This window comes from Schistocerca nitens, chromosome 5, assembly GCF_023898315.1.
Source record: "Schistocerca nitens isolate TAMUIC-IGC-003100 chromosome 5, iqSchNite1.1, whole genome shotgun sequence".
In the NCBI taxonomy this organism is placed as follows: Eukaryota; Metazoa; Arthropoda; class Insecta; order Orthoptera; family Acrididae; genus Schistocerca; species Schistocerca nitens.
The window spans coordinates 147,178,113-147,250,201 of NC_064618.1; the positions used below are offsets into that span (position 1 = coordinate 147,178,113).

The window sequence follows — 72,089 nt, forward strand, 5'->3', positions numbered from 1 at the left end:
ATGTATGAGTGTATCAATACAGACCACTTTTCATTACTTCTGGTACAATCTTTACATTACAAATGTTCCTGATTTTGTACCAATTTCCAGAAACAAATTACACAACTTTTGCATACTTCAGATATTGATTCTTCTGCCACTCGTATTGAAGTCAATGAATTTCGTTTCCCATACTCGATTTAGCGGTATTGTAAGTCCCTACGGGACCAAACTGCTGAGGTCATTGGTCTACTCAATTTAGTCTTGTATACAGCAGTGAAGTAAATGTAGAAAATATTCTATAGTAATGTGTAAATTTTACAAAACAAAGCACCTTACCTTGTAGAAATTCAGAAAATTACACTTCTTTTTTAAGGAGACCACCAATTAACAAAATTAAATTTATTTTCTATCATTGTGTTTTAATTTGCAAATGCAGAACATGATCTTAAAATTTTCTGAAGGGTAACATAAAAACATTAGAAAGTATTATCAGTGGTGCAAATAAACTACAAAGATTTTGACATTTTTATTGGATTCATTTACCATAAAATATGTGAACTGTTTGGACATTTTACATTTTATGCTATTAAATAAATTACATAAAAACAATTGCATTACATAATTCAAGCAGTTCAGTTATGGAGGAATCAAGCTACAGGAAGGAGAAGAGAATGTCACCCTTTTAACAGGTGAAGCACTATATAATGCATTTAAATGTACATATGTATACATTATGGTTGCCGCTGATGAATGAATTTCATGATAAAATAACTATCACAGCCTCATCTGGAGGTTGTCTACCTTACTTTTGACAGACTAACCAAGACAATTCACATTTATAAGAGTAAGAGTAAGAGTGTGTGTGTGTGTGTGTGTGTGTGTGTGTGTGTGTGTGTGTGTGTGTGTTTGTTTGTTTGTTTGTGTGTGTGTGTGTGTGTGTGTGTGTGTGTGTGTGTGTTTGTGAATGTACTTTGGGAAAAGGGGTAACTGGAAATGTCACTAACCTCTGCTGTAGAGTGCAAGGTGACTTTCTTCTCATTCCAGATACTTAATTTTTCAAACAATGAATAATGCATCTGAAATTATGCTATTTAAATACATGAAAGATGTCTTTCCACTAACTCCAACAAATGTTCATAATAAGACTGAAAAATCATCTCAACTCCTTGTGTTTAAACTGCATGTCAAATTCAATGTGTTGAAATGATTTTAAAACCGAAACACAGAAAAAAAACTAACTGCTTTGACCATATTTATAGAGAGGACTATAAATAGAATTTCTGTGAACGAATAAAAGTATACAGTTACTTCTTTTTGTAATAAACATAGTTCACTGAAGTTTAAACTATTTTTACTTCGCTATATATATATATTCACATAAGTTTCTAGCAATGAACCCACACACACGAACTGGATCCTGTCAAATACTTTCAAAAGACTCAGGAATTCAAAGAAGACCTTAGTAAAAAACGCGCGCACACTGATGTTTATTTACACATTGTTCAAGAAAATGATTTCGAGCGTGAACGAGAATATCTCCTGCGACCTTCTTTCCTGTGTGTCCTATGTTTTTTAGACTGTGATGAAGAACTAGAATCTGAAGAATACCTATGTGATCTCTTCCCTTTTCTCTTCTTTTCCCTCCTGTTGCTTGGAGAATGGCTACTACGGTGACTTCTGTAACTATGAGTTTTGCTACTACCACTACTATACCTCCTTTCAATTTCCCTACTCCTACTTGAACTACTGTGTCTCCTGTCATACTTTGACTTTCTGTCATTTTCATCACCCCTACGACTTTCCCGTGACCTGCTCCTACTTTTTCTGTGCTGATCCTGCCTATCTCGACCTTTCTTTTCTTTACTGTGATTGTCCTTTCTCCTGTCTTTACTATGTTTCTTTTCAGTCCTCCTTGGCTCAATATCCCAACTGTGACTACGGCTATGCCTTTTGTGACTACTACCACCAATTCTATCTTTCCTTTGTGAACTGTCTCCTTTGTTACTACAGTTTTTGTATTTCTTTGAACTGTGCCGACTTCTTGATGAACTAGACTGAGATGATGAACTGCCTGTTTCAGAACTTGTCTCAGAACCACTGTCAGAATTAGAATCGTCATCATCTGAACTTGACTCTTTTCTTTCGGACTGTTTTGCCTGATGTCTCTCCTTACTAGTGTTTTCATCTGACACTGAGTCTTGTTTGCTAGGCTTCTTTACCAATGTTGGGTTGGCAGAAGAATCTACAAAATTGCCCGATTTCTCTTGTTCAGCATGCTGTACGGTAGTAGTTTTTAGCATCTGTGCAGTTTCTTTCTCTTCTTCCAATTTACTCTTGGCGTCCTGTGCTTCTGGGGCCTTGTCTTCTGCATCACTGTCTTCACTTCCATCCACCACTGACTGTCGTTCAGATTCTTTCTTCTGCTCTTCTTCCCTTTGCAATGAAGCTTCAATTTCTTGTTCTGTTTTGAGAAATTCTTGTTTTCGTTTTTTAATTCTAGCTTTCAATTCTTCTTCTGAATCTGCTCCATTAACTTGAGTTGCAGTGTCACTTTCACTATCACTCTCAGATTCGTCACTGTCACCATACATTCCCAATCCTAACCTCCCAGTCAGTGATGCAAGAGCTTGCGTCTTCCTCAACTGCTGAACAGGAGCCTTGGCTTTTGCCTTTGTAATAACCTCTTGTGCTACTGCCTCCATCTCCTCTGTCGTAACTTCCAGCAGTATCTCTGTTAACAGTCGACGAACTTTCAACATAACTTCCTGTAACCTTTCCTCCTGACTCTTTGGTGGTTCAGGTTCAGATGGTGGCTGACTATCTGAATGTGCATTAGGTGATTGGCTCGGACTGTCAGCATTCCGAAACCTTGATTTCCTTCTTGCAGTTGGTGAAGGAGCTGCCGTTACTTCATGAACGGATTCCTCGGAATCACTATCAAACTTGCTCTTTTTGGGTAGTGACGGTAAATCACTTTCCGCGTGCATTTCAGCCCTCGCTTGATCTTCCTCTTCCCGTTTCTTCTTCAAATATACCTCCCTCAACTTCTCGCGATCCAGTTTTCTCTGTTTCTCCCTTTCCATTTTTTCCAATCCTTCCCTTATCCAAGCTGGTAATTGTCGCCGTTTTGCAGCATCCAGCACAGGCATTGCACTATCATCCTCCTCAGACTTATCAGGAGAACGGGCACGGTCATGTGAACGACCGGGTCTCTTCCAATCTTGACGATTATTTCGTATAAATGGAGACTGACCAATGGGTCCCCCTGGAGGTAAACCGGCACCTTCAGCTGGGGGGCCACCTGGCCAGTAACCACTTGAAACAGTAGGAGTGTAATGTTCTGTACCAGGTAAATGATTATAGTCATAAACACTACTTTGGTTCCCGTATGTCTGAGCACCTGAAGGAAATTCGAATGGTGGTGCAGGAACTGTGTCTGGGGCAGGAGGGCCTTTCACTGTGGAGACTGTACTTTGGTTGTTCGCATTACTCGCACTGTTAGGAGGCACCATTCCACCAGATGGCCAAGACCATCCCCACTGCTGCCAGTTTGGCCACTCACCCCAGGAATTTTCCTGTGAACTTGGACCACTTGGCTCACTATCATCCTTGTCATCCATATCCATTGGAACTTCTCCATCGTCAAAGTCTCTTTCCTCCTTTTTAGGGGCAGTATTTCTGTTATATGTGGGCGGGGGAGGAGGTGGGGGTGGAGGGGGCGGCGGCGGAGGTGCTGCAGTTGAGACCGGCTGTTCGGGACCCGGGTGGGTCCCTTTCATCTGGATCCACTGCTGTGCCAAAGCTGCCCAGTCCACTTCTTCATGGGCGACATTCTGGTATGTAGAAGGGTTGAGAGCCCAATTGGAGTATTGTGGATCTCCTGACCACATGGCTTCTTCCTTCTTGATATGAACTGACTCCTAAAATAAAAAATATCTGAAATTAATTTGAGGATTACAGAAAAATGGCAACACTTACATCTGCTTTAGTTTCATAAAATACATCATATTTTAAGATAAACAGTTAAGTAAAATAAAAATTTAGAACATTGGTCACACTTGGAACAAAAAAAGTAGTTAGTGCAGATAACACTGGGGTGAGGGGGGGGGGGGGTGAGGTGACATAATCTTAAGAGATGTTAAAACCACAAAAAAATGTTGTAAGCTTTCATTCACAAAAGTTTAGAAAGCAAAGATCGTACTTTCCTGTATATATGGATTAGCATTCTTTTCAATGCAGGGTATCATTAAGTCAACCAAAAAGTCAATTTGCTAGCAAGGAAGACAAAATAGTTCTCTCTATATAGAAGTCTTGACATAGCATTTGGTCATTATTTGATTTAAAATAAAATAGTTCATCAGTTGCAAAATTTCAAAGAGAGAGAGAGAGAGAGAGAGAGAGAGAGAGAGAGAGAGAGAGAGTGCTGTCTTCAACTGACATGTGTAACAAGTGATGTAAAGCTGTGACTAATATCTTAACAGAGGCACAGATACATCAAGAATGTGATCACAATGTCCTGAAACATTCACACGGAGAAGGAAGAGGGGATGCTGGAGTGACTAAAGTATCTAATGAACAGTGAAACCTTGTGCTCAAACAACAGAAGAAAAGGCTGGACAGCATACCATAATGTATGAAAGAATTATATAAAGCATGCACTGTCGTTAATTTTCTTTTCTTTATTTCACAGATATGCGTTGAAAATTCCCAAAGGAATAGCACACGCTCTAGTAGGTTCTTATGATCTTAGGAGCTGATGACTTTGCTCCTCTAGCTTACATATAAATAATGCTGACAAATAGATGAGGCTATACTTTAACACAGCAAATGTGGCTCCTAAAAGATACACTGTCTACCAAGGTTATATCAAAATACATGAACTTAATCAACACACACACACACACACACACACACACACACACACACACACACACACACATTTTTACTATTGTTGCTACAGTATTTGGGAAAAAAATTCTTTTTAAACTGGAAAAGGATTAAAAAAGAGAGTACTTAAGTGTCTCAAGTGCCATAAGATTTGGTACAGCACAATCAACATAACTATTGTAATACTGTATAATGATGAAAAATAATTCAGGAGTCAGACAAGAATAGTGCCCATCTCACATTTCAATGACTTAAGTGAGAAAGACACACTCCTCAAGGTATAAAACTACAGCTATACATACCATTCTTCTGAAAATGCCCTACAAAGGTTACAAAACCTTAAAAGCAAAAACAAAAATACTGGGAATCTGCTGAAATGATACAATAACATCAAAACACTTCAGCACAATGTTATCTAAGAACATTAAAAACATTTAAACTGTCACAGATAAGTTACAATTTTAATGTGAACATGGAAAACAAGTTGCCCTACTTTTAAAGACTGTACTGAACAGCTTTGTCATACACAACTTTAGCAGTTGTGATACAGAAAGTAGCCATGAACAGAATACCACAAACTGAAGTGAAATTTCTTATTAGCATATGGGGTGTTGAGGGTCAGATTGTACAAGCAATGACTACTAGCGGGGGGGGGGGGGGGGGGGGGGGGGAAAGGAGGCAGTGGTACCGATGTCCTTTCCTGGTACAACAGAATTTTTTGCAATTAGTAATTCTTAACAGTTTGTTCATAGTTGGCACTTATACCGTGACTGCCATTTCTATGAGCATTTGACCAAATAAAGAAATCTTCCTTCAGTCACAATATATTATTTATTACACATAACATTTTGGAGACCGTGACATCGTCAAATGCATTTTAGTGGAAGTTACATGTTTGATCCACAAAACAATAAACTGGTTAGCTCACAGTAAGGTTCTTTGTATGCAGTAACAGACAACATACAACACACAAAGAAATTTTACATTTATAGTTTGATGTCCAATGTGTATGTTATTTTCGATTCTGTGTGCTATATTGTCAATTTTGAACACTATTTTCATCTATATCGCAATTTGCTAACAACATGACATACATTTTACCACTGGTACACTTGTAATGAATGTAAGCATATAATAACAACTCAAAGGTCTTATTTCATACAGCTAAGATACATCAGTCACAATTCTCATCGTAACTGTGTTGGTTATAGATGAAGAAAAGTTTTTCCTTTTTGAAGAAAACCAAGGAGCTGATTGCTGGGACTGATTGCTTTGCTTGGGTGTTTAGCTGAAATATTTCACGTTATTGTTGAAAAGTACAACAACCTTACAATGAGAGACTTAAACCATCTCACCATCCTACATACTGAAAACAAAGAGAGAAATTTAGGTTTGTTACAACAACTGAAAATATCCTCCAAAAGATGAAATTCATTTACCACACACTTGAACAAAATAGACTTTCAAAGGCACAACTATTCCAGCTATTTTTATGAAGTGCTTCAGCTGAACACGTAAGCTATTAGTTCCAGCAGTCACCCCGTCTGATTTTTTCAAAAAGTACAAAAATTTCTTCATGTATATCCAAAGCAGTCATTACACAAGTTGTGAATAATGTATGTTAGATGCATGAAGTATGATCTGTGACTTCTTGTTAAACACTTACATGAATTAAAAGTATAACAGTGATAAAATGTGTGACATGTTGTCAGTGAATTGTGATGCACATCAAAATAGTTTATGGAATTTAATGATGCAACACACAGAACTGTAAGTAAGAAACACTACATTTAATTTCCAGCCAAAGGTATAAAATATTTTACTGTGGACTAAGCAACTCACTGTTTCACAGAAAGGATACGTAACTTCCACCGAAATGCAGCTGATAATGAAGTTACAGTATTGGGAAATCATGGAGTAATAAATGATATCTCAAAGTGACTCAAAGGGGATCTAAAATACATAGGCAGTTCTATGAGTGAAAGAATACAAATACGAAAAAATCCAACTACACGCTGCACAAAAAGGCACAGGACCATGTCATTGCTCTGCATTTTCTGTATAAAGCTTTACTTCTACTTTACTTGCTCAAGCTCTATGATGTATTCAATTGTATTTCTAAAACTGTGCACTATGTTGATAAAGTGTCTGTTTGTCAACTTCAGGTGATTATGTGGACTATCAGCTGAGAACCCTTGTAGGGCTTTAATTGTGCTGAAATGAGTGTACATATGCCAAGTAATGGTGTCACAGCTCAAGACCAACACTCCTACATGACCACTCATGTTTCACAAAGAAAATTTATGATCTGACTTTGCTCTTCCACCACCAACAAACATAATAATTTGAACATATCTTGTGTATGTTGTTTTGCAGCTGCAAATTGTATCAAATGCATTTTAATAATATTCCACCAGAGCTGCATATTTGTATATGGTATCTTTTTTTTTTAATTTTTTGTTACCAGTTTGAGTGTGGCTAATTTTCAAGTGGTACACAATAAGATCATAAATGTTATTTTTCAAGCAGCGTTCACAATTTTATTGTGTACTGCTCAAAAATAAAACAGCATTTATGATTTTATAGTGGACTGCTTGAAAATGAGCCCTGTTCAAAATGGGTAGCAAAAAACAGATATACATAAAAAGCAGCTCTGATTGAATATTATTACAATATCTTTTATATAATTATCTGAAAATCACAAGCAGGAGCTTCAGCAAAATATTTCAAGTTTTATCAACTAGCCATATCTGAGACAGTCGACAATAAAAATATGAAGAACTGTAGCTCAGTTTTTAAACTTGCATTCTTCATCAGTATTTGTGCCTGTACAATGGGCACAAATAAAAAAATGTACTGGTAAGAAAAGGGGACTTAGTGTAAATGAAGACTTCTGTATAATTAGAAAAACAGAAATGGTAAACACAAAATAGGAGATGCCATCAATAGCTTGAAAGCTAGTTTCCTTCTCTGGGGAACAAAAGGAAGGTCATAACTGGGTAGCTAAGCTACCTTTGAATGGCTTAAGCTCCAAGTGCAATTCAAGTGTTATTTTGGAAACAAGGAAAACCGTCAACTTTAGCTGGTAATAGCTCGAATTCACTAATAAAACTACTTTTCAATTCCAAAAAGAAACAACAAGCACCACTGCTGATAATCATGCCTCATTTACATCAGACAAAGTGATAAGCAAACACTAACAAATGAGTGTTCATAGAACTATTTGCTAGTGTTCATTACAATTCACTTTCACCTGTCAACACGGATTTATACTGGAGGGAATGGAAGAGAACATGAGGGACTGTATATAGAAGTACACCTGAATACTGTGATGCTATGGTTGGTTCTATCACAACCCTCCCTTCCATTTTTTGCACTAAAGTCATTAGCACACAGTTTTCATTTGAGACAATGCTAGTTACAGTCACAATACAAATTTTCTGATGGAATGCAAGTGCTCTGTTTGTAAAGAAGCAAGCAAATCAGATTCGAAAATGGAAAATATGGATACCCGGATATTTACACAAGTGGTAAACAACTGACAGTAGTGCACTTCACTGTAATTGAGGGAAAATTGTAAAATGTAACACTAAATAGCAAAAAACAATATCAGAAAAAAAGGCTATTGCTTACACCCTGATTTTTAGAACTGTGTATGTTTACACCAGACATAAGTACTTTTTTCATATTTCTACAGCTGCTATAATATCTAAAATTGTTCCTGATATCTGTGATTCCATATGTGAAGACTTAAGGATGTTATTAAAATAGGGCTCTAAAAGTATAATCAATGTAATGCAAAAATGTACAAATTTAATATATGTTACTTGATAAAATTTCCTTTATAGTTTGTTGGAGGAGTGTAATTGACGACAAAATTTTTATTTCTCAGATATTATACTAAAACCTCTTAAAATAAAAGTGATACATATGTTATGTACTTACAGCAGCTACTTTCAATGTCAACCACAAGAATGATCAGGTATTTTGTGTATTTTTTATGTTACAGTAATTAACATAATAAAGACATATTAGTATCTTCATTTTTGGTTCCCGTCATTCCTTAGACACTACAAGGTATTTCAAAGTCTTTGCATCAAACATCTGCACGAAAGTATGTCAAGATGATGCTGAAAAACCTGAACTGGCAGACACTTTTAAGACCGATGCCAACTATCCAATGAAAGCTTACATACAAAAGTTTTAAGAGCTATTTTCAAGTGAGAATCTAGGAATACACTTCAGCCCCATACCTATCACTCCCACAGAGACAAGATTAGACTAATTACAGTGTGCACAAAATTGTTCTTCCTGCACTCCACATGCAAATGGAACCAGGGGAATCTCAAACAAATGGTACAATGAGAAGCACATTCTGCTATACAGTACACCATGGTTTGTAGAACAGACACAGATACAGAAAAAGAGAAGAAACATCTATCTACTGTAACATGTTTCTGTCACCATACAGCAACTGGCTTCAGGTGAATGATTTGCATTTTTTCATTTCAGTTTATTGTCTGCATGTTGAAATTTCAGTATTGTACCAAAAATGAAAGTTTCATAGTGTCAAACTGACAGAATATAATAGGACCTACATAATTCTGGTATTTCTGGAGTTGCTACACAGTACCATGAGACTAAAAATTTGTCAGCCATCGTATATTATTAATGTTGTGTGACAAATTCGCAGAAAAGAGCTATTCAACAGCTCACATGCAATGGAAATATTTTAGACCTTTTAACTGCAAACAGGCCTGCCTTTATCGACAGTGTCAGTATGGAGACAAGGATCAGTGACAATGATATCACAGTAACAACAGTTATCAAAGTTAATAGATGTACAACTACATTTGTACTCTGCAAGCCATTACACGGTTCATGGCAGAGGGAACCGTGGGTCATTACTAGCTATTTCCTTTCATGTTTCATTTGCAAATAAAGCATGGGAAAAATGACACACTATGTGGCTCAGTATGAGCCCTAATTTATGTTTGTGGTCATCATGCAAAATTTACATTGACAACACTAGAGCTATTCTGCACTCAGCTTCAAATGATGGTTTGCTAAATTTTCTCAATCGTGTTCTACAAAAACAATGTTTGTCTTCTCTAGACTGATGCCCATTTTAGTTCACAAAGCACCTTCACAATACTTGACTGAAGCTACTGTTAACAAATCTGGCAACACACCTCTGAATTTTTTTGAGGTCTTCCCTTCATGCTGGGGATCCCGAACACACCAGCAGCATTCAAGAATGAATCGCCCAAGTGCTCTATCTACAGTCTCCTTTACATATGAACCACACTTTCCTAAAATTCTCCCAATAAACCAAAGTTTACCATTTGCCTTCCCTACTACCGTCCTTACGTGCTCACTCCATTTCACATTGCTTTGGAATGTTACATCTACATATTTAACTGACATGACTATGTTAGGCAGTAAACAACAAATTCTGTACTTGATCATTACGGGATTGTTTTTCCTACTCATCTGCATTATCTTAACATTGTTCTACATTCAGAGCAGGATGCCATTCATCACACCAAATAGAAATTTTGCCAATGTCATCTTGTATCCCGTTACAGACACTCAACGACAACAACATCCCAAACACCACAGCATCATCAGCAAACTGCTGGATTGCTGCTCCTCTGTCAGTCAGATCATTTACATATATGTAGAACAAGAGTCATCCTGTCACACTTCCCTGGGGCACTCCTGACTTTACCCCTGTCTCAGATGAATACTCGCTCTCAAGGATAACATACTGGGTTCTCTTATGTAAGATGTCTTCAAGCCTGTCACATATCTGGGAACCTATTCCATATGTTCATACCTCCACTAACAGTGTGCAATGGGTCATCATATCAAAAGCTTTCCAGAAATCTAAGAAACTGGAATCTGGCTGCTGTCATTCCTCCATTGTTCGCAGGATACCATATGATAAAAGGGCAATCTGAGTTTTGCACGAGCGATGTTTTCTAGATCCATGCTGAGTTGTGGACATAACCTTTTCAGTCTCAAGGAAATTTGTTTCATTAAAACTGAGAATACGTTCAAGAATTCTGTGGCAACCCAACGTAAAGGACATTGGTCTGTAATTTTCCAGGTCCGTTCTTTTACCAGTTTTATAAACAGGAGTTACCTGCACTTTTTTCCAGTTGCTTGGGACTTTGCATTGGGAGGAGATTCACGATAAAACCATGATAGGTAATGGTCCAGTGCCAAAGGGTACACGCTGTAAAACCTTGTTTCCATTCGGACCTGGCAACAGCTCTCCCCCTCCCCGGTCACTTTTCTATCTCAGAGATGCTTTTTACTATGTCCTCCATAAGGGAGCCTGTATGATACTCAAACAACAGTATGTTTGTACAGTCCTCCTGCATGAATGGTTTCTTAAACACCAAATTTAAAACTGTGATTTTCCTCTTGGTGTCTTCTACTGCCACACCTGGCTGGTTAATGAATGACCGGGTGGAAGCCACCAACCTGCTTAGTGATTTTATGGAGGACCACAATTTTCTCAGGTTGTTGGTAAGATCTTCTGCTACAGTACAACAGTGGTACTAGTTGTATGCTTCGCATATTGGTCTTTTTACAGATGTGTGAATTCCTACTAACTTTTTCCTGCTGTCACCTCACCAGTACAACCTGTTTAGAGGAAAATAAAAGAGCATGCCTAATCAGATATGTTTTAAATGCTTGAAGAAGATAAGGACATGTCTTTTCTTCTGGAGACAGGAAACAAAATTTGGGCATATTTCTACAATCTGGAAATGAAGAATAAGTCTGTGAAAAGGCGTCATATCTTCGTCCCAAAACCTACGTAGTTTAACAGCCCATTATCAGCAGAGAGAGAGAGATGGTGATTTTTTTTTAAGGATGACAAGGCCACCATCTCACATGATTTTCTAGAATGCAGCTGTACCATCAACAAAGAGCAAAACAGGTGGATATTTCAAAGCCTAGAGAAAAAGGTCCAGAAATCTGAAAGTGATCCACATTCACTATGATTATGCAACAGTTCCTTAAGAACAAACAATTAACTGCCAAACAGCTGGTCTGTGGTCTCTCATCCATCGTACAGCCTAGATCACACACATTTGGACTTCATCCTTACTCCAATGGAGGATAAGGTTTGAAAAGAAAAAAAGGTCAGGCAAACATGGTAATAATATACAGGTGGTATTCATTCTCAGCAAGATACGTACTTCATCAGTAGATCTAAAAGCCACATGAACCGGTTCCAGCTTCTGGTTAATCAACATCAAACAAAATATGTAAAGCCATTACACATGACATCAGCATAAATATCAACTGCTGTACAACATAAAAAGATTAACCTTATTTATTTTTCTGGCATCATATATAATGTATAGGATCTTTCTTTGGGGTTAAAGTGTGCAAGGACTACTAACAACTAACACTATGAAAATCATAATTATCAAACAATAATCAATAATTAATGCACATATATATTATCCTCATCAAAAATAATTTAACTAGTTAATTTACACATATCAAGCAAATGTACTGTGAAAGAGGAACAATGCCATTATATATGAACAGACCCTTAATTTGAATGGCATTCAAATTATGTAGTAGTAACTGTAAGTTTAATTCTCACCTTCATCAAATTCATGCGAATACTTGTCGAATATATCAGTTTTTAGAGTCTAACGGGTTACCGTCTCCATGTAAGAGCTGATGTCTGAAAAATAATGTATTAAGATTTACCAGGATCTTAACATTAGTTCAAATCTGACCATATTTTAGAACACATCATGAATGCATTAAAATACCATTTAGATAGTTACATCAATGTCAAATAGTAAGAGCACAATGCATTCTGGTCCAGCAACTCAACTCACTGTAACCTGCAAGCAGTAACCATAATATCAATAGTTTTTTTTTGAAGCATCAGGAGGAATAACAAAACAGAAGCTGATAAACTTGACAAATATCTTATGAAGCAAGCATTTTCAAAAGAAGTACTTTCATGTGTAAAAGAACTGAACATAAAAACCTGATTTAAGGAAACAATAAGTGTTGTTTAAGATTTTGTGAGCTTATGTAGTGATTCCACAGTTATGAAAAAAATAACAAAGATCTTAATAAAGAAAACAAAAATAAAGAAAGGAAACAGATATTTACAGTCTGAAATGCAGTGTATTCCATAGTGTCAATGTCAAATATTACACAGTTGCAGTTATCTAAAACTAAGTGCTCATCTGAACATGTCCATGTCCACAAAGGCTCAAGAGATATATTAGGTTCAACTACGCATGATGGAACAATAGCCACAATCCTGATAGAGAACCAGAATATATAGTCTGTACAGTATTTTCCTTTAAGTCTAGTCCTGACAGAGCGAAATGAGCTGTTTGTCTACTTGCAACATGTTCACTGTTCTAAACAGTGTACAATACTTGTAAAGATTTATGTTGGGGATCCGCAATATACATGTAGCTTGCACTGTAATTGTGTGTGTGTGTGTGTGTGTGTGTGTGTGTGTGTGTGTGTGTGAGGGAGACTGACTATTATGTGGCAGAACAAATTTTGGACCACTGGAACAAGCCCTACTTTTTAGGTAGATATATTTTACTAAAATATTTGCATGCACAAAAGCTGTAATTGTCATAGTAATGTGTTTTATACACATGCCATGATGTGAATACTGTTGGGAGAATTCTGATTAATTTATCTACCATAAAACATTGTTAACAACCAGAAATTATAGATTTTTTTGTGACAGTTCCAGAAGAAAGTGTGAACGCAGAGGTCACGTGTATCGTTAAAAGACCAGTTTTGTGTGTGCAATAGCAACTGCTGTACACGCAAAGTAACTTAACATAAAAATAGGGCAGCAGACATAATCGTTCATTGAAACTAATACTTATTCTACCTCTCAGCATTCAGGGTAGATTCCAAAATATGTTTCCATTCTAATTTAATCTTCAGTAAGCAAATAATTTGCTAATTGAATTCTACTATTTTTGACTTTTTATCAGAATGCATAATAAATTGAAGACACGAAGATGAAAGTTGTAATAACAATTCACAGAAGAGAAGTTGTTCTTATTAACAGATGGACCTGAAAATTATTTCAAGGCTGCTTATTACATGACTGTGACACTTCTCTTAGTGCCACCCAATCTGGTGGTACCATTATCAGTTGGTGAGCAACCTAAAGAAATAAATAATGCTTTTTATCTTAGTTGCAGTCTGTATTGGTATGAGCATCAGTATGCTCTTAAGAATGAATGTCCACCAATTTCCCAAAACCAATGGTTTACTGTTGACCAGGATTCAGAAAAATCTGGGGAAAAAATAATGGATAAAACTCAACACCCATCCTGTGAGCAGCAGCACATGATGTGATGATGGGAGAAGCAATCTGATTGGTGTGGGGGGGGGGGGGGAAGGGGGGTAAGAGAGGCTGGGGGGGGGGGGGGGACAAATAGCACAGTAGGGGTGGAGGATAGTAAAGTGCTGCTTCTGGGAGCATGCAGGTACAAGGTAGAGAGCGTAGTGCAGCCGCATGCAGTCGGTAGGTTAGATGGAGGGCAGGGGCAGTGTAAATGGAGAGAAGTACAAAGACTGGATGTGTTGGTGGAGTAGATGGCTGTGTAGTGCTGCTCTGCGATCAGGGAGGGAATAGGTGGGTGTAGGACAGTCATTAACCAACGGTGAGGCCAGGAGGGCCGCATGGTACCTCTGCCAACTTATTCATGAGTCATCTAGAGGAATCCTTTCTACAAACCCACAATCCCATACCCCTCATATGGTTCAGATTCACTGATGACATCTTTGTGATCTGAATCGAGGGTGAGGACACCCCCCCCCCCCCCCCCAACGTTTCTCCAGAACCTCAATACCTTCTTCCCCATTCGCTTCACCTGGTCCTCCTCAAACCAACAAGCCACCTTCCTTGATGTTCACCTCCACCTCAAAGATGGCTCCATCAGTATCACATCAAACATATCAACCACCAGCAATACCTCCACTTCAAAAGCTGCCACCCTTTCCATGCACAGAAGTCCCTTCCATATAGTATAACCAACCATGGCCATCACATCTGTAGTGATGAGCAGTCCCTCTCAAAATATACCAAGGGTCTCACTAAAGCCTCTACAGATGGTAATTACCCTCCCAACCTTGAACAGTAATTGATCTCCCATGTCCCACCTCTCCAGTGATCCCCCACCTCCCGAAGTCCCATCATCTGGCTGCAGAGGAGCATTCCCCTCATGACTCAGTGCCACTCACGACTGGAGCAACTCAATCATATTTTCTGTCAGGGTTTAGACTACCTCTCATCATTCCCTGAAATGAGAAATGTCCTTCTGACTGTCTTTCCCTCCCCTTCAACAGGGGTATTCTGGCTCACACCAAATCCACAGAACCCCATCCCTGAACCCCTTGCCTCACAGCTCATCCCTACAACAGAATTAGATACAAGACCTGTCCCATACATCCTCCCACCACCGCCACCTACTCCAGTCCAGTCGCTAGCATCGCCTATCCCATCAAATGCAGGGCTACCTGTGAAACTGGTCACGTGATCTCCAACCTGAGCTGCCACCACTGTGCTGCGTTCTATGTGGGTCTGACAACCAAAAAGCTGTCTGTCCACATGAATGGCCAACAACAAACTTTGGTCAAGAAACAGCTGTCCCACCCAGTTGCTGAGCACACTGTCCAACAGAATGTTCTTCATTTTTATGGCTGCTTCACAGCCTGTGCCAGCAGGATCATTCCTACCGACCCCAGGTTTTCTGAACTGCACAGATGGGAACTGTCCCTCCAATACATCCTACTTTCCCATAAACCTCCTGGCCTCAACCCTCGTTAGTCATTGTCCTACACACACCTATCCCACTCCTTGTTCCCACTACAGCACTACACGACCCTCTACTCCACCAACACATCCACAGTCTTTTTACTTCTCTCCTTTCCAGCTGCCCCCCCCCCCCCCCCCCAGCCTCTGTCTAACCTACCAACTACACCTACCTGCCCTACCTTCTCCCCACCTAGTCCCTGCATGCTCCCACAAGCAGCACTTTATCTTCCCCCACCCCTACCCTTCTATTTCTTCCCCTCACCGATCCAGCCTCCTCCTTACCCCCACCATCCAGATTGCTTCTCCCATTATGTGCTGCTGCTCGCAGTCTGGCCTCGGCAGCCAGAGACTGTGGTCATGAGTGTGAGAGTTGCATTTGTTTTGTGTGTGTGTGTGTGTGTGTGTGTGTGTGTGTGTGTGTGTGTGTGGTTCCCCCTACCCCCCACCCCAATTTAAATGAAGACCTTTTTGGCCAAAAGCTTACTTGTTTGACAGTCTTTCTGTTGGGCCTATCTGTGACGCAACATCCCCGCTATATGGTGAGTGGATAAAATTGGGTTTTAATGGGTTTTATTGTCTTTTATTTTTGACAGTTAGTTAAATTTAAATTCCTATAGTTAATTTATTCAAAACACTACACTATCTATTTTACTACTGCCTGTTTAAAATTACTTGATAGTTTGTGTCTGCCACTTGTCGCTGCAGTGTTGCCACACTGGTCACCGGAAAGCACTTGGTAATAGGTGACATAAAAACACACAAATCGCTTCACAAATGCTGTTAATGTGCAACATGGAGCACTGTTTGAAGTGGACGAAACAGGTATGCTAGAAATGCAAGATACTCTGTTGACAGCTGACTTTAGATGACCAATAACTAAACTGCAACAGACGACGGGTTTTGCAGCTCTGAATTGAAACTCGTGTCCTAAGCTAACCACAAACTTGTGATGTCTAAAGTATCAGAGAGCGGAGGTCAACAATCTGGGGCAGAACTGAAATCATTATCACTTTGTTCACCACTATTAAAGCTAATCACTATGAGCAAACTCGTGAGAGAAAAAGTTCAGTTTTAGCACTAGAAGCCACCTAATTCCTTGCTGTCACTGATTGGCTGAAACTATCCTCTTACTGGCTGCATGAACTGCCACTTTACCATCAGCTGAGAAGTCTTCGTTGGCACTTGATTGCAGATTATAGACAACACAGGCAGATTCCAGATGAAGAAAGAATGGTGTGTAGAAAAATAGCAGAAAATAAAAATGTCAATACGACAATGAAAATGGCATACAAAAGAATTAGAAACAAAAAATTACATTTAGATCAGTTAATCGAATAAAAATGATGAACTCTTTTGATTATATTTAGCCATAAAAAGATTTGTGGTAGCAGACACAATTTGAACCAACAACATGCACCACGGCAAGTTAAAATACTAACCATTGTGCTAAGATATAACACTCAGTCAAATTGTTCTATGTCTACCTGTAATAACCCAGTGGCAATGATTAATTGCAGCCTTCAGAAACTAAAGTTTCATGCAATGTCGTGCAAAGCTTATTTAATGCAAGTTGATCTCTGTGACTATGACAAATGAACATGTGAAGCTGAATCACGTCTTGCACAGAAGTACGCAGTGGTGTTTAGAAGTATACAGTGGTGTTTAGTTAGTGCTGTGTGTGAAATGTGTGTGTTTCATTAGCATCATTGTGTGTGTTTTGTTTGTGGTGTGGTTATGGAAGTGGAAGTGAAGTGGCCAACTGTTCTGGCAGTTACGCAACAGCAAATGGTTCGGGTGTGATGTTGAGTGCTTTGAATAGTAAAAACCACACCTCCAATGCATGTCAACTATCAAGCAAATTTTAATCCAACTATAGTGCTTCTTTTCTCGTCCTGCCAGAACTGCATTCATTGAGAGAATCTCCTCCACCTATGGGCTTGTTTGGTCAAAATTAAGAAATAATTTAGGAGAGAAAAGATTCAAGAAATTACAGAAGATATATAACTTTCTGCACGATTCCAAAAAATAGTACTTTACATCCATTTCAGTTTTACATCAGGTTAAAGTTTTTTAAAGTGTTAATGTTATTCAGCAGTGTTCCATACACTGCAAGAAAAGTTAGAAGACAATATTAACAAAATATATTCTTGTGACAGTAAATAGCTGCCTCAAGTAAATATGACCACTCTTATTGTCTTAAGGTTAACTATATACACTCCTGGAAATGGAAAAAAGAACACATTGACACCGGTGTGTCAGACCCACCATACTTGCTCCGGACACTGCGAGAGGGCTGTACAAGCAATGATCACACGCACGGCACAGCGGACACACCAGGAACCGCGGTGTTGGCCGTCGAATGGCGCTAGCTGCGCAGCATTTGTGCACCGCCGCCGTCAGTGTCAGCCAGTTTGCCGTGGCATACGGAGCTCCATCGCAGTCTTTAACACTGGTAGCATGCCGCGACAGCGTGGACGTGAACCGTATGTGCAGTTGACGGACTTTGAGCGAGGGCGTATAGTGGGCATGCGGGAGGCCGGGTGGACGTACCGCCGAATTGCTCAACACGTGGGGCGTGAGGTCTCCACAGTACATCGATGTTGTCGCCAGTGGTCGGCGGAAGGTGCACGTGCCCGTCGACCTGGGACCGGACCGCAGCGACGCACGGATGCACGCCGAGACCGTAGGATCCTACGCAGTGCCGTAGGGGACCGCACCGCCACTTCCCAGCAAATTAGGGACACTGTTGCTCCTGGGGTATCGGCGAGGACCATTCGCAACCGTCTCCATGAAGCTGGGCTACGGTCCCGCACACCGTTAGGCCGTCTTCCGCTCACGCCCCAACATTGTGCAGCCCGCCTCCAGTGGTGTCGCGACAGGCGTGAATGGAGGGACGAATGGAGATGTGTCGTCTTCAGCGATGAGTCGCTTCTGCCTTGGTGCCAATGATGGTCGTATGCGTGTTTGGCGCCGTGCAGGTGAGCGCCACAATCAGGACTGCATACGACCGAGGCACACAGGGCCAACACCCGGCATCATGGTGTGGGGAGCGATCTCCTACACTGGCCGTACACCACTGGTGATTGTCGAGGGGACACTGAATAGTGCACGGTACATCCAAACCGTCATCGAACCCATCGTTCTACCATTCCTAGACCGGCAAGGGAACTTGCTGTTCCAACAGGACAATGCACGTCCGCATGTATCCCGTGCCACCCAACGTGCTCTAGAAGGTGTAAGTCAACTACCCTGGCCAGCAAGATCTCCGGATCTGTCCCCCATTGAGCATGTTTGGGACTGGATGAAGCGTCGTCTCACGCGGTCTGCACGTCCAGCACGAACGCTGGTCCAACTGAGGCGCCAGGTGGAAATGGCATGGCAAGCCGTTCCACAGGACTACATCCAGCATCTCTACGATCGTCTCCATGGGAGAATAGCAGCCTGCATTGCTGCGAAAGGTGGATATACACTGTACTAGTGCCGACATTGTGCATGCTCTGTTGCCTGTGTCTATGTGCCTGTGGTTCTGTCAGTGTGATCATGTGATGTATCTGACCCCAGGAATGTGTCAATAAAGTTTCCCCTTCCTGGGACAATGAATTCACGGTGTTCTTATTTCAATTTCCAGGAGTGTAACATTTTGTAACCTTGATGCTGACGAAACTCTGGAATATAACTTATGGTTTCCAATGTACACTTTTCACAACTCTTCTTGTTTGAAGCCCTTCTCTTAGCACCAATGCAACCACTTTCCACAATGTGCACCATGTGGTCTAAACTTTCAACAAATTCTGATTTGTTTAATCTCTGCAGCTCTATTTCAGACCATTCTTTCCCTCCCACCATTTTACTGTCTTTCTTACTCTGTTTTTGGTCTCTCTTTTTAATTACCAAACAGTTATTTTCCTCTTTTTAATGTCTCTCTACAACTGTACTGTTTTGATGATTCCATCCACTCACACCTGTGATATCCTTTCATGTTGAACACATGTATGTTTATATGCCTGTATTTTACCTTGTATTAGGCTGGTAAATCCTACTGCATTATAAGTTTATCATTGGGTGGATAAATTAATATACTATACTACAATGAGGTAATAGAAGTCATAGGATACATTCTAATATAGTTTTGGGCCTCCTTTGACCTGGGGTAGTGCAGCAATTTGACATGGCATAGCCTCAAGAAGTCGTTTGAAGTCCTCTGCAAAAATACTGATCCATGCTGCCTCTATAGCCGTTCATAACTGTGAAAGTGTTGCTGGTGCAAGATTTTGTCCACAAATTGACCTCTTGATCATGTCCCATAAATGTTTGGTTGGATTAATGTCGGGCAATCTGACTGGCCAAATTATTTGCTCGAACTGTCCACAATGTTCTCAAACCAGTCATGAACAACTGTGGCCCAGTAACATGACACAGTGTTGTCTGGGAACATGAAGTCCATGAATGGCTGGTTTGGTTTCCAAGCAGCCAAGCATAACCATTTCCAATCAGTTATCAGTTCAGTTGGAACAAAGGACCCAGTCCACTCCATGTAAACACATGCCTACACCATTGAGGAGCCACCACCAGTTTGCACAGTGCCTTGTGGACAACTTGGGACCAAGGCTTCATGGGATCTGAGCCACACTCGAACCCTACCATCTGCTCGTACCAACTGGAATCAGGACACATCTGACCAGGCCATGGTTTTCCAGTTGTCTAGGTCCAACCGATATGGTGTTAGTAAAGGCACTCATGTTGGTGGTCTGCTGCCATAATCCATTAATGACAAATGTTGCCACACCGTCCTAATGGATATGATTGTTGTTGTACATCTGCCCCCCCCCCTTTTTTCTTGATTTTTGCAGTTATTTCACAAAGTGTTGCTTGTATTGTAGGCAAACACTGCTGCTCTCAGGTCATTAGACACTGCACTGCCCTTGGTGAGAGGTAATGGCTGACATTTGGTATTCTCGGCCCTCTCTTGACACTACAGATCTTGAATTCCCTAACAATTTCCGAAATAGAATGTCCTATGCATCTAGCTCCAAGTACTATTCCACATACAAACTCAATTAACTGCCGTCGTTCGGACAAAATCACACTGGAAACCTATTCACGTGAATTGGTTAAGTACAAATGACGGCTGCACCAACGCATGCCCTTTTATACCTTGTTTACTTAATACTATTGCCATCTGTATATGTGAATATCACTATCTTATGACTTTTGTCACCTCAGTGTATTATTTTAGACCTTGGATTTGAACAAAGAGTTAATGGCAATCCATTGTTAGGACCACTCCCCTCCCCATAATTTAAATACCAACTTCTATGTCCTCTATTACTTAATACTCCTAAGCTGAACCCTACATCTATCGTCACAGTATTTTTTTTCCTCCCTTCTTTTAATTACAGATATCTCTCTTATATTTTTCTGTTTGCCTCTTCTTCCTTACAAAGAAGATGCTTTAAAACTCCTGAAGCTTAAGATTTAATGTATCTTTTTTCCCCTATCAGTTTTACTGCAACTGTTAAGTTCCAGAAATTGATCGGAAATGTTCAAGAGGCTCAGGAAAATATTTCTATTGCAGTGTCTAATTAGACACAGAAAATGCAACTCTGTGAGAAAGATACATCTGAACAACCTTTAAAAACCAGGTAAACTGTAACACAGATGTTGAAGTTCATTATTGAATAAATCATTCCTTAAATCCACTGTCAATAACAGGCTCTGGTAAAACTGGTTTTGGTGATGATGGAAAGAAAACTGTTTTCTATGTCAGGCAGATCGAATCTCCAGAAGAGTGCATTATCGTTGTAATAACTCAATTGACAGGAATAAATGATGATGTAGAGGATGAGTGCAAGAGGGAGAGGGAGGGGAAAAGGGCTGCATTACACAGCCCTTAGGCTTGAATCAGTAATTCCATACAGGCCGCAGTGAAATTATGTTTTCATCATGTCAGTTTTCAAGTCATACAGAGCTTTTTTAGCAACCAATGACACACAAATACAATTTTTATTGTTGTGTCGCAGGAACTGCTAATGGACAGAATGTCTCATCCCTGTTAAGTAGTGTGTCAGGTGTCTGAGCAGCAAAAAGAAAAAGATAAGAGATACACAGGGGCTGAGACATGTTATTTGCTACCCTCTGTAGTGTCATACTACACTACCTATTAGCCACCATATTTCATGTAGTCTTTCTACTTTTTGTTTTAGATGTGAGAAAGTTCGTATCACATTTTTGTAAGCTACACGTTTGCTAAATTTGGTTCTGTAATCATAGCTGTCGTCTGCTCAACATATGCAAGCAAGCCTGGATAGGCATTGAAGATACGTGTCTATATTTTAACATATGCTCTGTACATAAATTTTGACAACATAGTCTGTAACTGTGCTGTATTTTGCACACACTGTATTTATTTACTTTTTAGTTAATAAAGCATGTTGCATCAAGTTCTAAAGCCAGCAGACCTGCAGGGTTGCCACATCTTGCAAAGAAAATCAGTCTCATTACTTTATTGTCGTACCTCGTAAGTTACCATTTTCTGTAACATTTCTGTCTGCTCTCAAAAGTTGTGGATAGCACAAATCTTTTACAAATTATGTATTTTCTGTATTGGACACATCTATTGAGCAGAAAAGTCGTACTAAAAGACAAAGATCGATCCTAAATGGAATTTTCCAGGCTACATCCTCTCATTATGAGTGTCACACAATTAACTGAAACACAAATATTACTGACATTGTTGAGATACGATCAATGTCAAGTATTTGTTTCTCCACTAAAATTGGGAGGAATTTAGTTTCTGGTTGTAACTTCTCAACATTAAGAGATGACTGTTATTTAGTAGTTATTTTACACATTATCTACCTGCATCATGTCGCCTTAGTTTGACAATATAAAACATGGTAGAGGGATATTCAATGTACTTTACTGACATCCCAGTACTGCCTATCAATGGTGTGTGTGTGTGTGTGTGTGTGTGTGTGTGTGTGTGTGTGTGTGTGTGAGAGAGAGAGAGAGAGAGAGAGAGAGAGAGAGAGAGAGAGAGAGAGAGAGGCGTGTCAGGGGTCATTGGAAGCATCTGATTCCACTTCTCTGTTTTCACCTATGACATAATGGTGTTGTGGAGTATGATGTCACTGTCAGACAGGTGTTTTTGTGTTGTTTCTGTGGTGTCACCGCCAGACACCACACTTGCTAGGTGGTAGCCTTTAAATCGGCCGCAGTCCATTAGTATACGTCGGACCCGCGTGTCGCCACTGTCAGTGATTGCAGACCGAGCGCCACCACACCTAGCAAGGCGCCATGACCAGTTAATATGGAAATTATAAAACCTGTACCGTCAAGAGCGATGTACACCAATTATGGATTAAAGTTAAGTATTCCAAGAATTACGTTCTTTTCTTGTTAGACTCAATTCCTTTAATTGTTCCAGACCTCACGCCAGTCTGCGTGAGCTTTGAACGCGTGTATTTCGGCCTCCTCTAGCAAAACGGTGTTGGCTCTTCTGCCAACACTACAGTTTCATGTTTGCAGATTTCATGTTGTTGTATCTGATGGTGTGTTCTGGTGGTGTAGAAGTATGGTACTGGGTTCATTTGAGTCTTGGTTGTCCGTGTAATAACATGGGTTTACTTGGGTCTAGGTAGTGAGCCCTATAATGCGAATTTGGAAATATGTGTTTTGTTTTCAGTGATTTGTGTATATATTAAAGGATGGATACGACTGACTATCTTTTCACCACATGTTGCTTTAGAGATGATATGTTGTCGACTATAAAGGTTCTGCAGGTTTTTAGGTTATCAGCAGATAATATTAGGTGCCATGCTTATGGGCAGTACCTGAAGTTGGAGGAAGGTAGTATTGCTAGGCAGATGCATTTTTGTCGTAGTCCGGTTTGTGGAAGAGATGTTATGAAAACTTAGTGGTTAACAATGGTATTCAGTTTAAAGATTATGACTCTCAGGCTTGCACTAATACCGTAGAGGGGTTTGTGGGGGAAGGGGGGCAGGGAGCAATGAAACAGGAAGGGGGAAGCGGTGCTCTTCCAATCTTCAATCCCATTTAGACGAGTATTGCTGATGGAAAAGCATCCCTGATATTTTTTATTTATTTATTTATTTTTTATTTTTTTTTTCTTCTTTTAAGGGCTGTGGGGAGGATGTATATACCAAGGGTGTGAGAGTGTTGGGTTTGAGTGGGTGTGGAAGATAAGGTTGTAGGTACTGTTTGTGAGGTTGATGGAACCAGTTACAAGTGGGGGAAGGATGTGTTTAGATGTTACTTTGTTTCGTGCGGAGAGGACCGGTTATGTTGTTGAATTTTTTAAGGAGTGGTTGGTTTTGGTTTTTGATCGTTACTCTTTTTTGTGGGTTTTGTGTTTTTTAGTGGTATCATGTGGGTTGGGGTTGGTGTATTGGTGGGAAGTTGTGGGGGCTGGGTTGCTTTTGTATATATATGTGTGAGTATGGGGGGGGATCTAGGTGATTTTACTGGAGGCTTTTGGGGTCGTGTTTTTAGGCTGAGTTAAGTGTACGATTCCTGTCAGTTTAGTGGCTGTAGCATTATCTCGTAAACTGAGTTTTTCCTTAAATTTTGTGGATAACATATGTGCGATGGTGCAGAGTTTTGTACTGATGTACATTTAGCTTGACACCATCCTATGCGCCCTACTTCCCACAGTTGCCCCCATTACCTTAATTCTAATGCTGGAGTGAAACCTTCAGATGACTTTATTTTGTTGATGTTTGTTGCAATGAGTTTGTAGTGACGTTGTTGTCGTTGTTGTTGTTGTCTTCAGTCCAGAGACTGGTTTGATGCAGCTCTCCATGCTACTCTATCCTGTGCAAGCTGCTTCATCTCCCAATACCCACTGCAACATACATCCTTCTGAATCTGTTTAGTGTATTCATCTCTTGGTCTCCCTCTATGACTTTTACCCTCCTTGCTGCCCTCCAATACTAAATTTGTGATCCCTTGATGCCTCAGAATATGCCCTACCAACCGGCCCCTTCTTCTAGTCAAGTTGTGCCACAAATTTCTCTTCTCTCCTATTCTATTCAATACTTCCTCATTAGTTATGTGATCTACCCATTTAATCTTCAGTATTCTTCTGTAGCACCACATTTCGAAAGCTTCTATTCTCTTCTTGTCTAAACTATTTATCGTCCACGTCCACTTTCATACATGGCTACACTCCATACAAATACTTTCAGAAACAACTTCCAGACACTTAAATCTATACTTGATGGTAACAAATTTCTCTTCTTCAAAAATGCTTTACACGCCACTGCCAGTCTACATTTTATATCCTCTCTACTTTGACCATCATCAGTTATTTTGCTCCCCAAATAGCAAAACTCATTTACTACTTTAAGCGTCTCATTTCCTAATCTAATACCCGCAGCATCACCCGATTTAATTCGACTACATTCCATTATCCTCATTTTGCTTTTGTTGATGTTCATCTTATATCCTCCTTTCAAGACATTTTCCATTCCGTTCAGCTGCTCTTCCAGATCCGTTGCTGTCTCGGACAGAATTACAATGTCATCGGTGAACCTCAAAGTTTTTATTTCTTCTCCATGGATTTTAATACTTACTCCGAATTTTTCTTCTGTTCTCTGTACTGCTTGCTCAATATACAGACTGAATAACATCGGGGATAGGCTACAACACTGTCTCACTCCCTTCCCAACCACTGCTTCCATTTCATGTCCCTCGACTCTTATAACTGCCATCTGGTTTCTGTACAAATTGTAAATAGCCTTTCGCTCCCTGTATTTTACCCCTGCCACCTTCAGAATTTGAAAGAGAGTATTCCAGTCAACAAATGCTAGAAACGTAGGTTTGCCTTTCCTTAATCTATTTTCTAAGATAAGTCGTAGGGTCAGTATTGCCTCACGTGTTCCAACATTTCTACAGAATCCAAACTGATCTTCCCCAAGGTTGGCTTCTACCACTATTTCCATTCGTCTGTATAGAATTCGTGTTATTATTTTGCAGCCGTGGCTTATTAAACTGATAGTTCGGTAATTTTCACATATGTCAACACCTGCTCTTTGGGATTGGAATTATTATATTCTTCTTGAAGTGTGAAGGTATTTCGCCTGTCTCATATCTTGCTCACTAGGTGGTACAGTTTTGTTAGGCCTGGCTCTCCCAAGGCTGTCAGTAGTTCTAATGGAATGTTGTCTACTCCCAGGGCCTTGTTTCGACATACGTCTATCAGTGCTCTGTCAAACTCTTCACGCAGTATCATATTTCCTATTTCATCTTCATCTACATTCTCTTCCATTACCATAATATTGCCCTGAAGTACATCGCCCTTGTATAGACCCTCTGTATACTCCTTCCACCTTTCTGCTTTCCCTTCAGTGCTTAGAGCTGGGTTTATATCTGAGCTCTTGATATTCATACAAGTGGTTCTCTTTTCTCCAAAGGTCTCTTTAATTTTCCTGTAGTCAGTATCTATCTTACCCCTAGTGATATACACCTCTACATCCTTACATTTATCCTCTAGCCATCCCTGCTTAGCCATTTTGCACTTCCTGTCGATCTCATTTTTGAGGAGTTTGTATTCCTTTTTGCCTGCTTCATTTACCGCATTTTTATATTTTTTCCTTTCATCAATTAAATTCAATATCTCTTCTGTCACCCAACGATTTCTACTAGACCTCATCTTTTTACCTACTTGATCCTCTGCTACCTTCACTATTTCATCTCTCAAAGCTACCCATTCTTCTTCTACTGCTTTCCCCCATTCCTGTCAATCGTTCCCTAATGCTCTCCCTGAAGCTCTCTACAACCTCTGGTTCTTTCAGTTTACCCTCATCCCATCTCCTCAAATTCCCACCTTTTTGCAGTTTCTTCAGTTTTAATCTACAGTTCATAACCAATAGATTGTGGTCAGAGTCCACATCTGCCCCTGGACATGTCTTACAATTTACAACCTGGTTCTTGAATCTCTGTCTTACCATTATATAATCTATCTGGGACCTTCCATTATCTCAGGGCTTCTTCCACGTATACAACCTTCTTTCATGATTCTTAAATCACTGTTAACTATGATTATGTTATGCTCTTGGCAAAATTATACCAGGCGGCTACCTCTTTCATTCCTTACCCCCATTCCATATTCATCTACTACATTTCCTTCTCTTCCTTTTCCTACTAACGAATTCCAGTCCCCCATGACTATTACATTTTTATCTCCCTTCATCATCTGAATAATTTCTTTTATCTCATCATACATTTCATCAATTTCTTCAACATGTGCAGAGCTAGTTGGCATATAAACTTGTACCACTGTGGTTGGCGTGGGCTTCGTATCTATCTTGGCCACAATAATGCGTTCACTATGCAGTTTGTAGTAGCTTACCCGTATTCCTGTTTTCCCTTTCATTATTAAACCTACTCCTGCATTACCCCTATTTGATTTTGTATTTATAATCCTGTATTCACCTGACCACAAGTCTTGTTCCTCCTGCCACCGAACTCCACTAATTCCCACTATATCTAACTTTAACCTATCCATTTCCCTTTTTAAATTTTCTAATCTACCTGCCCAATTAAGGGATTGGGCATGCCATGCTCTGATCTGTAGAATACCAGTTTTCTTTCTCCTGATAACAATGTCCTCCTGAGTAGTCTCCGCCTGGAGATCTGAATGGGAGACTATTTTACCTCCGGAATATTTTACCCAAGAGGACACCATCATCATTTAACCATACAGTAAAGCTGCATGCCTTCAGGAAAAATTATGGCTGTAGTTTCCCCTTGCTTTCAGCCTTTCGCAGTACCAGCACAGCAAAGCCGTTTTGGCTAGTGTTACAAGGTGAGATCAGTCAATCACCCAGACTGTTGCCCCTGCAACTACTGAAAAGCCTGCCCCTCTTCAGAAACCACACGTTTGTCTGGCCGCTCAACAGATACCCCTCCGTTGTGGTTGCACCTACAGTACGGCTATGTGAATCGCTGAGGCACGCAAGCTTCCCCACCAACGGCAAGCAAGGTCCATGGTTCATTGCCATACTGTATACACCGGAAGTAGACATTTCCGCCATACTGACGATGTCCTGTGTCGAAACAGATGGGTGGAAGCGGACAGTTCCCTAATGGGGGGGGGGGGGGGGGGGGGGAGAAGGTAAGAGAAGGAGGCCATGTTTAACACATTCTCTCCCACCCCCTCTTATCTTGAGAAAACATGTATACAAAATGTTGTATGTATTAAAAGTGCGAGGATCCTTTAATGTGATAACTCCTAGACCATTTAGACTCGGAATCAAGTGCAGAAAAATATAATCTGCATTACAACACTTCATAAAAGAAATGACATTGATCTGCAAATAAAATATTTTCAGTGGATAGTTTATGCAAGAAAGTAGTTAAAATTACCATATGACAACATCAGTAAATAATAAAATTAGCCCTAATCGTAAAGAAGTAAAATGTGTCTGAAATGTATTGGGCCTAATTAAAACCGCTGAATTTGCTACTTCAAAATTTATTCTTGATTAAAATGAAAAATCACCAAAAATTTTATGTCTAGGTAGTGCTAATTATCGCTTACACATTTGAAACCTTGGTGAGCTTCAGCAATGGCAACTGATTTTTAAAAAAACAACCTGGGAAATTGTTGTGGCTTGGTAGCAAAGATGGAATTTCTTATACAGAATCTTCGCACTTTAATGGAAGCTATAGGGTACTGCAACATAGACTAGTTTATCTACATTTACTTATAGATTAATATATCAGTCTTGCTGAAGAAATCATTGATGATTTGCCTAGACAGGGAAATTACTAAAGACTTTATGACATGTCTAATACTATTGTACTAAGAGGTCTATGGATGAACAGATAAATAAATCAAATCAAATAAATAAATCCAGTGACATTTTCAAATCTCAAACACCTATGATGTACACATGCAGACTGAAGCAACAAATGAAAATTTGAGTGATTTAGGGGGAATACCAAGTGGGTTGAGGCGTGAGTGGGAATTTGGATAAAGGAGGGAGTTGTTCTAGGGGTCAATTTCATCTCAAATCATACAGGACACATCAATTGATGACAATATATTTCACTGCAAAAATTTATGTTAGACCTGTATATCATACGTGTTAAGAAATGAAATATTTTCATTTTACCTTTGTTTTTGTAAATGGTAAAGTCCTACTTGGCATATGTTTTGCTTTAAAGCTCCCTCTTTATGTATTCAAATTTAGTGCCCCCCCCCCCCTCTCTCTCTCTCTCTCTCTCTCTCTCTCTCTCTCTCTCTCTCTCTCTCTCTCTCTCTCTCTCACACACACACACACACACACACACACACACACACACACACACGGGCTTCCTTTTAACTAACCAATTTAAGAAGAAAATACAAAATTTTTAATTTTTTTACTTAATTTTTTTCTAATTTGGAAAGTAAAAGAATGATAACTTCTGAGACACAACTGATATAATTATAAACAATATCGTCTCTGCTCCAGGTATCTATATTACGTAAATACTTATTACCAAAAATTAAAAAAAAAAAAAATCACATTTTTACAAGTTGGTTGCTTGGTTGGTTGGTTGGAGACGGGACCAAACTACGTGGTCATCATTCCCTCCAACCTGAGATTAACTAAAACCGATAAAATCCCACATTAAAAGAGGGAATTACAACGTCCATAAAATGATAAACTATTGACAGGGAAGGAAGGAAAATGGCAGACGACGAGTGAGGGAAAGAAAGTGACTAATGACAGGGGCATGAAGAAAGAAGCACAGGAGACAAGAGATGCTCAGGACATTACAGACCTCATGAGGAAAGGTGTGGGAAGGTAGAGGGCCGGGGTGAACCACCAAGCCCAGATGAAGCCAATCCAGTCTGGGTGAAGGGGGGAGCATGAAAGCCTGCTGTCCCCTCCACTCACCAATAATGTGGAAGGCCCCTCCCTTAAATAAAGCAATAAAAACCCCCATCACGAATAAAACTTAAAACGAGATCCGCCACTGAGGCATCGTCAGCCAACACCAGGGGTAGCAATTCTGGAAAGCTAAAAGTCCGTCGCAGGGTGGCTAAGTTGGGGCGGTCCAATAAGATGTGAGCCACAGTCAACATCAATCCACAACGACAGAGAGGGGGGTCCTCATGGCGGAGGAGATAACCACGAGTCAAAAAAGTATGGCCGATGCAGAGCCGGCAGAGGCCTTACGAGAGGCCCGTAAGAAGGACCGCCATGGAGTTGTAGAATCCTTTATTGCCCTGAGCTTGTTCGGAGAAGAAAGAGTGCTCCATTCTGCATCCTAAAGGCCCAAAACCTAACAACGTAATGCAGGGCGGAAGTCTATTTCTGGAATGCCAGTAGCGAGAGATGGCCTGGTAGTAGTTAATTTAGCCAGTTGATCGGCAAGTTCATTGCCAGGAATCCCAACATGGCCTGGGGTCCAAATGAAAACCACCAAGCATCTACTTTGAACGAAGAGAGAAAGGGAGTCCCGAATAGCAATGACCAACGGGTGGCGAGGGAAGCACTGGCCGATAGTGTGCAAACCGCTCAGTGAGTCAGTACAGATAGTGAAGGATAGTCCTGAGCAGGAGCATATATGGTCCAGTGCGCGCAATATGGCTACCAATTCTGCAGTAAAAACACTACAGCCATCTGGCAAAGAGTGAAGTTCCGTGCGTCACACATAGGTGCGGACGGCGACCATGGAGCCATCAGTATAGATCACTTCTGAACCCTGAAAGGATCTAAGGAGACAGGAGAACTGGTGGCAAAGAGCCATCGGAAGGACAGAATCCTTTGAATCGATTGAGAGATCAAAACAGAGTTGCAGCCGAGAGAGACACCATGGAGGGGTACATGCATGAGCGGAGAAGAGAGGTGGTAAAGGTAAGTGCTGGAGCTCAGAAAAGAGCGACTGAATGCTGACAGCCATCGTAAGCCCATGTCATGGCCGTCGTTGTGGCAGGGTGATCTCCATGTCTGGATAAAGGAGATCATAATTAGGGTGCTTTGGGGTGCAGCGAATGTGGAGTGCGTAAGATATCAGCTGTTGCTGGCGCAAAACTCGCAGTGGCGGAATCCCCGCCTCTGCGAGAAGGCTAAGTATGGGGTTAGGCCGGATGGCACAAGTCGCAAGTCGGACCCACAGTGGTGGATGGGGTCTAGGATCTACAGTGTCGAAGGCAACGCAGAACCATAGACAGAACTTCCATAGTCTAAACTAGACTGGACCAACACTTGATACAATCGCAGGAGAACAGAGTGATCTGCACCCCAGGTGGTACTGCACAGACACCTAAGAACTGCACAGACACCTAAGAACACTGAGATGGGACCAGCACGTCCTCTTCAGTTGGTGATGGGTGTCCACAACCGTGAGGGGCTGACCATCGAGGAACAGTTCCGGATGGGGATGGACTGTACAGCGACGGCAGAAATGCATGACAAGTCTTGGCTGCCGAAAACTGAAAGCCACGGGAGAGAGCCCATGAGTGGGCCCGACAGATTGCTCCCTATGAGACGGCGTTCTGCAGTGCCCATTACGGAGGAGGAGAGGTAGATATAAAAATTGTCAGCATACAAAGAGGGGGACACTGTCAGCCCAATAGCTGCCACTAGACCATTAATGGCTATGAGAAAGAGAGGGATGCTCAGCACGAAACCCTGTGGAACCCCATTTTCTTGTCGATGGGAACAGCTGTAAGAGGAGCCAACCTGGACCCAAAAAGAGTGATTAGAAAGAAAATTAAAGATAAAAACGGGCAGACCGCCATGAGGGCCCCATTCCTGAAGAGTGGTGAGGATGCGGTGGCGCCAGGTGGTGTCATAGGCTTTATGCAGATCAAAGAAGACTGCAAGGAGGTGTTGTCGATGGGCAAAAGCCGACCGGATAGCAGACTCTAGGTGCACCAAGTCATCTACCGTAGAGCAGCCACAGCGAAAACCACTTTGAGTCGATAAAAAGGTTGCAGGATTCCAGGATCCAAAACAGCCGCTGACTCACCATGTGTTCAAGGAGCTTGCAGAGGGTGTTAGTAAGGCTAACTGGACGGTAGCTATCCAACTGAAGAGGCAGCTTCCCTGGCTTCAACACCAGAACAACAATACTCTCCTGCCACTGGGTAGGAAATACTCCCTCATCCCACAGACGGTTGAAGAGTGTCAATATACAACAGTGGCTAACAACCAATAAGTGTTGGAGCATTTGGTTATGTATCCGATCTGGTCCAGGAGCTGTGTCAGGACAAAGGGCGAGGGCGCTGGCAAATTCCCACTCGCTAAATGGGGTATTATACGGTTCTGAGCAGCGAGTAACAAAAGACAAAGGCAGTCATTCTGAACGCTCTTTCAGGAGAAGTAACATGGGCGGATACTGAGCCGACGCCAAAGCTTGAGCAAAATGTTGAGCGAAATTTTCTGCCACAAAGTCTGGATTGGTAACAACATCATGTACAGATATTCCGGCAACCCCAGTGGGAGGACGGTGGCCAAAAATTCGCTGGAGTTTCGCCCAGAGGGGGTGTGGGGTCCTATTGGAATTACAAATAATTCCCAGCAAATCTGTTTCTGAAATTTGATTATGTAGCGGGCCTGGGAGCGGAATCATTTAAAGACCAGAAGAAGAGCAGTAGAAGGGTGCCACTTTAAGTGTTGAAGAGCACGGCAGCGGTCTTTTATGGCTGCAGCAAGGGACCATCTTCCGGCGGGGGGAACCTGAAGAAGAAGGGATTGCTGAAACAGCTGCTGAAAGGATGGAGGCAGTCAAGGTCTGAGTAGATTCATCAACACTGTCGTGTGGCAATACAGGGGGGATTGGAGCAGAGGAGAAGGCACCCCAATCCACCTTAAGATAGGGCCCACCTGGGAGGGTGACGGAGCGAGAGACACTGATGGAAAGTCGAAACAATTGGGTAATGGTCGCTGTCACATAAGTCATCATAGACACCCCACTCAATGGAGGGAAGAAGGCCGGGACTGCAGATGGAGAGGTCAATGGTTGAGAAAGTGCCGTGCGCCACACTAAAGTGTGTGGGAGTGCCTGTGTTTAGTAAAAAGAGGTCAATCCCTACCAGAACAGCTTCAACTGTCCTGCCCAGAGCAATAGTCGTATGACTACCCCAAAGAGGGTTGTGGGATTATAGTCCCCTAATAACAGGAAGGGAGAAGGGAGTTGTTGAAGAAGGGAAGTGAGGACATGGGATGTGGGCGGCCGGTCAGGTGGGAGGTAAAGATTACAGATTGTGATTGGAGTGGCCAGATGGACCCTGACACCAATGACTTCCAGAGTGGTATGGAGGGGAACCCATTTACTAACAATATCCTTGCGGACCAAGGTGCAAACACCACCAGAAGCCCGCAAGGGGCCAATTCGGTTCCAACAGAAAGCGTGGAACCCACGAAGGGTCGGTGAGTAACAATTGACAAAATGGGTCTCCTTGAGTGCAATACAAGCAGCAGAGTAGAAGGAAAGAAGGGGCTGCAACTCTGGAAGGTGATGCAAATATCCATTACAATTCCACTGGAGGATTCTCAAGCTGAAGTGGAAGTGATTGGACTGGAGTCAGTCACACCACAGAGTCGCTATCTGTCACCGATAAGGAGTAATATTCATATAGGTGGGGTCAGACTCTGTTGGTTCATTGACTGTAGGAGGGGAAGGCCGCACCTCAGGGGGTACCAGATGGGCCTTGCCCTTCTTCCTGCATTTCTGCTTCTTCTCTTGCGAAGGAAGAGAAGGGCAGACTTCAGCAAGGGCAGGCACGGAATTACACCAGGCAATCTTGGCGCCCACTGGCCGCGAGTCACACTGCCTGCCTACGCGGAGCAGTAGATCGCCTTTGGAGTCCTGGGAGGGAGCTCCAGTAACGCCAGCCGCCGAAGGAGGGGAGCACTTCTCCGGCGAGGGAGGGGGAGCAGCACCCGAAGAGGATGGTATGAGCACTGAGGGGGAAGGGGAATGGGAGAAGGGGGAGGAGGCTGAAGGCATGGGGCAAATGGGGTGGGACTGGGAAGAGGAGGGGGTAGGAGGGGGAATGGACATAACTGAAGCAAAAGTAGAGGTCATAGACACGGGATGAGCCGGAGCCACTCACATTTTTGACAAGTCTCAGTCTAGGTGAGCCGATGTAAGGTTTAGTACTCTTGAATCCTTCTTTCTTTCACAAACACCAGGCACGTAGGCAAGCATGGAGAATACAGCTCCATTACAATTTACACACATTGGCGGGGGAGCACAGGCACTCCCCTCATAGAGGGGGTGCCCACAGTCACCACAGAGGGGATCAGTGGTGCAGCGGGAAGACTTGTCCAAACATTAAGCATTTAAAACATCTCATCGGTTGTGGAATATAAGGTTTGACATCATACCGATACACCATTACCTTGACCTTCTCTGTGAGGACACCTACCTCAAAGGCCATGATAAAGGCGCCCGTAGCGATGCGATTGTTTGGAGGGCCTCGCTGCACACGGCATAAAAACAAACCCCTCGCTGCTAGAGGTTAGCACGGAGCTCTTCGTCAGTTTGCAGAAGAAGATCTCGGTGGAAAATAATGCCCTGTACTGAGTCCGCCCTAGTACCACCCACTCCAATCAGGGGCTCACCCCTTGGGCGCCACCCAGCCACAGCAAGGGCCGTCTGGCACAGCAGCCATTGCCAGGAGTTCTGGTGCCCCAAAACTATGAGCATCGACTCCTGGGAATACACAAAACGTTAACAACTCAGGTACTAGCAGTGTGATCCCTGTGGTTTCAGGGGGCTCAGCCAAGTGGGTACTTAACAGCCCCACCACATGGACTGGCTACTGTGCTGGTGACCTAGCAGGAGGGAGGCCAGGGTGCAAAGGGAAAGGGGTGGGGAGGGGGAGAGGAACCTGCACCATGGAAGCTAGGTAGGGAGTTCATCCCCAAATGGCTCCCACGGAATGGAAATTTTTTGGAAATGGAGGTCAAACCCCAAGGTGACCAAAAATGACGAAAAGGAGATGGAAACAGCAAACTAAACAACAGCATACACAAAACAAAGCCAGTAGGATAGCCAGGTCAACATAAAGAAGTCCACTTACAGGGAAAAGAGGGGGCAGGGACAAAGGAGCAAGGAGGAGGAGGAAGAGGAAGAGGGATGGTAATGCAGCCTTCAAAGGAAAGGAAAGGAGGCTGCAATAGCTCAGGGCCCCGTGCGCGCCACACATGTACCCAGAAAAGAACTGTGGGCCCCCTGGGGAGACCTAAAAACCCCTATCACAAAACTTATGAAAATTGCACAATACATTGTCTTGTAAACGCATTAGTACTTACTGCAAACAATGTGGACAATATTTTTCTGGTTAAAGTGTTACAAATTTTCCAACATTCTGCATATTTCGCATCCATCGAATTTCTAGTGTAAAATCTACAAGTTGGCAACACTGTTTCTAGTGCTCTTCTGTTTATAACGAGTGAGAAGCTGCAAATGAATCATTCTGCATACAGTTTTGTGTTTGGTTTGGACATTTTCTTAGGTACAATGTCAGTGAGGAAATATAGCAGTGAATGGGTGAGATGCAAAGGCCATGAAAAAAAAAAAAAAGACACAAGAAGTTGGTGTTTAAGAAAAGTGAAAAGCACTTCACAATTGTTGGAAATCTGTCAGAGGTATTGCTGAAATACGTTGGTCCTCAAGTAAATGTGTCACCATGACATCCATTGTGCAGCAATTGCTGTACTCACTACAAATAGAAATTTAGTGATAGCCAGCCCACCTGAACAATTGCCGTCACCCGAATGTAAAACTGAAGAATACAGTGCAGATGCTTATATTCCTGGGTGTGAAGTTATTGATGCATTGAATGTTGGCATTTCTGTTGTAGCCCCTAACGTATCCAGACTTAAACACCCAGGCTAGACAAGAAGCACAAGTAGAAAATGGTACATACAAATACAAGTGGAAGAACTTGAAACAAGTTTTAAACAAGCAATATCTTCAAAACTTTGTGAAGTGTATAAAGCAGAGGCACTTGGTGCAGAACCTGAAGATAGTCACATGTGCACTCAATGTGATGTATGGTCTCAAAATCTGAACACTGTTCTCTCTGCAGCCACCTATACTGAGAAGGTACAATTGCTGACATTGATACCAGATAGCTACTCCAAGTGGCAGATACGGAAATACACACCCACGTTCTCACATTATTTAATTCCAAAAGCTTGTAAAATAAGGAATGAAAAAGGTATTTGGGCATGCCTGTGTGCATCTGTCACAAGATGTATGCTTATTCTCTGGAATATTTCTTAAGTGACAACAAAGACTGCAGCAGGCAAAGTCCTAATCAGGCTAATGTTATCTCTGTTAATGAAAATGGTGAAAAAATTAAAAATTTATACAAGATTGGTAAGAGAAGCATATCTCCTAATGGAAAATGAGAACCCAAATTTCAAAATTGGTGTCATGAAATTCTAGCCCTTATGACCAAAATGGATAAAATGCCAGCCATTGAAGGAAGTATGGACACGTAATTACTGCACTAATTTGAAACTTATAGGGAATAAGTGCAGAGAGATAGATGTGTAAAGAGCTGCAAGAAAAATGTTGGTTGCAGGAATGTGCTGTGTGTCCTGGTGCTGAAGGGACGACTGTTGAAGCATTAAACCTTCAGGATACAGACAGTGATGTAAACTACGCATTGTGGGAGGGAGAAGAGGCGGTGAAGAAGAGAATGGAGCTAGCAAAGTTCATTATAGAGGTTAGGCATTGACTCATGAAAGGAATATCTCATATTCATATCCAAAGGATTCAGATACAGGCCATAGCAGAAGCAAAATCAGTGACATCCCACAGTACTGACACACCAGTTCCTCATTTCGACTTTTCTGAGAACTGGTCTGCTGCTTTGCAGAACGAAGTTCAAAGTTACCACGGGCACATATCACAAGCGGAAATATTCATAGGTGTTGCTCACTTCCTTGTAACCCACTATTTTGCTAGTGTCAGTGACAGTCTCATTCATGACAGTGTACATGCAGGCTATGCTGCCAGGATGATAATTGATGACATAGCATCTGGAGGTCATACATTTCCTAAACATGTGTATATGACTGATGGTACAGCATCTCATTTTGAAAATGAGCTTTCAGCTCTATGAGTGTGGAAAACATGTACAGGAAATAAGTTAAAAAACAATATTTTCAGCAAAAAAAGTGCATGTGATGGGATAGGAGGTCTCAGTAAACATCTTGCAACAAGATTTAATCTCCAGTAGGAGGCTGTTGATACTACAAGAGATGCTATTCGATTTGTACACATCATATCGAAATTATTACAAAACATGAAACTCTTACTCCTAAATGAAAGTACATCAGGGGAATTCCGATACAAGAGTGGCAGTCACTGAAACAAAAGCGGTTTTCTTAGTAGCGAGATCTATTTACAAAATTTCAATCGCCAACTTTCTCTTCCAAATGCGAACATATTTTGTTGGCACCCACCTATGTAGGGAGAAAAGATCATCATAATAAAATAAGAGAGATCAGAGCTGAAAGGAAAGATTTAGGTGTTCCTTTTTCCCACACACCATTCGAGAGTGGAATGTTAGAGAAGTAGTATGAAAATGGTTCGATGAACCCTCTGCCAGGTACTGAAGTGTGAATTGCAGAGTAACCATGTAGATGTAGAGTGATTTGCTATGACGTCAGAGGTAGGAATTCAGTCTAGTCTTTGCTGTGTCGCATCTTTGAGAGCCATAGACATTACATGAACAGTTCTCCATGAAATGCAGCCCATTAATGAGTGTGAAATGCAGAGATCTCAGAATACTTTAGAAGATGTTATTGTGAGCAACTTCATTTCTTATGCTTATGGTGGGTGGGACAAATAATTACTGTCTCTCTCATAATGTGCAAAATACGACCGTCTCCTTTATGACACCTCATGGTATGGCTAATTCTTTCAAATGGCCATCAATAACAGATCAGCGTTCAGTTCCCATTTCCCAAGTACTACTCTTGTTGGATTATCCTTGTGCATCTGCAAATTCAGCTTGGTTACAGAAGGTCAATGGGAAAAAGATGAAAAAGAAATTTTGAAAATCTTAACTCTTTCCAACTTTGTGGTGTTGGTTGTTATAGTGTAGGCAATTTTAATTCATGGAATGGCATAAAGAAGTAAAATTATGACAGAATACAATAAAAATTTATAAATAATATCAGAAACAGAAAAATGTATATACAAATCTGTTTCCTATATGTCCCAATTCTTTTATAAAATGCTTGAACAAAATGAATAATTTTTTTCCCACTCACTTGTACAGCTGTAAAATAATTATTTTGACTATGGTATGCCAGTTTTGCATTGCTTTTTCTCAAAATTGGCAGTCAGTTTCAATTCTTAAGCATCCAGGATTTTTTAACATGGAGATTAGCCAGGTCTAACATAAAAATTTTTCAAATTTTGCACCTCAAAATATTGCCAACTCTGACTGAACCTTCTACAAATACAATCACCAACTAACATACAAACATACCACACAATTTTTAGAATATTCACAATAGGCGTTTTACAGAAAATAGTTTGTAAAGAATCAAAAAATTTCAGATTATCGAATCTTTATATACAAATATTTTGATAGTATAAGAATTTCAGGCATTTATGTCATGGATGACAGTTTGCAGTCTTTTCACTCTATAATTTCTCAAGCCAGTTAACATCCTGTGACTATTCATATTCTCAAAACACAATTTTGAAGTTTGCTGGAAGTTGCAAATGTTCGCAGTTAATTTTTTGCAATTAAAAATGAAAAAATTTCAGAAGTGTGAGTGTGTGTTAATCATGTCTGATGGTACTGTGACCAAGCCAGGAGTGAATGTGTCACATCAATATATATCAGAGATCTTAAATTATTTTTAATAAAACCCTAGGGTAGTAAGTGCAGTTGTGCAAAGTCAGTGTGCCAGTGTGGTATAATGGTTAGTGCATCTGCCTACTGAGCAGGAGACCTGGGTTCAAATCACAGCATTTGTAAAAATTTTCATTTGATGCTTCAGTCTGCATACATACATCATAAAGAAACAAAATAAATTTGAATGGTTGATTTCTAGATTTTCCATGACCAAAATGAATAAAAAATATTTCAAATCATACTGTCTAGCATTTGCTATGACAACTTCATAACTTCTCTATCCCATTTTGCTTATCTTTGTCGATGGGCAGGCAGTGAAGCTACTAAACTATTAGACTCCAGCAGCATTACCTAGGAACAGAGCTATGTCAGTGATAGACATGTGACATCTCTTCCATCAAATGTTGTTGTTAATATTTACTACTAATAAAACCGTATTAACTGCGCATACTCCAACAAACTGTACAAGTTCACGTGCAGAGATGCCTCAGCAAATTAAAGTGCAAACTATAACCTAAACAGCCTGCCAACACACCCACTTAATGGTGGGTTCATTATCAGTATAGTCACTGACAGAAAATGAATCTTGGCATTAAAAAATGTTACTTGTGTACAGGACTTACCTCACTGGGTTTGAATGAAAACTGATTTCCGAACTTAACATAAAAATGTGTGAAATGGATTTCAACTTCAAAATCTCAAATAGAAATGCCAGAGCTCCAGCATCACTAGCAACCTTGTACACCCCTAGCACAATCACAAAAAATATTGTTTGACCACAATGCACTGATTCATTCCTAAAATACTGTGCAACAAATGTGTTACGAGTGTTACTGCGCTATCAATGTTTGCACAATATCTAAACACATGGAACACTGAATCTACCTGTAGTCTGATAACACACACTGCATTGTATGGGAAGTAAAAACATAAACCAATTAACACAAATTACTTACCATTTCATAAAATTGGGCCAGTGGAAATATAAACAGAATTGAGGAATTATTGAGTTGGAAGCCAACAGATCCTTACTTACACTACATAACACAATGGTGTATGATTTTAAAAAGAAAGGAAAAAAAAAAAGAAGAGAAGACTATGTCACCTACAACATCAATACCACAAAGAAGAAAACATTATCGAGAAAGAACAAACGCAACACTAAATGAATAAATCCCTATCCCTACATATGTGTACATAAGTGTGCATGTTCCATTACAGTTACTGGTGTCTTATAATTTACTGATTGTTAGCATCCTCTATTATTGTACTGTCATGATAAAGGTCAATGCTAACGACTATGATTTTTAGAAATTAGTTTGCGACAGTATTTTGTAAATTGTGTTGAAATGCAATGCCATTTGGCATTATTTACGATGACCCTTGTTAAACTGTAAACATATGCCGTGGACTTTTACTATTTGTACCACACAGAAACAACAGCTGGAAGGTATACCCACAGGGTGATGAACACACGACGAGGGTGGATACTCGTAAACAAATGTTCACGCTAAACAGTGTATGTTACACTTTCAACGACGTCATTAACAGTCGATGTGTAATTTCTATTTCGAGTCAGTTACGAAAACTGTTAAACGAAAGAAGACTCTCTCTGAGGACTCAAAAGTACTTCACCGAATTGCCTTTCGCATGATATAAAATCATTATTTATCACGTCTGCTGCAACACACAGTCGCAGAACTGATGTGAACCATTTACACGGCGTAACAAATTAGTCTCCTTAAATAATTAACGCTTCCCACTCCTGAAAATACCTCGGTATGGGAGGTGGCGGTAAACAAATTCTGTAATGCATGTGAAACTTCCACGGAAAACTAACGCAAAAATTCAAGTCTCTGCGTTCCTCTCGGGTATGAAGGCAGATGTGAATAAATAAATGTTATTAGTAAACATACCATACGTCCTCTTCTAGTAAGTGGTGTTTCCAAGCACCGAAACAAGAAAAAGCCTAAGTTCAACCCTGAGAATCGAACTGAACTTTACCATCTAAATACCACTATTTAATTTTGTCACATTTTTGTTCAAATAAAAATTTGAAAGCTGTTGTAACAGCAACATTCAAAAATACCCGAATCTGTAACACAGCAACTTAATCACACGTTTAATGCTGATGTTTATAGGTTATGTTCGGGATGCGGTAATTTTCCACACTACTTCATGCACGATCGCAAAAGCTTCCATTTGAGATCTACAACTTCCAGTGGCACAGATGATGGATCTTATTTATCATAATATTACACACCATTCGGAAGAGTCGAAACTACCACTTGAAAAAATGTTTTCCGATCCCTCGATGCTCATTCTTCACACACTGTTTGAAGGCACACAGTACTGTTTTTGTCTGTGTTCTAATGTCACAGAACTCCACAGGATCTCTTCAGGTAGATCGATGCAAAGTACTTCATTTCGACAGCCAGAAGTTCACTAACATATTTTCTACTCAGACTCTTCCATTTACCTATTGTTATACACGTTGTGTAAATAACCATTTGACTTAAATTAGGCCTGTAACATTAACAAAAAAATTAAAACACCAATTTCTACGAACAAGTAATGTAAAAGAGAGTCTTTAAAAGTTATTACTGACCTCACGGTCAGTGTTGCCTAAAAGCAAAAATAAATAAAGAATATATAATAAAGATAATGTTTAAAAATGTACACTGATAAATTCAAACAGAGAGGAAATTATTACAACGTAGCTAGAAAGATAATGAAACGCATTATGTCAATTTTCTTCATAGTACACTCTGTTCGGCATGCTTGTTCTGGGAATCATTTGACATGTGCTAGAATAGCTTATTTCGTTTATACTGAAATTAAAATGTTATTTTCGTGTTTAAAATCTTCGCGCCTAAGATACTGATGGTGTTACAGCAGAATTTATTTTTATGTTCGTATGTGCTTTTATTTACACATACATCACGAGAGGTATTGTGGCTGTGCACCTTTCAAATATATGCTTTGGCTTTCTGAAGGCATTTGGCTTTCCTGAAGGCATCGATAAGCAGTGTGCGCACGAGTGTTAGTGAGCGCCGCGCTATTGCAGTGGGCAACTAGGGAGAGAGAACAGACAGACTGTGCTGTGCTGCCCATCCAGCTGCCAAATGTCTTGCTGCTCTTCTCACAGCGTTACCTGGCGCGCAGCATGGCGAAGCAAGGCCTAGCTAAATGCCGTAATAGCGAAGAAGATAAAACGCATCAGGAAGCCCAAGCTGCAGAAAGTACCGACGAGCGAGTGCAAGAACAAAAGGAGGAAAATGACTGCAGTACAATCATACGTCGCCTGAACATTCCGTGCATAGGCGACGAGTCGATAGAGCTGCACGATTGGCCATTGCAGCGCTGTGCTGCAAGTTCGAAGTTGTTGTCCAGTCTGTAGACTCCGACACCATAATCAAGCTGCAAGCCCCGACGAACATGGGCGACTACACGACACTGGAGAGCACTACAGCAGCCCACATCGCTGATGAGTCCGGTGAGAAGACAGCTTCGCAACCCCGACATGTGAAGACAACCAAGACACTCCTGAGGGGACTGCCACAGATATCAGCGAGAAGGAAGTCCAGGAAGGACTGTGGCTAGCAGGTTTCCCAAATGCAGCAATCAAGTTGCACAATTTGACGAACAAGAAGAGGCCGCACTCTTCATTGTCGCTGTGCAAACAGCAAATGACGATGACGAAGTATACGCAGTGCAGAAGCTTCTAGGTTTTCCTGTCGAGATAGAGGCTCTCCCCACCAGCCTGGACCTATCACCCCAATGTTACAGCTGCCAGGAAGAAGAGCATGTGGCGAAATACTGCCACAATGCCGCAAGACGCGTTAAGTGTCCAGGGCTGCACGACAGCTGCACTTGTACCATCAGCAGAGACGAACGGCTGTCGTGTGCCCGCTGAGGCGGACACATGTCGAATTTTGCAGAGTGCAGCAATACCAATGAGAAGCTGAAGAGGCCGGCTGGTGTCTCTCAACCCTGAAAAAGTCGTCGTCGAAGACGCAGGAACTAGAAGACCACAACCCAGCCCCCAGGGAGGTCTACAAACGCGACGGCAACAGCCCGCACCCATGGGCGGCCGGCCGCCCACCGCACAAGTGAGAGTGATGGAGGGGAGGGGGTGGGGGTGGCCCTGTGCCACTGAGCTGGTGTAGTCGGCGCCTTCACGGCGAACAGTAAATATCATCGCCACACTAGAGAATGTCGCTGCACCAAAGACTGGCACTACAGCAGGCCACAAAAAAAGACGACCACCACCATTCCAACATCAATGCAGCTCTACAGGAGGCCTAGAGCCTTTTCAGGATGGCGCTCCATGTGGAGATGGAGGCTGCCTGCCTCCTCTTGCGAGAAGCATACCTCCACTGGCCGCTACTGCAGCCGAGGGCGACGGAAAAGGATGTGCAGTCGTGTAACGTGATGGTCTCCCAAGCAGAAGACCACTCCATGAAGAACCAAGATACAAATCAACAGGAAGAAAAAGATTACGATGAGAAACTGCGCCACACAAACGACGAACGTCGTCAGAGAAGATGCGCCAACACACACTGAGAGGGAAGCACAAATATAGGAGTTTGTCACATATCACAGAAATCTGATAGACCGCGCCATATTGGACCTGACAGTTCCAAATGTGAAGGAGCGAGCTGACGACCAACGCAGCTGACTGGAGGGTTGGAAGAAGAAAGAGCAAGAAAAAGAGGAACTTGAGAAGAAGATGGGAGAAAGCAGGCACTGTGGTGGCTGCAGCAGCAGCAACAGCCCCCACTTTTGTGTAGCCACTTACCCATACCGCCACTGAGTGATGTGAAGCAGGATGGCAACACCAATGCAGACGAACTGAGATGTGCACAACCTAGTGCATCTCAAGCAGGTGTGCTAGGAAAGGGAAAAAGATGGCAACACCAGCAGCTATGCTCAGGTTTTGCACATTTTCCTTAGGCCATAAGGTGTATACCAAAGCTGTTCCCAAAATTCCTGCAAATAAATTCACAATTAAGAAAAATAAGCCCCTACTTTTTTTGCAAGAGATAACAAATAAATGCAACCAAATGAAACTCCTTAAAACGACATGGCTGGAGAGCATGCAAGCATACCTTAGAACAGCCTGCTCCTCTGCCTCCCTCAGAGAGGAGGATGGAACTCCGGAAAAAAAGGCATCAAGGTATTGTGACTGGGGCAGTCTATCTAGCAGATGAATTAAGCAGGAACTATTTATGTGCTCTGTTGGTTCATTCATTGCGAATTTTGAAATTTGCTGTCATCCCATTCTTTGGTAGTGACAACCTGCCCACCTAATACTCGTTATTTACAAAGCAGTATATAGAACAAAGAGTACTTAAGAAGCTCCACTAATGCTATGTAAGTGTGCTGGTTGTGTGAAGTTTTTTTCTAATTTGTGCGAAAAATTACAATTCAGTGAAAGTAAACTAAACTTTATCCTTTGCTCTTGAAAGTAATTTAAACACCAGCAGAAATATGCCTGCACAAGTACCAGAATATTTTCGTCTGCACATGTGCTTAATTTAAATACGTTCTTGTTTGGAAAAGAAGTCTCCAAAAATAATTAGCTTGTAAATTTTGTATTATACTTCATAGGATGCTGACTGTGAGACTAATCATCTTTCAATTCTTTCTCACATGTGTTAGTCTTTTTTATGTTTTTTGTTCTGATTATCAGTGGCTGTTTGTTTTTACCAGAAAATCAATGTGTTTTGAATATTCACCCGCATTTCCATGTTTCAAGCTTAATTTGTAAATTATTGACGATGACAAGTCAGAGAAGCTCTCTGAGCCATGAAGGTGAATAAGAAAATTTTTACAGATGGCAAGATCGAACCAAGACAACCAAATTCGCAATTCAACCGCCTTAGCGATAGTTAAGAACTTTCCCCACTACATGAAAGCGATCAATTGCCATTCAGGACTTTTTCCTGTTTCATATATCTCCTAAAATCTGTAAACGCCAATAAAATTACCTGACATTTAATAGCAATAAACTGTACCTTTCGAGAGATGCACAACGTACTAGTGCTTTGGAACAACATTTAGGACATAATTACAATGTGGTTATGATATAAAACACACCAAATACGAGTTTGACAAACTCCAAAATGGCCTCACACAGGTGCTTCGGCCAAGTACATCTTTGAATGGTGCACAGCCATAGTATTTCTTGTAACTCTTATACAAGTAAAGACAAGTAACGTTCCAATAGGCTTGGCCATAGAGTAGAAATGGGATTAGCAGCGGATGACCTTTGGACGTTAAACTCCTATCCACAAAGTACCTCCTAATAGTGAAAGAACAAGCACTTCTCTATCGGCAGGAAGAATGGAATGAAAGTCAACAAACAAAAGGTAAAAGCTATGCACATATACAGACATACATACCAAGAGAGCCATGGTCTGCAAAATCCAAAAATTCCAGGAAAATTATTACATACATCTCGAAAATGCGTCTCGGTCATGGATCTTTCCCTGCCCATTTATATAGAACTGGTTTGTTGGAGACACCCTACCGTCAGTGTGAAGAAGAAACAATTGATGATATAAACCACATCTTATTATAGAGTAGACTGTATGAGAAAGGCAGAGTCAACTTTTTTGAAGGAGTTCTTAAAACTTGGTCACTGACAGCTGCTTTGCATGATGCCAATTCTCGAAGACAACCAGGACCTATGACACCATATCCAGATTTATGGCTAACGAAGACAAATATTTAAATGGAAATGTGACCATTGAACTTAATTAAAGAAATGAATTAACAACTAAGTGGTTAGCTGTCAACTGTGTCTTCATAATAAAAGTACAACAATCTCGATCTGAAAACATGTATGAATGAAGAAGAACAAATGTTACCTTGCTATGTATGTGCGTGTACCAATACATTAAAACTGTGATTCCTGAAAGGTTTATATGCTAGAAGCCAATAAAAAATAAAAAAATGAGTAGAAATATCTCTGGAGTGAGAATTAAGTTCTGCAGATGTTCTCAACATTAACCTGGGATTGGAACGTGATCTTGGAATACTGTTCATTGTTTAAGCTTTCTGCAAAGTTCGAAATTTATAATATTACACGTATTCATTGCGTTTCTATTGTTTGACTATTCGTGACAGCAATGTAAATTACGATTGTTGATACAGCTGCAAAGAGAAATACATGGAAGGAGAAAAAGTTTCATTTACACAAATACTTTGATATACTGAGCTGTTGTGGTTGTCTTTTGAATAAATGTTTTAAATCTGATATTGTCTGTGCAAAATGTGTGTCATTTCTTGCTAGTGATACACATAAAAGGCTATTTAAGTGCACAGCTCGAAAAATGGACATTTCTTTTGACAGTGGTGGACCTCAGAAAAGACGTAGAAGTTAGGCCTTTTTCCTCTTTATACATTTCTGATGGGTCACAACTGCGTGATTTGTGGCTAATTTGTTTTAAACTGAATTCCCATGTGGTCTTACATATCATGGAGAAATGAGAGAAAGAGAGAGAGACAACTTTTTAGAGCACAGAACATTGAAAGTAAACAGGAAGTTAAATATATATGCTAACGGGAATGTGAAATGAAGATACATGAAATCTGGAAAATATGACATGTTGCAATGAGTGAAATTTCAGCATTTATCTTAAATATATTTTCTGCTCAAGTCTAGTACAGAAGAATTGCTTTCTTTATTTTTATCATGACACTGGCTTCTTCACATCTAGGTTGTATATTCTGCTTCGGAAGTAAGTCAATAGGAAATCAACAGACTGAATGTGAATCATAATAATGGGGAACAAGAATCAGCAAAAAACAGAAAGGACACACACAGTGTAACTAAAGTACAAAACCAGCTGCTCTGTTGAATTTTAGTTTCGAGTTATTGGCTTTATCACTTAATTAACAAACATAAGATATTGTTACATAAGATGCCATCCATGTATGTCATCCACTTCCCTTTGATCCCTTGAGTCTGTTAAATGGTCTGAGACTGTTGAGTTAAAATAAATGTTACAGGAACGATTGTATTGTAAGTATAAGCAATATACTGTGTGTTAAAGGTGGAGGGGGGGGGGGTGTAGTAGTGAGAGGAGAGTGCAACATATCATATACATTTGTAATGATGTAGAATACATCTGCCACTGTAATACATTTAACCAGCGATCCGATTTTTTATTGAAATCTAACTTAGGCTGTAATGTAATGAGAGTAAACGCGCTAAATATATAGGTCAAAGTGTTCCCGTAAGCAAAACTGTAGCCTAGGCTACAAGAAAGAGGAAAATAACTCCACAAAAACAGGAAAAAATTGGTGAGCCAGATGTTATAATAGCTAATATGCGGCAAATACGGTGGTTTTTGGACACTTTTAAAGACGCTGGCTTATTATCAAGTCGTTTTGCAATACCATTGAAGCAAAAATTTAGTGTATCAGACTCGGTAATACGATTAAGTGCCGTACAATACCGAAAACTTGCGGTGGCTGACCTAGATACCGAAAAATGGTTTCCTTCATTTATCTTTGAACCAGTTTATTCCAGGTATGAAATACAAATTGGTTTGATGTTGACAAAAGGTCTTTGCCAAATCCACGGCATCTACGAAAAGAATCTGTGTGTACCAGTGATTTAATGTACAGGGTGCTTTATGGAAAACCTACGGTGTCCCAAGACCAGGTGACCAGGCTGGTAATGTAAGTTGACAACACAGAATCTGTTCAGCTCATCTGAATGCTCACTCTAGAGATCTTTTTACTCTACGGGCATGGCCCCTTTTTGTTTATTCATTCTGTGTCCGCCATTTAGTACACTTTGCTTTTATATTAAGTCGTAATCAAAGCTGTTCTCCGGCTTCCTGTGTCTAAATTTGGATTTCGTAAGCCTTAACGGGTTATGAGCCCAAAATAATCGCAAAATGTCAGCACAGAAATTTATTACGTCTGTTTGATAAGCGATATGAGTCGCCTATTGCGTCGTTTTTGTGCCATGTCGGACGAAAGAACCGCAAGAAGCATCGTGTAACTCAACTGATCGAATCAAGTTCTGGAAATTTCAAATTCGGACTTCGTTCGATACCTACAGCATTCGAGAAGTGGTGGATGGCTGCAGAGCAAAATTCGACGATTTGACGACATCCGCTGGAAAACAGTGGTTACAAGACAATGTTCGTACTATGCATTACATTTCGACCGCGATTGAGTACTCGCAACTCGAAGTTTTGATAACTGGTCGTGAAATACGAGAGAAACTGTGCATGCGTCATGAAAAACATCCGAAGCGAACAAACTCTCTCTCCCTCATGAAGAACTCCCACGAGAACCGAATGTACGCGAGTGACCCGGTGTCGCGACATATTGCGAAAATTATGAACATTTAGACTCAACTCAAGGACGTGGGAGAAACAGTGTCAAGCTTAGAGATGATAGCCAAGATCCTCAGAAGTCGTCGGCCTGGGATAATGTGCCCAGGGATCACCAAATGATTCTGAAACTCTAAGAGCGGCTATCTCCGAAGGAAAACGATTGAACGATATGGAGGAGGCATCAAACGTCCTGGCAGACGGGTCAACTGAAGAATGGGATACAACTCGTTGGCTTTTACCAATGACGTTCATATTTTAGGCATAGATATAGTTTTTTGTTTATTTCCGAGCCGTAGATAATAAATCGGTTATCTTCTGTGGCAAAGGGTCATAACTGTAAATAAGATTAAATGAATGTGTTATTAAGAGATAAATATTGTCTATGCTCTTTATCACTTGAGGTAGTTTTGAATCATTTGTGTATACATTTTGAATTATACGTTTGTCTGATAGTGAGTCGTTCCAATTGCTGTTTTCTCTGCAGTTGATTCATACCTTGTACTATGAAGGTCAATTGAAGAATAGGATACTAGTACCAGCAAAAGCAAGAAAAGTGGCATGGATAACACTGGCATCTTGTATCCCAGTTGAACTATTCTTCTGTTAACCTACACTCCTGAAAATGGAAAAAAGAACACATTGACACCGGTGTGTCAGACCCACCATACTTGCTCCGGACACTGCGAGAGGGCTGTACAAGCAATGATCACACGCACGGCACAGCGGACACACCAGGAACCGCGGTGTTGGCCGTCGAATGGCACTAGCTGCGCAGCATTTGTGCACCGCCGCCGGCAGTGTCAGCCAGTTTGCCGTGGCATACGGAGCTCCATCGCAGTCTTTAACACTGGTAGCATGCCGCGACAGCGTGGACGTGAACCGTATGTGCAGTTGACGGACTTTGAGCGAGGGCGTATAGTGGGCATGCGGGAGGCCGGGTGGACGTACCGCCGAATTGCTCAACACGTGGGGCGTGAGGTCTCCACAGTACATCGATGTTGTCGCCAGTGGTCGGCGGAAGGTGCACGTGCCCGTCGACCTGGGACCGGACCGCAGCGACGCACGGATGCACGCCAAGACCGTAGGATCCTACGCAGTGCCGTAGGGGACCGCACCGCCACTTGCCAGCAAATTAGGGACACTGTTGCTCCTGGGGTATCGGCGAGGACCATTCGCAACCGTCTCCATGAAGCTGGGCTACGGTCCCGCACACCGTTAGGCCGTCTTCCGCTCACGCCCCAACATCGTGCAGCCCGCCTCCAGTGGTGTCGCGACAGGCGTGAATGCAGGGACGAATGGAGACGTGTCGTCTTCAGCGATGAGAGTCGCTTCTGCCTTGGTGCCAATGATGGTCGTATGCGTGTTTGGCGCCGTGCAGGTGAGCGCCACAATCAGGACTGCAAACGACCGAGGCACACAGGGCCAACACCCGGCATCATGGTGTGGGGAGCGATCTCCTACACTGGCCGTACACCACTGGTGATCGTCGAGGGGACACTGAATAGTGCACGGTACATCCAAACCGTCATCGAACCCATCGTTCTACCATTCCTAGACTGGCAAGGGAACTTGCTGTTCCAACAGGACAATGCACGTCCGCATGTATCCCGTGCCACTCAACGTGCTCTAGAAGGTGTAAGTCAACTACCCTGGCCAGCAAGATCTCCGGATCTGTCCCTCATTGAGCATGTTTGGGACTGGATGAAGCGTCGTCTCACGCGGTCTGCACGTCCAGCACGAACGCTGGTCCAACTGAGGCGCCAGGTGGAAATGGCATGGCAAGCCGTTCCACAGGACTACATCCAGCATCTCTACGATCGTCTCCATGGGAGAATAGCAGCCTGCATTGCTGCGAAAGGTGGATATACACTGTACTAGTGCTGACATTGTGTATGCTCTGTTGCCTGTGTCTATGTGCCTGTGGTTCTGTCAGTGTGATCATGTGATGTATCTGACCCCAGGAATGTGTCAATAAAGTTTCCCCTTCCTGGGACAATGAATTCACGGTGTTCTTATTTCAATTTCCAGGAGTGTATATAGGTCAGCTGAAGTACCGGATTCAAATTTTACAGTTGTCGCTTTTTTCGCCTTCGATAGTACTAGTATCCCATTCTTCAACTGTCTATATAGGTCAACTGAAGTACACGACACAAATTTTATGTTCGTGATTTTTTTTCGCCTTCAGTACTATTGGTATCTTATTCTTCAGTTGATACTACTACTAGCGAAGGTGAAAAAACCGACAGATGTAAAATTTGTATCCTGTACTTCAGTTGGTAGTAGGTCCACTGACGTTCAGGGTACAACTGACGTATTTTATGCCAATATTACATATGTCAGTTATATTTTTTTGTTTTGTTTATTTGTTTATTTTTGCTAGCACTAGTATCCTATCCTTTACTTGACCTATATAAATCAACTGAAGAATAGGATACTAGCAGTACTTTCTACTGCGAAAAAAGCGACATGTGTAAAATTACGTTCGAAGTATGGATATATGTTGTACTTGTCTACGATCTGTTTTCTCTTTACCACATTCCTTTGTTTCTCAACATTCGTTTATATCTTTCATGGAGGTACAAAAAGAAGGAAGGTGTCATTACGTCACAAACCTGAACCCTCTGTCCGTTATCTTAACTAGCTCAAAACATTAGGTTCACCGCATTCATACCTCTATAGTTCACCGCAGTGACACTTCCCTGTGACGTCACTCTGACGGATCTGTGCTCAGTTTCGACCGTGCTGGTTGTTTTGTGTGGAGACATAGTTGTTTCGTCAAAAATGCCAACCTGCGTTGTTTACGGGTGTATTAATCGATCCGATCGTAGTCTAAAGCTTAAAGGAATCGCATTTCATTAGTAAATTGAGCGATTCGGCAATATTTTCTTTTGTATACATGAATTATTGTTCCACTGTTTACTTTTACTGCAGTGATTTTATTTCTGTCGTTTGACTTTATATTTACCTTACTGTAGTAAGTGTCCGTTCTTTCTCTACTTTCCTGTGTTTTCCACTGCCTTCCAAATCGCAAACGCTACGACATCCTGGCCACCCTGTATCAACAGTCACCTCCACGCACAACACATGGCTAGGTAGCCACACTGATTGTTGGGGCAGCATCTAATGCCCTAAATTGCTTTCGCTGATAATTATCATTCATTGTTCACATTTCCTCCCCCTTTAAATAAGATTCTGGGTAGAACAGCAAAAGATTGAGGTAACGTGTGTGTGAGTTTCGTACATATGATTTACGAATGTGTATGCATGCTGTGCTTCCTTTCCGAAGAAGGCTATCGCTGAAAACATGTGAATATTCTTTTCGTCATTCCTGTCTGCTTTTCCGCGTTTCCGTAGCAATCTATCCCTTTCATAGTGTAGTAATTTCTTCCTGAAGTTTGTTGTAAATAACCCACTGAACTTCAACAGGAACAATGGGGTACATAATTACAATACCAGAAGAAAAATGACGCTCGTTAGGCTACATTAAAGGTTGTCTCAGTTACAAACAGGGGCTTACGAAGCTGCAACCAAAAGGTTTTGATCACTTACCCACTGATATAAAATGCCTGACAGACAGCAAAGTAAAATTTGAACCTAAACTGGAAACGTTTCTCTTTGGAAACTCCTCCTATTCTGTGGAAGATTATCTATTACTGTAATGTGTAAATGGTGATGGGTAGGGATTACTGACTAACATGTCTGACTTTAATTAAAAATGTAAAAATAATAAATGATCAGAATGGAGGCATATTTACAACAACAAAAAGTAGATGTCATTGTGTAACGATTCATTCCATATCATTATGATTTATCATGCAAATGATATGTGGAACACGAAACTAACTAAGTAATTAACTATTGGTATATCACAAAACACACACACCTTGAAAACCTCAAAATGAAATTCAAAAGTAAAATCAAGCACATGATCAAAGTATGTGTACATTTCAATTGCGTTGCATTTGGTTATTCCTGAAAAACTAACAGCGTTACTGGCGAGAAATATTCCGGGAAAATAAGCAAGTGGGCTACCGTTGGAAATGTTGGCCTGCATCTTACACAGGTTAGGTTATTATTACTAAAAAATTACTTACATATGTGTTAAAGCAAACTATTCATTTTAAGGGGTCATAAGCGTTTGAGGCCATTCACTCAATCACATTTGTAGCGTTCCACAATGAAGGAAGATGTTCAAAAAATTATATCGGTTTTTTTACCCTGTAAATAGCTATTATTAGCCGCATTCTGAATGACACACCACAGATAAGATGTCAAAGTGAGAATATGTGTAAACTACAGTGAAACTAATGCACTGATAATGTACTAAAACAAGAACTCTTTTCTGGATGGAGGTATACTTCTATGTAGTTCTGTTTCTCTGTCATTTCAATAATCGTTCACTTTGTTGACATGCACAACATACGATGGCATGTTTTGCTTCTTTCCTTATTTCTCACGTTTATGGGCTAACAAAGAACACACAGGTAAGCTTTTTGCAAACTTGAACATTAAAAATTCGCGTACTAGTTGAAAGCTGAACATGTAACGAACAAAAAGCAGTACCAGAAAGCGAACAAACATATCGATACGAATATAGTAAAAGTGGAATAAAATGCGCCACGAAAGCTTCCTTTTCACATTCCATACTTTTCTTCTTCTTTATTCGAAATGCATCAATAAAAAACAAGTTACATTAACGAGGCTAAATGTGTAATATTACTAGAGCAAATACGCATTCAAAAACAGAGAAACGTTCGCAATTGCCATCCTGACACGATGTTATTCAAGCAAGCACCGTAATTTGTATTATTTAAAACAGTTGTTGCATGCACACGACGGAAATGATGAGCAAGAAGCAATCGTAAACAGCAGTCTATCTTGGGCTACTTAAAATGGCGGCAGGCCCCGCCCACTCTGGCTTCAAACCAACATACAGCCTTAGCCTAGACCGCCATCTCCTCTTTTTACCTCCATGATGCCTTTGCAATGGATAATCTGTGGTAACCTGTGACACCATTTTTCAATGTTGATGGGTTGTATACCATTCTTCAGTATTACCTGGCAGCGACTTCATCTCAAGCCTGGAAGGAAGAGCATACAGACGCCAATTTAAAAGGATAATTTACTAGCTGGACCTGCGGGAAGGAAGGCCATGTGTCAAGAAATTGCCGAACAACGGAGAAGAAAAACAACGAGCAAAGCAAAGGTAACTGCATTCGTTGTTACCGAATGGAGGAGCACATGAAAAAGCTGCACATGGTTAAGTTGTTTGCGAGACTATACTGAATGCTGATATAAGCGATGTATGGTTTACCGACATCGGGGCGTCGTGGCACGTTACTTTTCGGTGGGAATCACTCAGTGAAGTTCGCGAATGTCAGCTCATTGAAATATCACTTTAAGATAACACTAAATGCGAAGTGAAGGGAGTTGGAACAACTAAAATAAATAATTCGTGTAGGGGCGCTGGGAAGATGAAGGAATTGTGATGTGCTATATGTCCCGAAAATAAGGAAGAATTTGTTTACTGTCGGTGTTAACGACGAGAGGTTTTGATGTGAGCTTTGTACAGGGTGATCAAAAAGTCAGTATAAATTTGAAAACTTAATAAACCACGGAATAATGTAGATAGGGAGGTAAAAATTGTCACACATGACTGGAATGACATGGGGTTTTATTAGAAAAAAAAAACAGAATTCACAAAATGTCCGACAGATGGCGCTTTATCTGATCAGATTTTCAATAATTACCATAACAAAGTAAGACAAAGCAAAGATGATGTTCTTCACAGGAAATGCTCAATATGTCCACCATTATTCCTCAACAATAATAATGTTGTGAACAGCACTGTAAAGCATGTCCGGAGTTATGGTGAGGCATTGGCGTCGGATGTTGTCTTTCAGCATCCCTAGAGATGTTGGTCGATCACGATACACTTGCGACTTCAGGACAGCAAAACGTCAGGGACTGTGCATGACAATCATGCATAAAAGGAGCTGTAATGAGAGAGAGAATCAGATGCACCAGCAGTCGCAGCGTGTTGACGTTACCTGAAAAGGCGCTTTTAGTGAAGCTGTATTATCAGAATGCGGAATGTGCTAGTTCAGCGTTATGATCCTATCGCCATAGGAAGGGGATTCGAAAGGGTAAAGGTCCATTGACAAATGCAGCTGTGGTGAGAATGATTTTGAAGTTCGAAGCCACGGGTTGTTTGGACGATAGACCCTGTAGTGGCCGACCGAGCACAAGGCGTAATGCTGCTGAGACAGTTCAGGAAGAAATGGAAAATGTAGCGGGTTCGTCTATGCACGGGGAAGTCAGCGCTCGTGCAGTCGCACGTCGCACCTGCATTCCATACACTACTGTTTGGTTGGCATGCTATCCGTACAAAATCCATCGGCATCATGAACTGTTACCTGGCGATTTAGTGAAGCGTAGGGCATTTGCAGAGTGGGCGTTTCAAACGATGGCGGAACATGACGATTGGATGAGTAACGTGTTGTGGACCGACGAAGCTCATTTCACACTCTGAGTGTCTGTCAACGCCCACAACTGCAGAATTTGGGTTACCGAAAATCCTATAACTGTCGTGGAAACTCCATTGCACGAAGAGAAAGTCACGGTATGGATCGCTTTTAACACATCTACCGTTTTCTGGCCTTTTTTCTTCGAGGAAATGCCTGATTCTGGTTTTGTAACTGCTACCGTGACGGATGAGAGGTACGCCGATATGTTACAGAATCGCATCATCCCCAGCCTGGCTGATAAACACCTGCTGGAACGCACGATGTTTATGTAGGATGGCGCTCCACCCCATATTGCTAGACGCGTGAAAGATCTCTTGCGCACGCCGTTTGGTGATGGTCGTGTGCTTAGCCGTCACTTTCGTCATGCTTGGCCTCCCAGGTCCCCAGAGCTCAGTCCGTGGGATTATTGGCTTTGGGGCTACCTGAAGTCGCAAGTGTATCGTGATCGACCGACATCTCTATAGATGCTGAAAGACAACATCCGATGCCAATGCCTCACCATAACTCCGGACATGCTTTACAGTGCTGTTCACAACATTATTCCTCGACTTCAGCTATTGTTGAGGAATGGTGGTGGACATATCGAGCATTTCCTGTAAAGAACATCATCTTCGCTTTGTCTTACTTTCTTATGCTAATTATTGCTATTCTGATCAGATGAAGCGCCATCTGTCGGACATTTTTTGAACGTTTGTATTTTTTTTTGTTTCTAATAAAACCCCATGTCATTCCAAGCATGTGTGTCAATTTGTACCTCTCTATCTACATTATTCCGTGATTTATTCAGTTTTCAAATTTATACTAACTTTTTAATCACCCGGTAGATAATTTTGTAAGCGATTCTCGGGTTGGATGAGTCATTGCCCAAGGAACAAAAGAAGAAAACGAGATTTGCAGAACGTTTTTAGCATCGTAGACCTAATGTGAAGTGAATTAGTCGACCGCAAATAGCCTCAAAACCTGGCTCGAAACACTGGGTCACATGAAAGTCAAACTGCTTGACAATTTGACAAAAATAGGTGTTATCAAAGGACGGAGGGCATGTTTGATCAGCCGTCACTTTTTGTGAAGCGTGTCGATATGGAAAGTCTCACCGTTTGTGTTTTAATAAGAAAATCTAAGTGAGAAATTCGAAAAGACGTCTCGGATGAGAAGACCATATCAGCTCCAGATAACACGCCCGACGAAACCAATTAAGGAAATGTAAGCAGCAATGAAGATAACGCTGAAAACGAACAACAAATGACTGACGCCAGTGAACTTGAGATCATAGTTAAGGATGTGGGTATTGCTAAAGACAAGGAGGAGGGACCCGTAGTTACAAATGAAGAGCTTGGAAACCACACCCCGAAAACTGATTTGGAGGCAGCCACAGAAACAGAGCCAAAATACTTTGCTTTGCGTACTTGGGCGCTTAGAGTTCAGCTGCTCCAACAATATATTTATTTGTAACTGCATTCTTAGCAATAAACATCGAAATCATAGCCAGGATGTATCTCTACAGACAGTTTGCAATGTCTCAGATACAACATGTTCACGGTTGGTGCACAATCCCCTATGAAGGTACACATCTCACATAGTACTTGGTTGACATAAGTAACCAAAATGTGAACTCAGATTCACACGTTACAGATCCAAATTTGTTTGCTACTTGGGAAAGGGGTTGGGGAATTGGATGTTGAATTAAATGAGACTAACAAACTGGAGGGATATTTTAATGAATAATTTGAATGTTGGAATTCGATGTAAAGGTCGCATTTTTATACGGAAAAGTAAATAAGGAAATTTGTGTGCTGGAGCTGCAAGGTGCAATATGTAAGCAAGCTTAAAAAAATAATGTATGGTTTAAGGTGGGTTGTCCATTGTTAAAATCAAACGTTTTGTAAATTCTTAATGAAACTCGATTTCAAAGAGAATGACGCTGATAAACGTATCTTCAATGAGAAAGTTGGAAATAATTTAGTACTATTGGCTTTGTATGTATGCAATAGGCTGTTGGCAAAGAATATCTCAAAGACATAGTAGAAGAAACGGCGAAAATGTTTGTAATAACTGTTTCCGAAGTGGAAATCCTTCCCAGAATGGCAATTGAACGAAACAAAGAAGAAGAAAACATTGTTTGTCCGCCAAACAACATAGGCAACGCGCATCCTGAAACATTTCGACTTGAAAAATTTGAATCTTGTATTTGTTCGTGTGGATCCAAATGTAAAATTGTACTCACCAGATGAAAATCCACCACTTGCAGCGAAATTTATAATCTGGGAAGCAGTTGGTTCACATTTGTTTCTCATGACTATTAGCCGACCAGATCTGGCTTTCGCAGGGAATGCCTTGACCAAGTACGTGAATAATCGTCATGATTGTCATTGCCACGCCGTCGTACGCGTTTTCAAGTAAGTGCAAGCAAGACACGAAAGACTTTGGTTTATTGTGCAGAATAACGAAGATAAGATGATTCTGTACAGGTACGCGGGAGATACAGTAACAAGGCGATCGACTTCCGGTTTTGTTTCTCTGTTATCAAATGGATCGATAACGTGGTCCTCTCAGCGTCAAGGAATGGTGACTTTGAGCACCACAGATGTGGATTCACGGCAGTCTGCATGGCTATAAATGAAGTGATATGGCTGCGAAATCTGCTAAGTAATTTTGGAAATAAATATGGTCCAGCAACCAAAACATTATATGGATGACCAGAGCGCAGTAGGACTCATAAAAATCCGGAATTTTATAAAAGCTCGTAACACATTGACATTCGATATAATTTCGTAACTAAGAGAAAAGTATGAGAAGGGAGCTATCATTATTAGGGATATTCCAAGTGAAAAACAGTATGCAGACATCTTCACCAAACCATTGAGAAAAAATAGGTTGTGATGTCGTGCACAAGCTTAAACATTGCCATAAATAGTTTTTAAAGTGCAGAACAGTGGGAGTGTTAAAACTAAAATGTAATTTACGTTTTTAAGATCTTTGTGACTAAAATATTGATAGCTCCACAGTCGCATTTATTTTGATGTTTCTTGGGCATTGCCACTTTTTCATTATTCGTCAGGTGTCTGCCATTCACTGTGCTTTGTTTTGTATTAAGACACCATAAAAGTTGTTCATTTGCATTAGTGTATTCCATAAACCGTAACAGGTTACTTACAGTCCCTTGTAGCTTATGGAACAGTTTTCTGTGGCAAATCTTAAAGTAAATTAAATTTTAAATTACAGAGAATGGCTATTCGAATCTTGCCTTGAAACTATCGCCATATTTCTCCTGTCCTATCGAAAGTGTTAGAGAAAATTGCCTCAAACACGGTTTCAAAATTTTATGTAATAATAATATTATTATAAGTAACCAATCTGGATGCACCAAGGAAAAACACTATGGATGCAGTGAACAACTTTGTTGAAAATGTATGCAAAGCATTGGATCAGGTGAGTAAAGTTGCAGATATCTTCTGCAATCTTAAAAAAGCGTTTGACTCCAGAAACTGTGCTACGCTTATCTACAAATTAGATAAATACAGGAATAAGGACATTGCTCTGAAATTGCTTACTTGTTGCCTCCAGAACAGAAAACAAAGGCTAGCGGACATTTCAAATGCAGTGAATTAACATTCTCAGTGGAGTACAGTGCCACAAACTATCCTCGATGCATTTTAGGGGCAATCTTGTACCTATTCTACGTAAATGACTTCCCCATAAACATAAATTCCACACCTGTTTGTAGCCAACAGCCTTGCTGCAGTGGGATCACCATTTACCATCAGATCATCAAAGTTAAGTGCTATTGGCTTGGCTAGTACCTGGATGTGTGACTCCTGGGTCTGCTGATCACTGTTGCAAGTGGGGTGCACTTAGCCCTTGTGAGGCCAATTGAGGAGCTACTTAGCTACCTGACTGAGAAGTAGCGGCTCCAGTCACGAAAGCTGGTAACAGCAGGGAGAGCAGTGCACTGACCATATGCCACACTCTACCCACATCTAATGCCTACCAGCAGAGGATGACACGGCGGTCGGTCGGTACCGTTGGGCTTTCCGAGACCTTTTTGTATGGAGGAGTTCTGTTTGCAGACAACATTTCTTAAATTTGTAGATGATGATACAGAAATAATCCGAGCTTTATCATAAGCACACTGGATACCCTAGAAAACTGGTTCCAGTAAATGGGTTGAAACTGAACATTGCAAAAACCCATACCGTACTTTTTGAAATGTATGGCGCTTAAAATAAAACATAAAAATCAACTTACAGAAGACGTTGACATGATTATATTCATTAGACTAGATGTGGCCAAGAACATAACCTGGAGCACACAAATTGACTTCTTACAAAATAAATTAAGCAACTTCACGTTTGCAATACAAATTCTATCACCTTCTACTGACATGAGTATATGAAAAAAAACATATCACAGTTCTTTTGGATCTTTCATCTGATGTGGTATAATTTTTTGAGTAAGTTCAAATAGTGTATGTCGAATACTGAAACTCCTGGAAAAAATTTCCAGATACATGGGTACTGCACAACAAAAAGAATCTTGTTGCCCATTATTTCAGAAACTACAAACTCTAACTGTTCTCACTGTATACATTTACGAAACTGTAATCTTCTACACAGCAGATGAAAATTATTTGAGGAGAATCATTTTAACCACACACAATGCGAGACAAAAAACGAATTTTGTGGTGTTCACACACCAATTGAAATTATATGCACAGACTCCACAGTATATTTAGATGACAATATGCAATAAATTAATTGGCAAAAACGTATCTAGCATGAAGCCAGAGAGTCTAAAGACAAAGCTACTGAAATTTTTGTGTGAGAAATATTACTATTCAGTAGAGGGAATTTATAAAGTATGCAATGAAAATTTGAGCTAGGTGTAACTTAGTACTAGATTTTTATTATTGTGTATAGATATAACAAAATTGTGTTGCTATTAGGATGCTGTTATTAACATCAGTTATTCTATGTTTATGATGGTTTTTACAACAGATTTTGATGTGTGTCCTGTGCTTGAATCAAATGATTTAGATTACCGTATGTGCATTATGAGAATAACAAATCACAATTCACAGCTCATGTAGCTCTATGAGGACTCACTTCAAGCCCCTATTTTTTTTAAAATAAAGTGTCCTCACAATAGAACTCCCAATACATATACAAATGTGTGCTGATTAAAAGAACTAAATGTAAGTACCTGTGAACTAGTAGCAGCTACCATAGTTCTAACATGCACCACTGTGGGTCACTCCATGTATAATGAGCAAGAGCAACGTGTATTCACAGAAAGATTTCTTCTTGAGAAGTGTTTCTACAGTGTAAGAGAATAGGTCAGCTTACAGAAAGACTAGGCCCACATTTATTTTTATATTATTTAATCTGTTAATGGACATAGCACCTATGGTATATTCTCTTTGCACAAGAATTTTCTGTGGCTGGATTCTTGTTTCCTCTGTTTTAGATAGAGTGCAGTACAACACCTCAGAATGTTGTAAATGATAATCTATATCTGTGCATAGCTGGTAGTTCCTATGGATGTTATTTATTATTGTTTTTATTTATGTGTGTGTTCTGATTATTATGTACATGCATTAGTATAGTAAAATGTTTCTTTTCTGTAAATTTAAACCATGAGCACTTTATGGAATGCTAAAGTAAAGAACAACATTTTACAAAATGCATCACACTGTGCTGTCTGTGAAAATGATATTTATTTTGCTACCGGTTTTGGTCTTAAACTGTCTTCAAGAGCAGAAAACTTATTTCAGATTTAACACGTCATATATGTTTGATATACATTACTTCTGAAAACCATGATTGCCAATATAAATGGAAAATTGTAGCAACATTACAGTGCGATGGCTCACTCAGGAGGAGGAAACTGCTCCAAAATAAAATTTACTGATCTTACTTTTTATTATAGGAAATGAATCAATAAATACGAGGAGTGTTTTTTAAGCAAGTACCGTTTTGCAATTTAAAAAAGACATGTTAAGCCATCTCAATAATTTTATTTTTACATGAAAGCCTGTACCTTAATCTACTTTTCTACATAATTTCCGTCAATATTGAGGCACTTGTCATAACGTTGTACTAGTTTTTGAATATCCTCCTCATAGAAGTCTGTCGCCTGACTTGTTAACCACTGCATCACCGCTGTTCTGACTTTGTCATAGTCTTGAAGACGCTGACCGCCCAGGTGTTTCTTCAAGTGTAGGAACAGATAGTAGTTACTGAGCGCAAGGTCGGGGATGCACGGAGAATGATTTAGAGTTTCCCATCGAAGAGATGTGATGAGATCTTTGGTCTGATTCGCCACATGCGGACGGGCATTGTCTTGCAGCAAAACGATGCCCTTGCTCAACCTGCCACGTCTTTTGTTCTGAATTGAATGGCGCAGATTGTGCAATGCCTTAAAGTAAGCTGCTGCATTGATTGTCTCATTATGAGGCAGAAATTCCACAAGCAATACTCCTTTTCTGTCCCAAAAAACTGTGCACATGACTTTCCGAGCAGAAATTGTTTGCTTAAACTTCACTTTTCTGGGTGAATCTGAATGCCGCCATTCCATGGATTGTTGCTTTGATTCTGGTGTGACGTAGGCCACCCATGTTTCATCGCCCGTAACAGTGTGGCTTAAGAAATCATCACCATTGTTGTGGCATCGCTCAAGGAAAGTCAATGCACTGTCTAAGCATTTGGTTCTGTGCACATCCGTCTACATTTTCGGTACCCAATGCGCACGCAATTTTCGGTTATTCAAGTGCTCGGTCACAATGCCATACAAAACACTACGAGAAACATTAGGAAAGACATCCCACAAGGAGGAAATCGCAAAGCATCTGTTTTCTCTCACCTTATAGTCCACTTCCTGCACCAGACTTTCATTAACGACCAAAGGACGCCCACTCTGTTGTTCATCATGCACATTTGTGCGGCCATCTTTAAATGCTCTTACCCACTTTCTTACCATTCCATCACTCATAATGTTTTCCCCGCAAATTGCATAGATCTCACGATGAATATCGATCGCTTTTAGTCCTTTAGCACTAAGAAATCTTATAACAGCCTGTACTTCACAGTCAGCGGGACTCACGATTATCGGAGGCATCTTAAGCACTCGGTACACAACGTAAACAAAGAAGAATCAGACTGTAATGGCGTCAGTGCGTAGACAACAGATGTAGGTACCCAGTGCACATGCACAGAACGCCGGCCGCAGCGTTGCAGCCGCGGTGTGGCAAAATGGTACGTACTTAAAAAACACGCCTCATACTGATCACTTCCTTCTATCCTGTGGAATCTAAAGAAAAGGCTAACCAGTTTAGATATTGATCAGTACACTGGTCTTTGTTGGGTCAAATTACTGCATCTCCATGAGCATGACCTTGAAAACTTTGGAGCAGCACGGAGTACTGCGAAGCATGTGCAGTAGCAGGCTATGACATCATATGGGCATTGGCCCGTGTGTGGCGCCTCTAGTTTTTTCTGTAATCTTGCTACGATTTTCCATTTATATTGGCAACTATGGTTTCCAGAAGTAACATATGTCTAAGCATGTAAGACATATGTTAAATCTGCGATAAGTTTTTTGCCATTAAAGATGATTTAAGACCAAAAGTGGTAGAAAATTAATATCATTATCACAGGCAGCACAGTGTAATATGTTTTGTGAAATTCGTACATGCTGTTGACCAGCACCTAAACAAGATGTACAGTTTTCTAAAAAAGAACAGTTTATTGGCCCAGGCTACCCATTGCACATACTAAATGCAGTCTGCTAAAAATGGTGAAAGAAAACAGTACCTAAGTACTGTGATCTATTTGGAGCCGGAATTGTAGCATTAAGTTCACAACCAGCCATGAACTATAAGTTTTTTTATCAACCAGGTAATTAATTTCGGTGATTATGACCAACTTCAGAAGTAAATAATTACATACTAGGGTAGCTTGATGTATAATGTCTCCAAATTACTTAAAATACAGAATTAGAAATCATTATCAGCAAATAAATGGTAGCATTTTCATACCTGAGTGGATCCGGTACACTACATAACTGGTGCCATTGGGTATAAAGATGGTACAGTCAGATTAATCAGCCATACAGGCTTCATCACGAAATGTAAAAATTTTTTGAGTGCCATGGATACTATTATGCAGGACATGTTGACAATTTACAGTAACGAGATATACTGCTGTGCAGCGATGAATGACATGCTTGCACCCTGGTCTTTTCGTTTCACATAACTGAACCAGTGTATGTCCTCCCCAGTGGTGGGTGGATTGTGTGGACACAGTTTGCCCATTTTAAAAATATTAGTTCTGTTTAATTGGTGAGCTGCACACCTATTTTAGGTTTTAAATGTGTTGCATAACGGTACTGAATTTTTTGTGACATGGTACTATATTTTTATAAAACATCCTTTGTTACAATTTGTTTTAACTCTAGCTCATAAGTAAATACTCTGGACACTAGCGCTGAGTCACATTTTGTTGGTTTCTATGTATATGCTTGAGTGCTAGTTCATAGGATCATGTTTGGCCAATGGATCATGCGGGCGCGATGTGTGCTCTCAGGGGAAGGCACTTTTATGGTTTGTTTCATTAGCAAGCTGCAGATTTTGATTCAACAATCGACTGTATTGTATAATGATGCAATGTAATGTTGTAATGCAGCTAGCATTTTTAATAAAGCCTCTTTCCTTACAACATTTTATTACATTACATATAATCATAATAATATGCGTTTTCTGGTTTATTTGCACTAAGTTCTATTGGAAAGATACTGTACAGTCCCTTAAAAAGCGCGTTTCTTTGAAGTCGTGTGAACTGATGTACAGCAGTGACATGTCACATCACTGCCTCTACATCTACATCTACATCTATGTGATTACTCTGCTATTCACAATAAAGTTTCTTACAGATGTATAGTAGTGCAAAAATGCTGATCCTGGCACATTTTTATATGGAATTGATCTGCTAGTTAGTGAAATTGATCATCCCTTCGCTTAACCTATTGTCCTGCTAAGTGGTTTATGACTCCATAGATGTTGATTTACAACCCCCTGAGGCTAATCCATCCTTCTGAGAAACCCACCCACCCCTTCCCCTCCCCCTCCTCCTTTCCCACCCTGAAGGAAAAACACTTTTTTGTCGTCCCTTAGCCCACCTGAAAATTGGCAGGGGCCAATAGGAACACAGGAATGCTACATCCAGTCACATTATCATGACATCAGCTGGATATAAGACAGATGTGCTCTCAGTCACAGTCAGTCAGTGGAAGAAACATGAAGCATCAACAGCAGCCAGCAGTCAAGATCCTCATCTATCTCCATCTCATGGGAAAAGCGTTAAAGTAAGTACATGTCTTTGTTCAACTCCATGTCTTTGATTGGGGATTTTTGTTTTTCTTATTCTTCTTTATTCAGTCATCTCCAGCATGTCCAGGTCAACAGCAGTCACTGCCAGCTCATCTGGACCTTCAGCGACCTCATGCCTGTCAGGACCAGCAATGGCAGCTGCACCATGGGATTCTGACCAGCGTATTGGAGCATGACAATGAACTACTATTATCCATTCTGCTCATTGATGAAGACACTCCTATACCAAACAGTGCAGGTCATTACTGGTTTCCAACATATGCACCATCCCAGAACATTCTGGTGTTACTGCAAGGACAGAGCGTTGATGTGGTGGATGAGATACTGCGGATTCCTCCCAGTGTTCTGCTTTTCACTTCAACTTACAGTTTAACAGTTAATGGTTGAGAGCAATTAAATACTGGTATAGAAGCATCAGTGGACAGTGACTCTGACATGTTGTGTTAGAGATTTAACATGCACTGAGAAGTGTTAAGGTGCAGTTTACAGTGTTGTAATGGGATGAAGTGTGTCATGTAGAATTCTACATCAATCAACAGATAAACTCTGAGTATTCTCCATCTCGTTCATCCCTGGACATTTACTCTGCTGGTCTGACACTATCTATTACATCATTGAACAACGGTATGGCACTCATGGTGATATCGGGTAGTCTATCCATTTATAAACAACACTCCACTATTACAAATGGCTTGGCATAGAGGTGGTGTTATAAAGACCGAACCATGGGCGGAATTATGTTCAAATTGTGTATAAAGACATTGTGAACTATCTCTGTACATATAGTGTGCACGTAGACGATTTAGATCACTACATCAACATGATGCCAAAAAGAAGAAGCTAAATCAGTTTGAGACAATTACCACTGAATTCTATGCATATGACAAAGCTTTATTTGCTAAATGCAGTACAGGTATGAAGATAAAGAAAGAACCAGTTGCTTTTTTGATGCACTGCATCCTGTGTATGACTGCTGAATAAAAATATGTTTATTACCACAAACTGTGTTTTATGTTTTCATACCTCTTGTAATAATGTTACTGCTACCAGTATTTTCACTGCGGTGTCTAGAATATCACAGCAGCACCAAGCTGTCTGAATCACCTTGTCACCACAGTCAATGTCTTCAGTCTTATTAAACTGAATGATAGATCATACTTTCAAGACTATATATATATATAGCTTAGTTAAAGAGATATATTTCTGCAAAAGCCCATTGCACACCAAAACCTGCTGTAGTCGGTATCATGATGGGTTGGGTGAAACATCAAGACTTTGTTGTAAGCTTCTGGTGCTGTGATGATGCAGAAGAAGACCAGAAGAAGAAGGATGGGATACTCCTACTCAATAATAAACGAGCGATAACTGTAGGTCCATCCAACTATGGGAAGACAAATTTTCTCACGTCATTGCCAACACATTGGGATGAAGTCTGCTTTGAGCATATATGTGTATTTTCAAAAACGATTTTTCAGCTGAAGTACTAGTTACAGCAAAATATACCATGGTGTAACATTCAGTGAATGCAGTCAAACCCATCGGCCAGAAAAAGTAAAGCCAAGCACCATGTTCATATTTGACGATGTTGCTGTGAAAACCCAAGATCAAAGTCTATGATATTTCTGTTTTGGTCATCATATGGGTGTTCATGTATTTTATTTGAGTCAAACATATTCCAGAATCAGAAAAAAGTTGGCGCAGGATAATGCAAACGTCATTTTAGCTTTCAAGCAAGACAGTTTGTATTAAGCCACATTTACCAGGCACATGTAGGAATTGACACGTCATTGAATTATTTTGTAAAGATATTTGCAGATTGATAGAATCACACAGACAAGGTTTTCTCTTTATTGGTAAATCAAGGAAAGTGAATGAGGGTAGGTACAGACAGAACTTCCAAGAGTTTCTTTGCGTTTAGATATGAGAAAAGTGATGAGTACATTAGTTTACATCATTGCATGGATGAGTTTGCTCAGCACTCAGTCTGAGAGAATAGGTGTGCATAGATGGAGATGGAAAATTTCAATTTCACGAACTTAAAGTTAAGGAGCTACAGATGTGTACCCAGACCCTTTTGAGATTGATCAATGACTTCAGTGCTAGGGTTAATGAACTGTAGATGTACACCCACATCATTCTCAGAAAGAAAGCAGACGACCTAACAGTGAAGGTTGATAGAATTGAAACGAATGTACATGACTAAAGTCTAAAAATTGATAAAATTAGACAGAATGTATATAATGTGCACCATAGGGAGGAGTCCGCTTAGTATATAACAAGATGTCGACTAAGCATGAGGTCATCATGGCACAAAAAGCTGCTGAAGAGAAATTACGACTGCCAAGGTTACGACATTTGGATTGAGAGCAGACACTGAGAGAAACCTTTAAACCAGTTCCTGAACCTGTCAATGACCTCTCAGTGAAATTGCACAATGACGACAGTGTTGCTGACTTCATTAACCATCACAGTGATGCTAGGTTAGACTAAACATTCGGTATCTGCGGTGAAAAACTATCCACATTTCCCACACAGCCTATAAATTTAAAAGAAAAGAACAATGCAGGTAGGTGATAGGGAATTTCAAAGAGTAACTGGTCTAATGGACATCATTCCCAAAATCCCACAAAAACTCTAAATTATTCCTCGAAAGATCTGGAGGTGTACGGTGAAACACTGCAACTGACCCCTGTACATAGGAAAGTGAGAAACTGCTGCAGTGCGACGTACAGAACCATTATAAAAACGTATTAGATGTTCGATATAGCACTGGTGATGGTATTGACATCCAACATAAAAAAGTCAGCAATCAGCCTGCACTGTATATGTCTACGATGATCCCAATGAGCTAATAGATAGACTACAACTGCTCATGACATCAGCTGCTGCCGGTAATACTGCTCATTCGAATGAGGTTGTTTCAGAAACCTCCAAGCTTAGAGAGAGAGGTATAATAGAATAAGTATGGAGATAGTAGTTCTACAGCTGCACAAACCAGCATGCAAAACATACCTTTGTAGGCATGTTATGATTAAAGGTTTGGATGACTTACGGCAGGCTGATCTCATAGATGTGTGGGGGTATTCACATGCAAATAATGGATTCAGATGTATTTTAATGGTTATTGATACATACTCCAAATTTGCCTGGGCATTACCTGTTCAAACAAAAATGGGGAGTGATGTCGTGGAGGTGCTCAAGTGTTTGTTGCAGATGGGGACAAGTCAATGCCCAGACAACCTCCACACTGATCAAGGAAGAGAGTTCTACATTAGGTATCTCAAGATCATGATGCAGTGGTATGGAATAAATCACTACTCAACAGTCACCCACCTGCAGGCGAGTAGTGTGGAACGTCTGAAGAGAACAATAAAAGGACACATGAGGATATATTTTAATCTTTGCAATTCATAGAAATACATTCCAGAACTCATTGCAAGTCTAATTGAGCCAAACATAGTACAATAAAATAGAGCCCAATTCTTGTTAGTGATAATGGATTCATGGGTACGATATATTACTCTATTAAAATGCTAGACTCACAAAAAAGCGACATTTAATATGGGCGACTTTGTATGTATCTCAAAACATGAGAAAGCATTTGAGAAGCCATACCTCACATACCGGTCAGATGAGAGATTCATAGTTTCCAAAGTGCAAAGAATAAGTCTTAGACCTTACATCTTACGGGATGGGAGGGCCACTGAATTTTCAGGACCTTTTTACACAGAGGAAACGCAGTAGATCTCAGAACCACATGTGTTTCTCATAGAGGATGTCGTAAGATGTTGAGGGAATAGAGCACTCGTTTAAAGGCTTGATTTTCCTGCATCCAAAACAGCTGGATTGTAACTGACGATCTGCTGTATAATAGGGTGCACAGAACACAACCAATAGAGTGACATGCACAATAGGAGATACACTATAGGAGAAGGTGGTATTCTCGACAAATTTCCAGTTGAAGTGCACATTCTCGGCTATAATTACTGTGGACCTGGTACAAAACTTCAAAAAGTTTGGCTCATAGTGATAAGGGGATTAACCCACTTGATGAGGCGCGTTTGGAACACGACATTGCATATGCAAAACATAAAGATCTCCTCATCACACTGTAGATCGAATTTCGGCTAATAAAGCCAAGGCAGTACGTGCAAGAAAGGATACTGGCATAGGGTTGCGTATTGCAGCATTTGTAGTTGATAAAACCATACGTAGTAAAATTAAGTTGGGCTTGAATGTGATTTCAAGCAAGTGGGGAAAGGACTACATCTGAAACCATACAAGAAGGAATAGCTCTTTTCATAACCAAAACAAGCCCATTAGCTCTCCTACCACATAGACCGTTTATAAATACAGGTCTGCCCTAGTTTGTTAACAAAAAATTCAGCATTCCAAGATTATGTGATGTGTTTATGTGGGATACATTACCGAAGGCTATGAAGAAATCCAGAGATTGTGGAATTGTGAATTTAGATGTCGCTGTGGGATCAGGAACCAACTGGATGGTGCATGATAACAGAAATACAAGTAACCTTTACTATTTTGACTCATTTGGAGACCTGGAGCCAACAGAAGAATTACAAAAATACTTCACCGACAGAAGATGTGTGTTCTATGTGTGGCCATCTGTGCATTATGTTTGTCCTAACGTTTATCAAGAAGAATATATAAGGAGGTGCGTTAAACATCCACTGATCAGTTGAGGTTCAGATGCAATGTTGTATACTCTGACTTGAATAGAACAATAGTCAGTATTACGCATGGCTTACTTTCCACCAACTGGTTTAAGCAACAGGGAGTGGAGTATTGTGCTGATTGGACTGGAGACATGCAACAGCATTCCGAATATCGCAGAGGCTAACAATAAATTTCGTCTGGAAATTAATGGTAGAAGACAAATTGTGGAAATAGAACCTGGCGCATACAATATTGACGATTTAAACGACGGTCTAAAATGGTCTGGAAAAGGGGCTGTGCTACATGCAAACATCAATACACTTCAGTCTGAAACAGACACCGAATGAAGTGATTGACTTTGACCAGAAAGATTCAATAGTACAATTACTGGATTTCCAAAAGGACAGGTTTAGAAGAAGAATCCTAATAAATTTTACAGATCCAACCAGTCAGTGGATATACTTCTTGTCAGTACAATCCATGTGGAGTTTAACATTGCAACAAACTCTTACATCGACAATAGATTGATTCATACAATTTATTGGTTCTTCCCACCAGCTGTAACAGGGTGTAAGATCGTTGAGGCCCCTACCACCGCTATTTAGGTCTAAGTAACAGTTCAGACATTGGACTATCTGAAACTGAGTATGTGAACCAGAATAACCAACTAATCTACTTTCATGGCGAGGAAATCATTGTACAACTACATATAAAGTGGAACCAGCAATGACTTCGAACATGCAGGGACCCAGAAGTGGTAATGACCTTCAACTGGCCAGGAACTGCAGTGGACCCGATAATGACATGTAGTGACAATGAAGACCCCATCTTGCTGGGAGACCAAAAGTGGTACCAGCGACATTCAGCCAGCTGGGACTCACGGCAGCTTCCCCGCGTCTTCGTATTGTCAACAAAGACAGGATGGGTGTAAGATATAAAACCAATGTGTGCAATGAATATGCGACACTTCACAACAGAAAGCAAGCAACACATGCAGATTATGAGTTTTTTAAATCAGTAGGTCTGTAACCTCACAGTGACATTGTTCGATGTAACTAACCTGGTGGAATATGCCGAGCATATTATACGCCAGGAATACTCCTCACACAAACCTTATGCATCAATCACATTTAACAAGGACAATGAAATTAGGGTTGCCATCCAAAACAAAGACGTTTTAACCCTCTCATGCAAACGTTTCATATGTCTTGATGGGTCATTTACGAAAATGAATGGTACTGCTACAGTGACATCCAAAGTTACACATAATGCTTTAGTGTTCCTGTTTCATGAGATACAATATGAACTTAATGGGGTTGCGAGTGGTTGTACACATAATGTAGGCATAACATAAACTCTGAAAACTTATGTCTCAGGTTCTCCCTCAGATCTGAACGATATAGCAAATGCTGGATGGTTCATAGATGAGCCAGTGTATAGATAAGTGGGAGAGTACAAGAGACTTACTGTGTGTATATCTCTGAATTTGTTTATGGGATACTTTGAAGATGTGGCGAATTGTTCTGAATGCTAAACAGGAACTTATTCCGGTAAAGAGTGCAACAGATAACAACTCATACGTTCAAGAAGATCAAGAGGACAACGAAATCACCACAATAAAATAATACAGAAAATGTCACAAATCACTGTATCAGATGAGCAGCATTTGAAGCTCTTAATGGACCTGAATTCCAGTGTATTTCTACCGTTATCTCTCCGTTTATGGGATAACATGGGCTGTTAAAACCTCAGCTCAACTGGAGACACCCAGGTTCATCATACTTGCATTTCAGAGCAATAGAAGAGGGAATATAGCAAATGATTACACAAAATTTGACAATTGCAGGCTAGCTAATGCCAAAGTCTTCCTGAACTCTGAATTCTACCCATATCATATCTATGCCTGCAGTGGAATGAAAATGTATGCAGTCTAGCATATGGCACATATGTGAGGTTCCATGTGTCAAACTATGAGGATGAAGTATGTCTCCTCAGCCCATGGACATTGAAGCAGCTGGCTCCAATAATCGTAACAGACTGCTCAAAACAGAATGAGATAGTTAAATCTGGACTTATAGATGTACAAACGCAATTTGAATCCTTGGGAAATTTCCCAGAATACACTGCAGTGTATGCTCTAGTTCTACATGAGCATGTGATTAACTATTGCCCGCTCACCTGTGTTGTCCAATGAGCTGTACAAATGAACAAGTGCTGTGTCACACTTAGAGGATTTCACAACCGCATTTCAGGGTGGGAATATCATTTCAGACACTCCGGATATCTACGATGATGAGTGCAGACAGTTCATATTTAATGAAGTTGCATTTATTGTATATATAGTAGATGCAAACATTGCTTTGCCAAGGTCTTTCAAGGATGAGAAGTGTGCCAAAACATGGAAAGTGCAAAGTGTTGTCTACCATGGAATTCACTGGGATGAGCCTGGTGTTCTCTATAAAAATATGGTGACATCGCTTAGATTATTTGGCCACATATATACCATTATCTACATCAAAGGTAAGGAGAAGATCAGATGAATGTGTCGAATCTCCACGTTTCCTGTTATTCAAGTCCTAGAATTCTACAAGTGTCCAGCTCTCCATTAACTCAAGAAGAAAATGTGCAAAAATAGTGTTGTGTCTGCTTATGAAAATGTAAAATTACTTTTAAGTTGGATGAAAAATAAATGAATTTTTACTTCACAATCTGCGTATGATATCTTTTCACCCTCAGCCCCCTTGGTAATATGCACCTTTGTCCAGGTACTATATCCGTGGTTTTCTTCAAGTAGTGGTGATGTAATTTTATTCATATTACCTATATGTCTTCAGAAGTGGACACAATCATGTGCCTCCCGCTCCCATAAGGTAATTCTTACTGTACAATAGGAGTAATCCCGTGCGACCATTCTATATATTTTGTTATCAAAACTAGTGCCAGTTGTGTCTTGCACGTCCTTTATGTACACAATTGGTATAGGTTTTTCGTAAATAACAACAACAAAGAGGTATGGTAACGAATTTTTACTTTTATTCAGTCCTCATAGATACAATTTGACTCCTGAGATACAATTTGATTCTTGAGATACAATTAGGTTATAATATTCCATGCAGAGATACCTTTGTTTTACACAATAACAAAAAATTCACTGGCTGAAATATTTACCATTTTCAGATGTAGTGGGTGAGCATTAATAAAACCAACAAACTGTTGGGTACAGATTCCTCATTGGAAATGGAGAAGAAAGGTCCTATGAACATGAGTCCAGAAATGCATTGTTCCCACAGAACATGATGCTGATGAATGGAAGTTCCTCTGACCCCAAGCCATGTGTTACTTGTGTGTTGCAGGCTGTGCGACTGACACAGTATACTGTATGCAGCAGAATGGTCCAGTATTCATGTCAGTAACAAGCCGAAATGGTGTTTGTGTATGGCCAAGCAGATGGAAAATGTCGAGAGATATTATGGCTATATCAACACTCGTATCCTCAAAAACACCATCCTCTACACACAACATTTCAACCCCTTTTTGGGCGTTTGCATGATCATGGGTCTTTTCAGAC

General features: G+C 40.7%; 1 protein-coding gene across 4 annotated transcripts; it reads right to left on the reverse strand.

Moving 5' to 3' along the window:
* Window positions 1–455: 455 nt before the first annotated feature.
* On the reverse strand, window positions 456–40,967 carry LOC126259329 (arginine/serine-rich protein PNISR). Of its 4 annotated transcripts, none has more exons than XM_049956021.1 (3): window positions 40,837–40,934; window positions 12,500–12,583; window positions 456–3,902 (listed from the first exon to the last, which is right to left on the reverse strand). In XM_049956021.1, exons 2-3 carry the CDS (start codon window positions 12,512–12,514, stop codon window positions 1,485–1,487), a joined length of 2,433 nt encoding a protein of 810 aa, XP_049811978.1. In that variant the 5' UTR covers window positions 12,515–12,583; window positions 40,837–40,934; the 3' UTR covers window positions 456–1,484. The 4 variants fall into 4 exon arrangements, with proteins under 4 accessions (XP_049811978.1, XP_049811979.1, XP_049811980.1 ...); XM_049956022.1 differs by lacking the exon at window positions 40,837–40,934 and adding an exon at window positions 40,490–40,504; XM_049956023.1 differs by lacking the exon at window positions 40,837–40,934 and adding an exon at window positions 40,034–40,049.
* Window positions 40,968–72,089: the final 31,122 nt, after the last annotated feature.